At 41.8% G+C, this 72,089-nt stretch overlaps 1 pseudogene; it reads left to right on the top strand.

The window, feature by feature from the left end:
• Window positions 1-38,294: 38,294 nt before the first annotated feature.
• On the top strand, window positions 38,295-60,246 carry LOC128058037 (patched domain-containing protein 3-like; annotated as a pseudogene).
• The last annotated feature ends 11,843 nt before the right edge of the window (window positions 60,247-72,089 follow it).

The raw sequence follows: 72,089 nt of genomic DNA on the forward strand, positions 1-72,089 counted from the left end.
TCTTTACCAACTGAGCTGTCAGGGAAGCCATGGAAGCAAGTAGTTTCTCTTAAAGAAAACCATGAACTACTTTAAACATATAGATAAGAGTAGAGAATTGTGTGATGAAAGCCCGCTTAATCAAATCTGTTAAGCACCCATACTTTAGATGTCTTAAAGGATTCAACACAGATTTGAGACACTCTGATCCCACCTCTCAGCCCAGAGGCAGTTTCTGTCATAAATTCAGGCTTCATCATGCCCATACATGACATTATATATATATTTTTTTCACTACTTACCTATCCTTAAGCTTCTTTGTTTTAATGTATTTTTTAACTTTATAATTTTATCAAATTGTATAGACAGTTCTTCATCTTGACCCTGTCAAGTTATATTTATGTTCAACAGATGTTCAAGCTGGTTTTAGAAAAGGCAGAGGAACCAGAGATCAAATTGCCAACATCCGCTGGATCATGGAAAAAGCAAGAGAGTTCCAGAAAAACATCTATTTCTGCTTTATTGGCTATGCCAAAGCCTTTGACTGTGTGGATCACAATGAACTGTGGAAAATTCTGAAAGAGATGGGAATACCAGACCACCTGACCTGCCTCTTGAGAAACCTATATGCAGGTAAAGAAGCAACATTTAGAACTGGGCTTGGAACAACAGACTCGTTCCAAATAGGAAAAAGGGGTACGTCAAGGCTGTATATTGTCACCCTGCTAATTTAACTTATATGCAGAGTACATCATGAGAAACACTGGGCTGGAAGAAACACAAGCTGGAATCAAGATTGCCAGGAGAAATATCAATAACCTCAGATTTGCAGATGACACCACCCTTATGGCAGAAAGTGAAGAGGAACTAAAAAGCCTGTTGATGAAAGTGAAAGAGGAGAGTGAAAAAGTTGGCTTAAAGCTCAACATTCAGAAAATGAAGATCATGGCATCCAGTCCCATCACTTCATGGGAAATAGATGGGGAAACAGTGGAAACAGTATCAGACTGTATTTTGGGGGGCTCCAAAATCATTGCAGATGGGGATTGCACCCATGAAATTAAAAGACGCTTACTCCTTGGAAGGAAAGTTATGAGCAACCTAGATAGTATATTCAAAAGCAGAGACATTACTTTGCCAACAAATGTCCATCTAGTCAAGGCTACGGTTTTTCCAGTAGTCATGTATGGATGTGAGAGTTGGACTGTGAAGAAAGCTGAGCACCGAAGAATTGATGCTTTTGAACTGTAATGTTGGAGAAGACTCTTGAGAGTCCCTTGGACTGCAAGGAGATCCAACCAGTCCATTCTAAAGGAGATCAGCCCTGGGTGTTCATTGAAAGGACTGATGCTGAAGCTGAAACTCCAGTACTTTGTCCACCTCATGTGAAGAGTTGACTCATTGGAAATGACCCTGATGCTGGGAGGGATTGGGGGCAGGATGAGAAGGGGATGACAGAAGATGAGATGGCTGGAGGGGATCACTGACTCGATGGACGTGAGTTTGAGTGATCTCCGGGAGTTGGTGATGGACAGAGAGGCCTGGCGTGCTGCGATTCACGGGGTCGCAAAGAGTCGGACATGACTGAGCAACTGAACTGAACTGATGTTCAGTGGTATGTTTTGGAGATTTAACTATGTGGTGAGATGAACTGTAGTTCACCTCAAATACTGTAGTCACCATTCTCGCTCTGGTGTTTCTGGTATTTTGCTAATGTGTCTTTTTTTCTCAAGTCAGGGTGAGTTTGAGTTTCCCTTGCTTGTCAACCAGAAAGTCCTTAATTGACCCATTTGGGAAACAAGTGGCTCTCTTTTGTCTCTGAAGGTGGTTTTACTGTCAACAAGTATCAGTCACTCACCAGCTTCATTTTGGTAGCGTGTGAGCAGCCAGTGGTGATGGGAAGGGGAGAGTGAAGTGAGGAGACTGGGTTTGCTGCAGGTGGCTGGCTGGAAAGAGCTCATCCCGGAAGTTCAGCTCAGAGTGTCCAGAGTGAGGTGTGAGCACTGACAGGGTCATGGAGGACATCATTCACAGAAAACAGTCAGTCCTTGTTTCGTTTGATGTCATCATGTGCCTGCTTTCCCTGGAGGCTTTCTCTACCATAGGTCGTGTTAGGTCCAGAAGCTGTTCTTGGAACTGTATCCTGCCTCCACCACTTGAGTGATGCAGTAACTGAAGGATGGGCAGTGGTAGGAAAGCATCTCAGAGGTATTTGTCACTTTGGCCTGGGGCTCATATACAAATAAGAACTTAGCCCCAAATATCTCTGACCCCTGTTACATCTTTCTTCACCAGTTTGAAAGAAAGGAATTGGCAATCCCACCTTTTCTTTCTGTCCTCGTCTCTACATGCTGCTTTTCTTTTTCCCCTCATTTCAGCTGCTCTTCATGTTCCTTTTAACCTAATATTTTCCTCTGTTGAGTGCTAGGAGAATACATTGAGTGATCTGCTCAGAATGATCAAAGAGATGTTTTTGCTGGAAGTAAATGTATACCACTTGATAAATTTACCTTTAAGCCCCAGCGTTGAAGCTGGGCCCAAGGCAAACAGTTTTAAGTTCATCCTTCCATAGTAAAACTCCTAGGGAGTCACCAACATTGGGGGCAGTCCTGCCTGATGGAACTTGCTGAAATACTACTACTAGCATATTGTTAACATGGGTCTGTTTAGGCAGACCTTAGAACTGAATGGACCAGACAGAGGCACATGTTGGTGCTACAGAAGACGGAGCACCCCCAGGCAGTGGATCCTGCTGAGTAGACCTTCATCATGGGGATCCCAGGTGGCCTGACCGTTCCCGTCCAATGCTCAATGGAAGAAAATTGGGAGATAATGGAGGTATTTTGCCAATTTCTGATAACTTAAGTATTAAACCCTTGCTTTCAAAAAAAAAAAAAAAAGCCCTACCCTATGTTTGAAAGGTGGCTGTTGAATCAAGTTTAGTCTGCATGTTTGGTCACCTTCAGAACATTTGTGTAGTTTCTGAGATGCCTAAAACTGAAATGGAAGGGAGCCCCAACTTCTCTAGTAGAGAAGCTGCAATGCTTTCCAACCCTCCAGAAACCTGGAACTTTTAAACTATTGATGCTGGACCCTATCCCTCAAGAGATGCTGATATCATTGGTTCAGGGCGGCCATGATTTTTGTTTGTTTTGGGGGTGGGGAAAAGTGATGGTCGCTCAGTCGTGTCTGACTCTTTGCAACCCCATGGACTATACAGTCCATGGAATTCTCCAGGCCAGAATACTGGAATGGGTAGCCTTTCCCTTCTCCAGGGGATCTTCCCAACCCAGGGATCGAACCCAGGTCTCCTGCATTGCAAGCGGATTCTTTACCAGCTGGGTCACAAAGGAAGCTGGGGGAGGGTAGTAATTCTTCAGATAATTCTCATAGACTTCCAGGGATGAGATTCACGTTGGGGAGAGAATTCTACAAGTTCAAGGTCTCGTGTGCATTGAGACAGTGTAAAGTGGTGGTGTTGGTGATTCTGGGAGCAATAGTTTCACATGGAATTAGTGTGAGCTCTGCTAGAAGAGCTGTAATCACTTATCAGAAGAGATAACACTCATAGAACTCAAAGACATTGGGGAGTTCTTGGGTGACTAGGAGAGAACCCCACCAAGGGAAGACTGAGGCTCTAGGAGACCCCAGGAAGAAGACTTAGGAGGTCTTTCTGTCCTCTTGAACCCCTCAACCACAATATTAACACAGTCACTACATGCTCAGTAACTTGTGTACAAATAATGTGAACCTTTCTGCTTCATATGGTAAACTTCTGATCAGATGCAACACAGCAATAAACCCAAGTTCCTCACTGCAGTGCTCTTGGTTAGAAAGCACGTGCTGGTATATACAAACCCTGTCACTTAGAAAAATTGGTAGAGGGAACAAAGAGGTTCTGGAAAGCTTGTGATGTTCTGTTTCTTGTTCTAGATGTTGATTACACAAGTTTGTTCAGCTTATAAAAATTAATTGGGATAGATATGTGTAAGTGTGCGCTGTTTTCAGTTTGTATTTTATACTTCAAAACAAAGTATTTAAAAAAATTAAAACCAACTAACCGCTGCTTCCTTTCATTATGTGCATGGGGGTGGCTAGATAACTCTTATCAATGGGAAAACAAATGTCTGTGTTGAACTCTCCTACTCACAGAGCTTGGAGGAGGAAAATGGGGGTGGTTTGGGGACACAGGACACACAGACAGTGCAAGGACTGCCAGTCCTTCAGAGCTGCACAGGGTGAGCTCCTGAGGAGACGGGTTTCCATTTGGCAGAGTGACAGATGCCTCTCTGAATATGCAGAAAAGTAAAAAAGTGAAAGTATTAGTCGCTCAATCTTTGCGACCCCTACAGACTGTAGCCTGCCAGTCTTCTCTGTCCCTGGGACTCTCCAGGCAATAATACTGGGGTAGGTAGCCATTCCCTTCTCCAGGGGATCTTCCCGACCCAGAGATCGAACCTGGATACCCTGCACTGCAGGTGGATACTTTACCATCTGAGCCACCAGGAAGGTGGACCCCAACCTGAGAAGGAAGTGAAGAGCTAATTGCTCTGCAAATGAAGGAAATCTAATTTAGGAGACAGCCAAAGGTGAAAGGATCTGGAGAATTGGAGAAGAAGAGGGGATACCCAAGGGACAGGACTGATTAACCTGTGCGATAGCAGATTGAAGACTGGGGAGAGGATGACCAGGAAGAATGGGATGAACTCTGAGATGCATCAGCCAAAGGAATTTTGAGAAAAGAGGCATCTATTATTTAATGCTCAATTGTTCATGTGGCTGCAATGAAAACCCCTTCCATTGTTGCAAATCCCCTGTAACATTTGCTACCCTAGTTACACTTGCCTTCTAGTGTTACAAACCAGCCAGATGGAAGGGTAATGTAACTCACTGATCCAGGGGGAGTGTGGGATGATTTGGTTAATTGGCCTGTTGCAGGATGCTGAATTGAATTTTCTTTTAATGATGCTACATGCCTGCAACTTGGTGATTTGAGGCCAGACTCTTACGCTGTAAAAGTGTGACACCACCATAAAAAAATGAAGTGGGCCCCTAAGGTGACAGTTAATTCTAACACATGGATTATAACTGCTGTTTTCACCCCTCAAGTATAAGAGATCAGTGTCTCACTGGCAGCTGTTATGCGGGATAAGTAAAAGATGAAGTCAAGATGCTAAGTTAGAGTTCTGGGGAAAGATTAACATCTGTAAGCTTGTTTCCTCATCTACAAATGTAGGGAAATAACTCCTGTAGAAATTATCCAAGATCTGGATCATCGAAAAACCAAGAGAATTCCAGAAAAACATTTGTTTCTGCTTTATTGTCTATGCCAAAGCCTTTGACAGTGTGGATCACAATAAACTGTAGAAAATTCTGAAAGAGATGGGAATATCAGACCATCTGACCTGCCTCTTGAGAAATCTGTATGCAGGTCAGGAAGCAACAGTTGGAACTGGACATGGAACAACAGACTGGTTCCAAATAGGGAAAGGAGTACATCAAGGATGTACGTTGTCACCCTGCTTATTTAATTTATATGCAGAGTACATCATGAGAAACACTGGGCTGAAAGAAGCACAAGCTGGAATCATGATTGCCAGGAGAAATATCAATAACCTCAGATATGCAGATGACACCACCCTTATGGCAGAAAGTGAGGAGGAACTAAAAAGCCTGTTGATGAAAGTGAAAGAGGAGAGTGAAAAAGTTGGCTTAAAGCTCAACATTCAGAAAATGAAGATCATGGCATCCAGTCCCATCACTTCATGGCAAATAGATGGGGAAACAATGGAAACAGTGTCAGACTTTATTTTTGGGGGCTCCAAAATCACTGCAGATGGTGACTGCAGCCATGAAATTAAAAGACGCTTACTCCTTGGAAGGAAAGTTATCACTAACCTAGATAGCATATTCAAAAGCAGAGATGCTACTTTGCCAACAAAGGTCCATCTAGTCAAGGGTATGGTTTTTCCAGTGGTCATGTATGGATGTGAGAGTTGGACTGTGAAGAAGGCTGAGCCCGAAGAATTGATGCTTTTGAACTGTGGTGTTGAAGAAGACTCTTGAGAGTCCCTTGGACTGCAAGGAGATCCAACCAGTCCATCCTAAAGGAGATCAGTCCTGGGTATTCATTGGAAGGACTGATTTTGAAGCTGAAACTCCAATACTTTGGCCACTTCATGCAAAGAGTTGACTCATTGGAAAAGACCCTGATGATGGCTGGAGGGCATCACCAACTCGATGGACATGAGTTTGGGTAAACTCTGGGAGTTGGTGATGGACAGGGAGGCCTGGTGTGCTGCGATTAATGGGATCGCAAAGAGTCAGACAAGGTTGAGTGACTGAGGGACTGAACTGACAGAACTGAAGTAGAAGAATGTATTTGAAACAATGGTAAATTGCACATGTATTTGTAGCAAAATGTATTTGTAGCAAACAGCACATAGTAAATACCCAGTAAACATTACCTCCTTTCCTTCTTTCACTTCATAATATTGTATGTAGAAGTATTTCTTACAAGTATTTTGTAACTTGTAAAGTCATAAAGGTGGCTCCGACAGTAAAGAATCTGCCTGCCCTGCAAAAGACCTGGGTTTGATCCCTGAGTCAGGAAGATCCCCTGAAGGAGGAAATGACTACCCATTCCAGTATTCTTGCCTGGAGAATTTCACGGACAGAGGAGCCTGGTGAGCTACAGTCCATGGGGTTACAAAGAGTCAGACACCATTGAGCAGTTACAGAGAGAGAAAGTTATAAACATTGTTGGTTAAACTAGTGAGAACTAACATTTGCTGATTATTTGTAAAGTATATTTTTTTAGGAGAGAAAACTCCCAGAAGTAAAAACAGTGTTTTTATGCAGTAAGTGAAATGAATGGTCTAGTGGTTTTCTACCAGGATTGATTTTGCTTCCCAGTGGACTTTGCCATGTCTGGAGGCATTTCTGGTTGTCACGAGTAGGAGATGCTTTTGGCATCTAGTGAGCAGAGGCTAGGGATGCTGCTGAACATCCTACAATACACAGGACACAGACCTACAGCAAAGAATTATTCAGCTCAAAATGTGGACAGCACCACTGTTGAGAAATCTTGTTTTGACAGTAAGGCAAGTTAGTCTGGTTAGTCTTGATTTCAACTTTGTTGATGCCCAAGTGCCTATTAACATTCCTAAACCTTAGTGTATTCCTTCCGAGGCCTGTGAACTCTCATAATGAATGGGAAAATTCCTTTTTATATTGACCCCTATAATTATATATTTAGGCATATAAATTCTTTACCTGTAATAGCAATACAAAGCTTGTGTTCTGCCCAGAAAAGTCTAGAAAACACTGCCACTAGACATTCTTCCACAACCCACTAGAGGATATATTTTATTTTGTAATGTCACCATTTCGTAGGCCTGAACAGTGCTGCCTATCTCCAGCAATACTCAGTAGACCAAATTCCACCATCCCTTACTCATTTCATGATTCAACTATGAGGATGGAGCTATTTCTGGTAGAGAAGGTGATGGCTTCTCTACCAGAGTGAAGAGTCATCCTTGATAACAAAAATCCCAGGTCTTCATTTTTAGAGATCAGAATGAGAGGACTCCAAGCTAGGAAAAAAGATCTTCAAAAACATTTCTACTATTAGAGAATAATTGTCAGGAATGTTCTTTCTGGTTGTGAATCTAACAGAGTATAGCGGGTAACCAGTGGTAACTAAGCCGTTCAGTAGTGTCGTGTTAGTTGCTCAGTCATGTCCGACTCTTTGTGACCCCACGGACTGTAGCCTGCCAGGCTCCTTTGTCCGTGGGGTTCTCCAGGCAAGAATAATGGAGTGGGCAATTTCCTTCTCCAGAGGATCTTCTCAACACAGGGATCAAACCTGGGTCTCCTGCACTGCAGGCAGATTCTTTACTGTCTGAGCTACAAGGAACTAAGCCATTAGGACTGCTCTGTTCAGCTTCTTCATCTCCAATTGTCCAGACTGATAGGGACAGATTAAATGGACAAAGAGGGTGATTAAATAGTTAATCCCACTAAGAAATCACAAGTAGAGAGAAAAGTATGGGAGAACCTGTATAATGATCACTCAAGAAAGCAGGCTTGCTTAGCAACAAAATCATGCAGCAGAAGCAGGAGACATGCCCCCAAACAATAGAACAATGATGGAATGAGACTTACATCTAGCCCATTGAAGTCTGCCTGCTAATGATCCTTGGGAAGAGGCTTCTTTTGCATGTATTAAGAGCAGAAACATAGGGCAAAGGTGACATTATACCTGAACCCTGAGATAACTTATCATGTTTTAGTATATGTTACCACCCTTTTGCTCATTTCCAGAGCCCTGAAACAGTCCTGGTTGGGCCAAACAGGGTCAAAAACTCTCTTGCCCAATGTGTAGGGAGAGTGAATGATGAAAGACTCCAAAAATGATGAAAGACTCTCACCCTCCCCACTTTTCCTTGATTATAAAACTATAGTCCACTCAGCTCTTGGTGCATAACACTCTTGCCTGCCCTCTTGTATCTCTCACAAGCATCCTATACTGTTAGTTCAGTTCAGTTCAGTTGCTCAGTTGTGTCCGACTCTTTGCAACCCCATGAATCGCAGCACGCCAGGCCTCCCTGTCCGTCACCAACTCCCAGAGTTCACTCAGACTCACGTCCATCGAGTCGGTGATGCCATCCAGCCATCTCATCCTCGGTCGTCCCCTTCTCCTCCTGCCCCCAATCCCTCCCAGCATCAGAGTCTTTTCCAATGAGTCAACTCTTCGCATGAGGTGGACAAAGTACTGGAGTTTCAGCTGCAGCATCATTCCTTCCAAAGAAATCCCAGGGCTGATCTCCTTCAGGATGGACTGGTTGGATCTCCTTGCAGTCCAAGGGACTCTCAAGAGTCTTCTCCAACACCACAGTTCAAAAGCATCAATTCTTCGGCACTCAGCCTTCTTCACAATCCAACTCTCACATCCATACATGACCACTGGGAAAACCATAGCCTTGACTAGATGGACCTTAGTCAGCAAAGTAATGTCTCTGCTTTTGAATATGCTGTCTAGGTTGGTCATAACTTTTCTTCCAAGGAGTAAGTGTCTTTTAATTTCATGGGTGCACTCACCATCTGCAGTGATTTTGGAGCCCCCAAAAATAAAGTCTGACACTGTTTCCACTGTTTCCCCATCTATTTCCCATGAAGTGATGGGACTGGATGCCATGATCTTCATTTTCTGAATGTTGAGCTTTAAGCCAACTTTTTCACTCTCCTCTTTCACTTTCATCAACAGGCTTTTTAGTTCCTCTTCACTTTCTGCCATAAGGGTGGTGTCATCTGCAAATCTGAAGTTATTGATATTTCTCCTGGCAATCTTGATTCCAGCTTGTGTTTCTTCCAGCCCAGTGTTTCTCATGATGTACTCTGCATAGAAGTTAAATAAGCAGAGTGACAATATACAGCCTTGACGTACTCCTTTCCCTATTTGGAACCAGTCTGTTTTTCCATGTCCAGTTCTAACTGTTGCTTCCTGACTTGCATACAGATTTCTCAAGAGACAGGTCAGGTGGTCTGGTATTCCCATCTTTCAGAATTTTCCACAGTTTATTGTGATCCACACAGTCAAAGGCTTTGGCATAGTCAATAAAGCAGAAATAGATGGTTTTCTGGAACTCTCTTGCTTTTTCCATGATCCAGCGGATGTTGGCAATTTGATCTCTGGTTCCTCTGCCTTTTCTAAAACCAGCTTGAACATCAGGAAGTTCATGGTTCACGTACTGCTAAAGCCTGGCTTGGAGAATTTTGAGCATTACTTTACTAGCATGTGAGATGAGTGCAATTGTGTGGTAGTTTGAGCATTCTTTGGCATTGCCTTTCTTTGGAATTGGAATGAAAACTGACATTTTCGAGTCTTGTGGCCACTGCTGAGTTTTCCAAGTTTGCTGGCATATTGAGTGCAGCACTTTCACAGCAACATCTTCCAGGATTTGAAAGAGCTCAACTGGAATTCCATCACCTCCACTAGCTTTGTTTGTAGTGATGCTTTCTAAGGCCCACTGGACTTCACATTCCAGGATGTCTGGCTCTAGATGAGTGATCACACCATTGTGATTATCCGGGTCTTGAAGATCTTTTTTGTACAGATCTTCCGTGTATTCTTGCCACCTCTTCTTAATATCTTCTGCTTCTGTTAGGTCCATACCATTTCTGTCCTTTATCAAGCCCATCTTTGCATGAAATGTTCCCTTGGTATACTGTTAAGTGTACTTCTTACCTGTCACTTTGCCTCTGAATGAATTCTTTCTTTGTAGAAACATAAAGAATCTGAGCTTCAGTAAGCCCTGAGACCAGGTATGCAGTTTCAATCAGAAGACTGTTGGTTCAAGTGCCCTCTTAAGCTCAGGGATTGTGAGTTCAAGTCCCATCTGAGGTGCAGCAAGTTTGAATCCCATCCAAGGAGTGTGGCTTCAAGACTACTACTGCTGCTGTCCTATGACTGGCTCAAGGGACAGAGCTTGGAGCTCCAACAGCAAGACCAGAGCTGGGTCAGCACAAAGGATGCTGAGAAAGTGGGGTAGAACAGGCAGTCTGGAGTTGTCCTGAAGTAATAATGATCCTCTCCTTAGCTTTGTATTTTCACAGCACATTATTTATTGGATCCTTTTAACAACCCAGTGATGTAGGCAAGATAAGTAATTTTATCCCTAGCTTACAGATCAAAGCAACAGACCTATAAAGTTTGAGTGTCTTGTTCTAAATTATGTGGCTATTAAGAGCTTAGGATCAAGATTGAAGTTCTTGGAGTTCTGCACACAAGCATGTAAAGTTTACCTTATGGTCCTTTCCTTCCAGTTCTCTTGATTTGAGTTCTTTGTCTCAGTGGCGAAGAACTGGAGGTACCAGCCTGGCATAGTAGGGAAGCAAAAAAGGGGAAAAAATCCTTCACCAGAACAAACAGACCTTAATTCATTGGTGTTCTCCACGCTGAAAAAGAAGAAGTCTTATAAAAATCTTTGAGAAAATTATTTGTTTCCTAAAAAGTCATTTTCATACTGTAATCAATCATCCTGAAAAGATTTTTTTCAATTAGCCTTTAAGTAAAATAATATATAATTTTGTTTTTGCCTAATTTTACTACTCTAATCTAAACCATATTACAGTGATTTATTTTTTCTAGGATGATTATTTTAAACATTTGAAGACAGCTTGCTCTAAGTTAGCAATATCATGGCCTGAATGCATAAACTTACCCTTCATTAACTCTCTTAGCTATTCATTCTCCCCTGAAAGGATTTGTAGTTCTCTTAACTTCCTCTTACTCAAATGTTCAATGTGATTATTTTTAACAGAACATACAGATCTTTTTTACTTTCTTAGAATGTGGAGTCATACTTGTTCCAGTTACAGGAAGTCATTTTGATGAGGGTTTTATTGTGTTCATGTGTTCAAAGGTAGTTTTAGTTTTATTTTTGTTTGTTTTCCTGGGAGTTAAAAGTTTCACAGTGAACTCTTAGTGCTATTTAAAGTTACAGTTTTTTTTTTAATATATAGTTACAAAATTATAGTTTATAACTGTGAAGAACAAAACCAAGAATGTAGTATTCCCATAGCAGTGGAGAGCTACTGAAATAAAAATATGCACCATCTAACTTCTGGAAATGGGCTTCCCTTGTGGCTCAGTGGTAAAGAATCTGCCTGCCAATGTAAGTGACACAAGAGACACAGGTTCCATCCCTGGGTTGGGAAGAGCCCCTGGACATGGAAATGGCAACCCACTCTAGTATTCTTGCCTGGAAAATACCATGGAAAAAGGAGCCTGGTGGCTATAGTCCATGGGGTGGCAAAGAATTGGACATGACTTAGCAACTAAACAACAACAACTTCTAGAAACACAACTCAAGAGTTATCCTGTTACTCCTTTTTGCTCCCATACTTTGTAAACTCATAGCTTCAAAGACATAGGATTCATTCACTACCTCCTGTAGTAGGAGAGCTTCAGCCGGGGGAAAAATAAAACTATTTTGTTCTAATTTCATCTACTTTGTCCATGGAAAAAATGTCACCTGCCATATCAGTGAACAAAGGATATTGAAGCCATCAAGTCATCATAATACAGACAATGACAATGAACCCTGAGGGAACTCAGTTGGAAAAAGGATGGCTGCCAACTAGTGGTCAACTGCTGCAGCCACCCTCTGTCCCCCACCTCAACAATGTATCCCAAGGAGACTCAGGATGAGAAAGCATAGGATATTGACCTCATTACCTAAGATGCAGATCAAAGCAATGATTTCAGTGAGCCCAAACTCTTGCATCTTCCCATACAAAAAAAGAAAAAAGAAAAAAGCTAAATTATTTACCTTGAGATGTCTGTTTTTCTTTAGTTACCAGTAATCTCTTGAAGTTTCAACTACCTGGTCTTTGTTGCAAAAACTGCTATCTATTCTGGCTGTCTCCTCACCTCCTCGGAGTGTTCACTGAGTGATCTGAGAGTCCTGTCTCCCAGGCTTAAGTCCTCAGAGTATCTGCTGAATAAAACATAACTCTCAATTTTTAGGTTGTGCTTTTTTTTTTTCTTTCCCAGTCGACAACTTCTAAGAGAAAACAGGGAAGCAGATATTTGAGAAGCCACTATGAACTTAGAAAAATTCAGCACAGATTAAACATGGGGGCAAGAATATCACTGAAAGAAACTGATTTGCTGAAGTTCATAGGCTCTTTAGCATTTCAACCCTTGTCTGTGTTTGAACTACACACTGCTTTTCTTATAACTCAATGTTTCTTTGTTGTTGTGTAGTCTCTAAGTTATGTCTGACTCTTTGCAATCCCAAGGTCTGTAGTCCGCCAGGCTCCTCTGTCCATGGGATTTTTCAGGCAAGTATACTGGAGTGCGTTGCCATTTTCTTCTTCATTTCCTTCCTGATACAGGAGTCAAACCCATATCTCCTGCTTGGAAGGTGGATTCTTTACCACTGCGCTATCTGGGAAGGCTGAATGTTTCTTTTCTCATCTTTAATCCATTTTCTAAGAGATCAAAAATTTTTACTATTGCTGGAAAATGCCTGCTTCAGTGAACAGTAAGTTTCTTGGGGCCACATAAACCAAACCAAGAATCAATCTCTCTCTCATTCACACGCACACATACACATATTTTTATTGTGAAATATTACCTATGTCTAAAATGTACGTGAGGCAATGGCACCCCACTCCAGTACTCTTGCCTGGAAAATTCCATGGACGGAGGAGCCTGACAGGCTGCAGTCCATGGGGCAGTGAAGAGTCGGACACGACTGAGCAACTTCCCTTTCACTTTTCACTTTCATGCACTGGAGAAGGCAATGGCAACCCACTCCAGTGTTCTTGCCTGGAGAATCCCAGGGATGTGGGAATCTGGTGGGCTTCCGTCTATGGGGTCACACAGAGTTGGACACGACTGACGCGGCATAGCAGCAGTAGCAGCATAGTTTAACAAATAGTTTAAAACCATGTGTCAGTATAACCACCACCCAGGTCAAAAAATAAGAATTATCTAACACAGAAGTGACTCATCTGTGCTGTCTTTCCTACTCCCAACTCCCCTCCCATCCATGAGAGGATACCACTTATCCAGACTTTTATGCTAATCATTTCCTGCTTTACATTATATTATCATCATACATGCATGTATCCATAGATAATGTGTTTAGTTTTGCTTGTTTTCAGATTTCTTAAGTGGGATGATAAATTTTCTCTTGCTCTTAATTTTTTAAATAAGATGTATCTATTTTGTGTGCAGCTGTAATTTATCCAATTTTATTGCTATAAAAATTGTACTTTATAAAAAATCCCACAATATCTTTATCCTGTCTGTCAGTGATGACAGTTTGAATTGTTTACAGTTTGGGGTAATTTTATCAAAAACACTGCTGTGAACCTTCTTGTGTATGTATAAGGGTATAGCTAGGAGTGAAATTTCTGTGTCATACCTGGTAAGCATATCCTGAACGTTTATACCATGTAGTGTGAAACCACCTCCCGAAGTTGTTCACGAAGTCACGTCCGACTCTTAAGCGACCCCATAGGCTGGAGTCCTCCAGGCTCCTCTGTCCATGAAATTCTCCAGGTAAGAATACTAGAGTGGATAGCTATTTCCTCCTCCAGGGGATCTTCCCAACCCAGGAATTGAACCCAAGTCTCCTGCATGTCCTGTATTGGCAGGCAGATTCTTTACCACTGTGCCACCTAGGAAGCCCATTTAAATCGGTAAATGTCTCTGAAATTTTTTATTTTTCTTTCCTCTAAAAGTTTCGTATATCTGACGTATTCATAGATAATTGACTTTGTTTGATGCTGTTGTAAATCATAATTTTAAGAATTTGCTGCTTTACAGAAATACAATGGGAATTTGTGTACCAATTTTATATGGAGCTACCTTGCTAAACTCTCTTACTGACTCTAATACTTTATTTGTGAATTACATTGTCTCATCTGCAAACACAACCATGTCATACCTGAATTATGCCAGTTTTATTTCTTCCTTTCCAATCATCGAACTTTCGTGCCTTCCTCTTGCTTTATTGCTCTGCCTAGGAGCACTACTAAAATGCTGAATTGAAAATGTAGTAATGAACATTCTTGTCTTTTCTTGAACTCAAAGGGGAGCTTCCAATGACTCATCATTATATCTGAAATTTATGGAAGGTTTCTGGGTTGTTTACAAATAATTTATTTTCTATTCACAATTTCTGGGAATTTTTAATCATAAGTGGAAATGAATTTTATCAAATACATTTTTCTGGATCTGTTGAGGTAATTATAGGATTTATTTCATATGTTAATTACATTTATTGTTTTTCTAATGTTAATCGGCATCTTTGGGCTTCCCTGGTGGCTCAGTGGGAAAGAATCCATCTGCCAGTGCAGAAGGCATGGGTTTGATTCCTAGTCTGGGAAGATTCCACATGCTGCAGAACAACTAAGCCCATGTGTTGCAACTACTGAGCCTGTGCTCGAGAGTCCGGGAGCCACAACTACTAAGCCCTGAGCCACAGCTACTGAAACGCATGCGTCCTAGAGTCCATGCTCTGCAACAAGAGAAGCCACTGCAATGAGAAGCCCGTGCTCTGCAAGAAGAGTGGCCCCTGCTCGCTGCAACCAGAGAAAGCCTGCATGCAGCAGTGAAGACCCAGCACAGCCAAAATTAAATACAAAAATAATTCTTTAAAATGTCCTCATCTTTTATATAAACCCTCTTTGGTGATGATGGATGATCCTTTTTTACATGTTACTCACTTTGATTTGCATGTGAGTTTTCTTTCCTGTTTTCCTGTGTCAGACTTTAGTATCAAAGTTAAGCTACTTTCACAAAATAAGTCTTCCCTCTTCTTACTCCTATTATCTCTTACTATCTGGAAGAGTCTGTGCAGTATTTCCTTGGAGGCAACTTCAGTTGTATCCCATTATATTAATGCACCACATGGGTTGTCATGACAGCTTGAAATCCCAAGGAGCCTTATTCATAGATCAAGTCTTCACAGTCCTGTCGACTCTATCCCATGGGCTTTCGCTGAATACACACTGGTGCTGAGCCAAAGCCTGGGAGCAGGCAAGGAGAGCTGAGAGAAACTCCTGAAGATTTCATTCAGTGCAAGGCATTGGCTGCCAGCTTCCTATGGCTAAGGGATGTCAGAGTATTGACACCAGTCCCTCACTGAGAGCGCTGCATAGGCTTCCAAAGCCTGAGGGTAGGCTGCAGAGAGACCTCCTGGGGCCCTGATTGGGAATCATAGATGAAAAGCAAAGAGAACTTCCCATGGACCCCAAAAGCTAGCAGCTAGCCCGTAGAGCAGAGAGAGGTATCTCCCATGATTTAGCAAGCTGGGTAACTTGGCTACAGAACAAGAGAACTGTAGGATCCCATGCCCTGCTGAAGGGAAAGTGCTAGCTCTTCTCTCTAAACATCTGAAGCTAGTAACCTGAATCTAGCAAACCTGAAACAAAGTCCATACTCAGCTCAACTACAGATTAGACAGTAGCGCAGACGGTAAAGAATCTGCCTGCAATGCAGGAGACCTGGGTTTAATCCCTGAGTCAGGAAGATCCCCTGGAAAAGGGAATGGCAACCCACTCTAGTATTCTTGCCTGGAGAATTCCATGGACAGAAAAGCCTGTTAGCTCATAGTCCATGGGATAACAAAGAGTCAGATACAACTAAGCAACTAACTCACACACAGATTAGATGAACTCAGGCCCCTAACCAGAGGGCCTTATTGAATAATTGAAATGCACTTCTCTGGAAATAAATATTATTAACTTCCCTCTCCATGTCTTGTCTAATATCAAAAGTTAAGACATATTCAAAGAAGCAAGAACATATGAGCTAGGGTTAAAAAAAGAAATGGTCAATAAAAGCAAACCCAGAAATGGCCCAGATGTTGGGCTTATCAGACAGGGACTTTCCATAACTATAATAAATAATAAATGTTAAGGGCTCTAGTGGGGAGAAAATGGACACTACACAAGTAGATGGGCAAAATCCACAGAGAACTAGAAGTTACAGAAATATTAGAAAATATATAACAGATATAAGAATCATTCAATGAACTTAGCCGACTGGACACAGCAGAGAAAAAAAAATTAGTGAAGCTTGTAGACAAGTCAATTGAAATGATCCAAAATTAAACTAAATAGAGGGAGGGAAGGAAGTTAAAAAGGGACAGAATCTGACTTCTGCAAGATAATAACAACAATAGCCGAACCCTGTACACGTAATAAAAGTCCAAAGAGAAGAGAGTGAAGCACAGGAAAAATCTGAAGAAATAATGGTTGAGAAATTTCTTCAGTTGATTAGTGATACCAACCCACAGATTCAAGAATCTCAGTGGAATCTAAGCAGGATAAACCCAAAGAAAACAGCTGGGGTGGGACTGTTGGACAGTCATATCCAACTCTTTGTGGCCTCATGGACTGTAGCCCACCAGCCTCCACTGTCCATGGAATTTTCCAGGCAAGACTACTGGAGCAGATTGTCATTTCCAACTCCAGGGGATCTTCCCAACCCAGGGATTAACCCGCATCTCTTGCGTCTCCTGCAGGCAGATTCTTTACTGCTAATGCCACCTGGGAAGCCCTGACATACCAGAGTCAAACTGTACTAAAAAGCAAAGACAAAGAACAGATCTTAAAAGCACCCAGATGGTGAAAAATCTTCACTTTCAGGGAAACAATAGTAAGGATGATGGCTAAATTCTCTCAGGAATCATGAAGACCAGAGAACACGAGAACCATATCTTTAAAGTCCTGAGAGGAGAATTGGGGGGTAAAAAGCTGGCAAGCCAAACTATTATATCCACTGAAAACCTCCGTTAAAAATTAAGGTAAAGACATTACAGAGTACCCCTGGGAGAACTTTTTCCCAACAGAGAGTCACTGCAAAAAAAGCTAACAGGTTTTAGGTTGAAGGGAAATGATACCAAGTGGAAGCAAGACTCTTAAGACAAAATGAAGGGATCAAAAGGATAATAAATACGTAGCTTTAGACTTGCTTGGCATAAAAGCTTGGCTTTAAAACTCAAGTCATGGTCACCAATCCTTTGCCCTAAGGGAACCAGAGCCTTTTCATCTCAGAGTGCAGGCTCTCCAGCTGCAACAAAGAGTTGGCCCCTGTCTCCAACTCTCTGGTGACCTTGGGAAGGTGGCACAGTGGTAAAGAATCTGCTTGCAAAGCAGGAAACATGGCTTCAATTCCTGGGTTAGGAAGATCCTCTGGAATCGAAAATGGCAACCTACTCCAGTATCCTTGCCTGGAAAATTCCATGGACAGAGGAGCCTGGCTGGCTACAGTCCATGGGATCACAAAAATCAGGGCTGTGTCAACTGAGCACAGCCCCCTACAGATGTTATCCTTGGGGCTCTTTCTTTCTTTCTTCTTGACTGTATTCTTTAAAAAATCATTTTACACTGAAACAGATTACTACCTGCCTGCACTGTGGCAGAAGTTTTACCATTTGGATAGATCTAGAAAGAAAGGAGCAGTTGGTGGGGCTGGGAGTGGGTCAGTGGGAAAGCTCTGTCCAGCTCACAACAGAGCTCATACGCAGAAGTCAGTGGCTGAATGTTTCTTTGGTATTTTAGTCCAAGAGAGTTCCTTGTTCTGGGCAGGCAGATGAGGTGAATCGATGCCTTTTGCTTTATTGCTCTTACTGCTGCTGCTTTAGTTTAGAATTCACAGCATGTAGAGCCCCAGAATGTGTCCCTCAGCCCACCCCCAGGGACACAACAGTGTACTTGTCTTTCAATGCTGCAAACAGTCTTTTCTTTCCCCCTAAAGCAGTACATCAAGGCTGTATACTGTCACCCTGCTTATTTAACTTATATGCAGAGTACATCATGAGAAACAGTGGGCTGGAAGAAGCACAAGCTGGAATCAAGATTGCCAGGAGAAATATTAACAACCTCAGATATGCAGATGACACCACCCTTATGGCAGAAAGTGAAGAGGAACTAAAAAGCCTGTTGATGAAAGTGAAAGAGGAGAGTGAAAAAGTTGGCTTAAAGCTCAACATTCAGAAAACTAGAATCATGGCATCCGGTCCCATTATTTCATGGGAAATAGATGGGGAAACAATGGAAACAGTGTCAGACTTTATTTTTGGGGGCTCCAAAATCACTGCAAATGGTGACTGCAGCCATGAAATTAAAAGATGCTTACTCCTTGGAAGGAAAGTTATGACCAACCTAGATAGCATATTCAAAAGCAGAGACATTACTTTGCTGACTAAGGTCCATCTAGTCAAGGCTATGGTTTTCCCAGTGGTCATGTATGGATGTGAGAGTTGGACTATGAAGAAAGCTGAGTGTCGAAGAATTGATGCTTTTGAACTATGGTGTTGGAGAAGACTCTTGAGAGTCCCTTGGACTGCAAGGAGATCCAACCAGTCCATCCTAAAGGAGATCAGTCCTGGGATTTCTTTGGAAGGAATGATGCTAAAGCTGAAACTCCAATACTTCACCTCATGCAAAGAGCTGACTCATTGGAAAAGACTCTGATTCTGGGAGGGATTGGGGGCAGGAGGAAAAGAGGACGACAGAGGATGAGGTGGCTGGATGGCATCACCGACTCGATGGACGTGAGTCTGAGTGAACTCCGGGAGTTGGTGACAGGGAGGCCTGGCGTGCTGCGATTCATGGGGTCGCAAAGAGTCGGACACAACTGAGCAACTGAACTGAACTGAGTTTCCAGCAGTGTTTCCAGTTGTTGGCCTTTCGTGTATCTTCTCAGGTATTTTAACGAAAAAGTTGGAGAGGTTACATCAGGTAAGTCTAGTTTGTTTTTTTGACTTTTTATTACTTGCTGCTGCTGCTGTGTCACTTCAGTCGTGTCCGACTCTGTGCGACCTCATAGATGGCAGCCCACCAGGCTCCCCCGTCCCTGGGATTCTCCAGGCAAGAACACTGGAGTGGGTTGCCATTTCCTTCTCCAATACATGAAAGTGAAAAGTGAAAGTGAAGTCGCTCAGTCGTCTCCGACTCTTCGCGACCCCATGGACTGCAGCCTGCCAGGCTCCTCCGTCCATGGGATTTTCCAGGCAAAAGTACTGGAGTGGGGTGCCATTGCCTTCTCCTTTTATTACTTAAATACACATATATAGGAAAGTTGAAAGAATTTTACAGGAAGTTTCCATACACCTTCCACCTAGATTCAATACCTAAGGTATTGATTTTGCTTATTAATGGTAAATTTTAAGACCCACAAAAAATAGTTTAAGCATATTGTTATTATGCACATCCTCAGGACCTATGAACATTAAATATGCTTTACAATGTTAATAGTAAAAATATTTAACTAGAGAAAACCTGGAATATAAATAATTTTTCTATAAATGATATGTCAGCATTACATTAATAAGTGGAGAACTGAAGCAATCATTTTAACAACTCATGTTTTACAAAATTTTAATGAGACCTACTTGAATAATTTTTTATAATTATCCACCTCATTCTATAGATTAGGATTGGTTGTATGATGGGAAAGAAGAAATAAATGACCCAGATGTCAGTTTGGGCCTATGTTGTCCCAAGTAAAAATTTACCTAAACTGTAAAACAATTTGGGCTTTCCTGGTGGCTCAGAGAGTAAAGAATCCACCTGCAATGAGGGAGACCTGGGTTCAGTCCCTGGGTTGGGATGATCCCCTGGAGGAGAGCATGGCCACCCACTCCAGTATTCTTGCCTGGAGAATCTCCATGGACAGAGGAGCCTGGCAGGCTACAATCCATGGTGTTGCAAAGCATTGGACATGATTCAACAGCTAAGCACAACAGATAAATCAATTTAGAATTCAAGACATCTCTTTTTATAGCTAGTTTCTTTTAAAGGACATTATATAGTCATATGGGCTTCCCTGATGGCTCAGACGGTAAAGAGTCTGTCTGCCTGCAGTAGTTTCTTGCAAGAAGATGAGAACAAGAATGAGAAGATTCTTGGCTTTGTAATTCATCACCTTCCAACACACTCACAATTTGGGAGAAACCGACATCAGCCACTGGGCTGACTTCTTGAGAAGCTGAAGGATGATGGCCTCAGAGTTCTTTACAAGGAGCACTTCAACTCCAACTTCCTTTAAAGGGCTATGCTTTTATACCAAAACTTAGTTGTAATATTTCTCCACTTTACATTTTTCTCCTCTCAATACAGCTTTTTAAACAGCCCAGCCAAGGGACCCTAAAGCAGTCTTAAGTCTTATATAACAATTCTCTGCATATTATTATTATTTTTTAAATTGCTTTTCCCTGGCACACATTACAAAAAAGTTTTCCTATATATCAAAACTAAAGGCTTGGACCGAGCCCATGTTTGTTTCAACTTGAATCACCACCCACCTGGGTCTGAGTCAGGCTGGCAGTCCAAAGGGAAAATACTGCCTAAGTGTATTACAGCCTCCGGATCTGTCCCCCTGTTCAGGAGCACAGAAGCAAGTCAACTGGGAGAGGCCACAAAGCAAATTTGCCTGGAGATGAATTCTGGGAGGCAGCAGGGTTGAGAGTAGCTCAGACATTTGGCGGGGAGTAAGTTGCAATGATTTCTGAGAGGAACCATTTGAGAAAGAGCGAGATTGCCCATGAGTCCTAAGTCAGGGCTTGCTGAACCATTTTTTTAAAGCTAGAAATGCTTTCAAGGCAAGCCCTTTTCCTTTTGGAGAAGTTTAAGACCTGAAAACCAGCCACCTTTGGTTATTATAAAACTTCCAAATGTATATAACATTTTAAAACAAAGACTCACGTTTGAGAACTCACTTAAAATAAAAAGCAACTAGAATTGATCCGTTCTTTGCTTCTAGAGGTCCTTTTCAATTCTAGATTTTACATATTCTAAAAGTAGAATCCTTTTCCAAAATAACTTTCAGGAAAAGGAAAGGTCATTTTATTTGCTAATTGTGGCTCGCTCCTTTTTCCCATAGACCAGATTCTGCCAGGTGAGTAAACTGTCAGTTAGCTGAGTCCAACTGTCAAGTATCTTTAACTCTCTAAGCCTCTAGGACATTGCTCATCAAGGACAGGCATCAATTCCTCTCTGTCAAAGGGTCTAGCAATGTGCTGGGTCTCCTGAGAAGCTGGTGAGGAGGAGGTATTCTATGCCTTATTTGGGGTTAGTCAAGAGCCTGAAAGCCTGGGAGACCGTACCGGCTGCTCTAGGAGGTTTTACGGCTGTGAGTGGAGAACATCATTTCCAGCTGCCCCACTGAGTGGCTGGATAGATTGGGACACGGTACTTCATCTCTAAGGCCTATTTCCTCATCTGTAAACGGGGCTGATGGTAACAACCACATCAATGCACTGCTTTGTGTTTTATAACTTACTTTTATTTTGGGCTGTGCTGGGTCTCCGTTGCTATGCAGGCTTTCCTTTAGTTGCAACAAGTAGGGCTACTCTTTAGCTGCAGTGCTTAGGCTTTTCATTGCAGTGGCTTCTCTCACGGAGCACAGGCTCCATAAAAGCCTGTGAGGGTGGGCTGTAGCAGTTGCGGCTCCCGGGTTCTAGAGCACAGGCTCAATGGTTGTGGTGCATGTGTTTAGGTGTTCCTCCTCATGTGGGATCTTCCTGGACCGGAGATGGAACCCGTGTCTCCTGCAATGGCAGGCAGATTCTTTACCACTGAGCCACCAGGGAAGCCCCCATGAGCTGTTTTTCAGATTAATTAAAATAGAAAGAGCACAAAGTAAATGTTAAACCTATGTCAGCCATTACTATCAGACGTCTGTGTGTGTGTTTGATGCATGTAACTGTACTACAACCAAACGTCATTTGTGCCAGTAGAACTGCATTGTCAGCTCTAGTCAGATAGATCTAGTCAGATATAAACTTCTTTCATGATTGTGAAAAGATCACCAAGAGGAAACAGTGAACCGACTGCTGAGGCTGGGGAAGAGCCGGAATCTCTAGGGCATTTGCCCCCACCTTCCCTTGCAGCTCTGGCCACCAGTGAGAGTTACCTTCTTTGGACCAAGAGAAAGCACTCCTGGGAACCTCTTGGAGCCGGGATCCCCAACCTCCAGGATCTAATGCCTGATGATCTAATGCAATAAAAATAGAAAGAAAGTGCACAATAAGTGTAGTGCACTTGAATCATCCAGGAACCATCCACCCTTCCATCCACAGAAAAACTGTCTTCCACAAAACTGGTCCCTGGTGCCAAAAAGGCGGAGGACCATTACTGTATGAAGCAGGCTTTGTGTGTGTGTGTGTGTGTGTGTGTGTGTGTGTGTGTGTGTATTTAAAGTTCTTCAACAAATACACTAAGTTCTGCTTTGGGGATACATCATGGATCCACAAAGAAAACCCAGTCGAAAGAAACATTATGGATGCAGAAACATCATCAAGACCTCACAAACGCTTGAGTACTTTTGCTGCCTGTATTTACAGATAGACCCTTGAAAGGACCCAAAATGTGGCCCAAATAGTCACTACGTGACAATGCTTTTAATTTCACTAGTGTCCATATGGCTACAGTTTAGTTTCACATAAATTCTCATTAAATACAATTACAAAATGCAATTTCTCCCCCCAAGGGATGATTTTATTGATTTTTCATCCATTTTGCTAAGTATATTTTCAAAGTAGAGGTCGGTATACCTGGTAATAGTAAATAAAATTAATAGATATTAGGAAATGGGCATCACTGAGAGATATTCAGATTCTTTCATATCTTCTACTTTCTAAATGAAATGTAATTAGCTTTTGGCTTCTATTGCCAGAGAAACACAGGAGAATTCGTCCTTTCATTTCCATCTGAGAACCAAAAATCCGATCTCTTTTTTTTGTTTGCAGTAGCAGACAATTGTTTAACTTGTCCCTTGTTAATGAATATTTCTATTAAACAATTTAATCCCATTTTACAGGTGAAGACTAGAGAGATGTACAGGGAAATGAAGTGATTCACCTAATCTCATGCATGTAGTAAGTGGAAAACGTAGTGTTCTGATCCAGAGCCTACCTCCTTTACTACTTCCATTGTCTTCCTGCCAACAAGGGGAACTATGGTAATACTTATCTACTGTATTAAGCAAGGTGTTGAAGGCTTCCCTGGTGAAGAATCTGCCTGCATTGCAGGAGACCTGGATTCGATCCCTGGGTGGGGAAGATCATCTGGAGAAGGGGATGGGTCCCACTCCAGCATCCTTGCCTGGAGAATCCCACGGACAGCGGAGACTTGAGGGCTACAGTCCATGGGGCCGCAAAGTGTCGGACACGACTGAGCGACACACACTTTCACTTCTCTTTTTTGAGGAAGGCTACAGAATGTGCACACTATGGGCTTTAGCAGTGTTTGCAATATGCTATTTCCTCAACTTAGGTCATGGATTCACAGGGATTTATTCTTGTGTTTCCTAATTTACATCAATGTCACTTATGAACTTTTATATATATCATTTACTACACAATTAAAACTGTTAAAAAAAAATCCCAGTACTGGTATAAAGATGTGTGAGTAAAATCTAAAGACTAATTCTTTAGGCTGCTTCAAAATTTGACTTGTTCCTACATGGCTGAGGAAAGGAGAGATTGGAATGGTGATTTAGGAAAATGTGGAGAGCAAATCTCAAATCTGGTCACACACTGACTGGTAAGACAACTTGTTCCTCTGGAATCCACTTTTTTCAGAACTACTCTTTCTCCAGTAATTAATGGTTTTGGTGGGAGATGAATGATTCCACTTCCTGGATACCACTGATTGGAGCCAAGAGTGCTCCCTGGAGACAAATTACTTTGGTAATTCATTTCCTGGCCTGAGTCGATTTGCCTATAAGCAGGCACGTGATTCTGGCTAAGCCAATCCGTGTCCTTTACCTAGAATTTTAGGGCCAGAATTAGAATACTGTTTAGATTCAAACTCAGATCTGGTAGTATATTTTTGGAGAAAAACTCATTTGTATTCAAAAAGAAGGAATGCAAGGCAAACCAAAAAAAAAAAAAAAAAGGGACAAGACACTGGGAATCTTGATGGCATTCAAGGCTTGGTTCCAGAAGTTCTCAAGGCCCAGCTACACCCAAGACCTTCCAAAAATAAGTTGTTTTGTAAGAATCCACAATATACATTTAATAAAGTACCTTTTAAAAGTACTTTTTTAAAAGAGTTTTTTTTATAACCTAAGAGCGTTCTAATTTCCTTACATTAATTAATCAGCAGATGTTACTACAAAGGTATAAGAAGGCACTTATCCAGATAATAAGGACTTTCTCTGCTAGTCACTGAGAGTTGAAGAGGTTATAGGCTCATAGCAACTATTTCTACTGAACAGCCAAAAGAAAATACAAATAGCAAACCAAGAAGTATACCTGTGTGTGTGTATGTGTGTGTGTACGTGCATGCATGCTTGTGGTCAGTTGCATCCAACTTGACTCTGCGACCTTATGGTCTGTAGTCCATCAGGTTCCTCTGTCCACAGGGTTTTCCAGGCAAGAATACTTGTATGGGTTGCCATTTCCTCCTGCAGGAGACCTTCCCATCTCAGGGATTGAACTCTGGCATCTCCTGGATCAGCAGGCGGATTCTTTACCGCTGAGCCACCTGGAAAGCTATTGGTCATGTCAAAAAACAGACAAAAGAAAAATCACACACACACAAAAAGAAAAATCACCAGAGTTGCAAAAAAGAGGATAAAAAAAAAATTCAGAGGCAAAGTATGAATAACAGCTCCCAATAAACATCAATGAACTATTTAAATTCTGTGCAAATGCATCAGTTTGGTGTAAAATAAAAGGTGTGGACCAGATAACTGCCTACCTCCTTACTAGCTCTAAAATTCTTTAGTTCTGATGTTAAAAACATCAATGATAATTTATAATGTTTTTAAAGTCCTCAAAATGTGACAAAGATTAAAAATGGAGGTCTTAGCTAACTTAGTACCAATGATAGAATCAGACCAATTGGTTGAGAATCTGCTTTATCAGCTAGTTATCAAGTTTGCATTGGTGAAAAATTGTTACTAGCTCTCAGAGGTGATTTGTAAATATCAGATATAGCCCAGGCTCTGTAAATGCTAAAATTACATAGAAATGTTGTATAAGGACACAAGAAAGCAAAATCCAATCCCTATCATTTTATTTCTTGATGGTTTTTAATTTAAAATCACTACTCAATTTATTTTCCTTTTAAAGTCTAGGTTGTTTTTCCTTTCACACCAATGGTCCACTTTATCAAGAATATTTTCTCTATTGCAATTTAGTATATTATGTATATATAGAGAGTAATGATTACAAAATATTTTTGACAAGTATGGAAAATAGTAGTTAATGTTTTCCATCTGCTTGCTGTATGCTGTCATGAAAAGAACCATTGGTCCTATAGAATCAGGAAACACCTATGTAAGTACATGACAGAAATACAAATGCTTAATTAATTAATTTTGATGACTTACACATTTTTGTAAATGTTACCGCATGTTGTTTAAATTACCCATTACCAAAACTAGTGCCCAAATGCTATCACTTCCTAGAGCTATGGAAAGTTTTAAACTTGTAATTATTTAAATTTATTTGTGGAAAATGAACTGTCGTTTCTTTCTAGATATCTGATTTCTAAAGCTGAAGTTCAAGTTCTGAAATCTTCCTTCTAAGAACTTTTTTGACGCTGTCACAAAGTGTTTTGTTTAGTAGACTTAAGTTCTCCAAAAATAGTCAAAACCAAGAACTCTATCTAACAACCTCAAGTTCAAACTACAGATTGCAAAAGGGATGCAGAATGTGTCACAATTTCGATCTGCAGGCTTGGAAGGCATTGCAGATTGTCCATGTTCTAGGAAGTCAGGTGGTGCTAGTGGTGAAGAATCCAGCTGCCAATGCAGGAGATGCAATAGATGTGGGTTTGATCCCTGGGTTGGAGAAATCCCCTGGAGAAGGAAATGGCAACCTATTCCAGTATTCTTGCCTGGGAAATGCCATGGACAGAAGAGCCTGGTGGGCTATATAGTTCATGGGGTTGCGAAGAATTGGACATACCTGAGTGCACACACACAGGAAGTCACCAGAGCTTGGTTCCACGTAGGGATCCAACTGTCCTCACGTCATCCCATGCTCCTGAGGGATTGTGCCGGAGAAAGAGAGCTCCGTCAAGACAACACGAAGGAGTCTAGGAACTCTTTCTAGACAAGCCTGTTTCACCAACTTGGCACAGAGATCAGAAAGGCTTCCCATAGCCAAAGTAATTGTTCTAAATATTGCAAATACTGGCATAAGAATTTGTTGTTTCTTGAATAATGATTGCATCCCTATAAAAGCAGCACTATCTCAAACTCCTTAAAGATAGGTGTTCTAATTATGCCCATTTAAATGCCCAAGGTGACACACCTAAGATGTTGCCCAGCAGAGGGTGAACACAGGTGCCTGACTATGGAGCTGGTGTTCTGACTACTACATAAGCTAAAGGGCTAGATATTGGTACAAATGACACAAACAGAACATCTTGTCTTAGGCAACGTTACCAGGGGTTTACTGAGCAGATTTCCTGGGCTGAGTTATTTAGTCTTATATTAATGTTTACACAATGTGGTTTATCCCAATTCATATTGCACATACAAATTTCACACAGTGAAAATTTAAAAAAAAAAGGCATGAAATCACACAGCTCGCCCATCTGGAGTACTGGCAGAGCAGGTATCAAAGACTCTGCACTGCACTCCCTTCTCCAAATAATTAAGCCAATGTAAAGTCCACAGGGGCCAGGAGCTCTTGGAAACAGGAAAAACCTTGAATACACACATCCACACGCACATTTTGCCTGAGGAGAGGTGACATATCAGATATTCACATCCCCAAACAGGAAGAACCACTGCACTAAAATCCTTTAAATTGTAGAACTGTGATTCCCCCCATAACTTTTATTATATAGGAAGACTATTAATCCACACAAGAAAACCTGCCCTGTTTGTTTTATTTCTCATGGTAAGGTAATAAATTAGTATTGTGATTTACTAAAAAGCAAGGTAAGAGAAAAACTAAAAATGCACTAATGTTTACAATGCATATATAATACAACCGTGTTAAAAGAAGCAACATTAAATTGGAATAAAGTGAATCATTTCATTATTAATACAGGTCTTAGAGTCTCTGAGAAATCTTTATTTTACTCAATCCTGAAGGGAAAGGAACAAATGGTTCCTTTCTGTTTGAAACACCTTACAAAGTCACTTCTCTGAGGTTACATCTTAGAGATAATCCATCTTTAGTTTTCATGTTGAAATTCAAATGCACTGTTACAACAGAATGTAAAAACTTCAATTGTATGTGGGTAATATGGTGCAATCACTTTGATAAAAAGCACCTATTGTGCTGAGAAATGGCAAATTTTAGTGATTCAACAACTGACTTGAATCCTCAATACCGTGGTACAAAATGGAGCAGGGAGTGTGAGAAAGAAGGGTTTGCTGATGTAGATATTATCAGCTTGAGAAGACTGAAGATTTTCCACATAAGCATATTTCCCCTTAGGAAAAAACACATTACAGCACAGAAGTATAAAAATCTTACCCAGTCCTAATCTCTCTTTTATGTAGCAAATGAGTATACATCATCTTTAGTGTCTGCAAGGAAATTGCATTGGAACCATACAAGCTCCTCTTATTGAGTTTTGTATTATAGAAGGTAAAAAATTTAATCCCTTTTGTGAGTTAACAAATATAAGGATTTCTCCTTTCAGGGTGTAGGAAACAAAACAGAGAATTTATATTCTTGTTACATATTATCAGTAAATGATAATATACTGATTGGAAGTGTTTGGATCTAGGCTTGTCAATACAAGTTGACAAGCTAACTTATTTAACAAGTTATAATTCAGCAAGTAAGTTGAATAATATTCATGTGGTATCCAATAACTGTTGAGCTTGTTTCTATAAGTGTGCTTTGTTAATCTTGATAATGAATGGAAGATAATAAAGAAGGAATTGTATGGCAGTTTATACAAGAAAAGTTTTTTCCAAAGTGGATGATAACATTTGATTTCTGTGCTTCTTTTTTGAGGAAATTTAACTTTAGAAGTTCCGGGTCCTGTGGGCCTCAGGAAATACACTGGCAGTGGAAATAGTTCTTGCTGAATAAAATGAAGTGCACTCAGACACAAGTGCTCAGGGACAGATTCTGCACTGGTGAAGCCATACTGGCAACTTTAATAAATAAATCCCAACATTTTGGTGACTTACCACAATAAAAGTATAATTCTCATTCGTGTAACAGTCATTATTGATGCTCCTAGTCAGTGAGTGGCTATCTTGACCCCAGTAATTCAGGGACCCAGGTTCCTGTCAACTTCTGGTGTCATAATCCAATTGGCCTCTTCTGTTGCCTGTGTCTAGATGGCAGATGGGACAGAGAGCTTCTTAAAGGTCTTGGCCTACAGGTGACACACATCACTTTCAAGTACATTTTGTAGTGACTACTGGCCACGTGGCCACACACATAAGTCAAAGGAATTAGAAAATGTAGTCCTTGATTGAGCAGCCATGTTTCAGTTAAATTTCGTATTATGGAAAAGTAGCAAACTTTTGCTTGAAGGAGGCATTCAATATCATTGACTCTTAACTGCTTTATATTACATTAAAATAAATTTTCAGATGGATCACTTTTAAATGCAAATTTTTCCCTCTTCAGCAAGTAGTGCTGGAAAAGCTGGACAGCTGCATGTAAATCAATGGAGTTAAAACACATCCTCTAACCATACACAAAAATAAACTCAAAATAGCTTAAAGATCTAAGTGTAACATGACACTGTAAAACAATTTAAATGTAACCATGACACCATAGAACATAGACAAAACATTCTCTGACATAAATCACACTGCTGTTTCCTTAGGTCTGTCTCTCAAAGCAGTCGAAATAAAAACAAAAATAAACAAATGGGACCTAATTAAACTTACAAGCTTCTGCATAGCAAAGGAAATCATAAACAAAATGAAAATACAACCTATAAAATGTAAGAAAATATTTGCAAAAGATGTGACTGTCAAATGACTTATTTCAAAAAATACAAATAGCTCATATAATAACAAAGAAATCCAATCAAAAAATGGGCAGAAGACCTAAATAGACATTTCTCAAAAAAAAAAAAAAAAAAAAAAAGACACAGATGGCCAATAGGCACATGAAAAGATGTTCAACATTGCTAATTATTTGTTTAGTTGCTAAGTCCTGTCCTACTCTTTCCTATCCCGTGGACTACAGCCTGCCAGGCTTCCCCGTCCTTCACTATCTCCCGGAGTTTGTTCAAATTCATGTCCATCGAGACAGTGATGTTATCTAACCATCTCATCCCCTGTCACCCACTTCTCCTCTCACCTTCAATCTTTCCCAGCATCAGAGTCTTTCCCAATCAGGAGGCCAAAGCATTGGATCTTCAGCTTCAGCATCAGTCCTTCCAATGAATATTCAGGGTTGATTTCCTTTAGGATTGATTGGTGTGATCTCCTTGCAGTCCAAGGGACTCTCAAGAGTCTTCTTTTAGCACCACAATTCTAAAGCATCTATTAACCAGCACTCAGCCTTCTTTATGGTCCAACTCTCACATCTGTACATGACTACATGGACTTCTGTCAGCAAAGAGATGCCTCTGCTTTATAATACACTGTTTGTCATAGCTTTCCTTCCAAGGAGCAAACATCTATAATTTCATGGTTACAGTCACTGTCCTCAATGATTTTAGAGTCTAAGAAATAAGATCTGTCACTGTTTCCATTTTTCCCCCTTCTATTTGCCATGAAGTGATAGGACCAGATGCCATGATCTTTGTTTTTTGAATGTTGAGCTTTAAACTAGCTTTTTCATTTTCCTCTTTCACCCTCACCAAGAGACTCTAGTTTCTTCTCACTTTCTGCTTTTTTTTTTAGAGTGGTATTATTTTCTACATTCACCCTTATGGCAGAAAGCAAAGTGGAACTAAAGAACCTCTTGATGAAAGTGAAAGAGGAGAGTGAAAAAGCTGGCTTAAAACTCAACATTCAAAAATTAACATCATGGCATCCAGTCCCATCACTTCATGGCAAATAGATAGGAAAACAGTGGGAAAAGTGACAGACTTTATTTCCTTGGGCTCCAAAATCACTGCAGATGGTGACTGCAGCCATGAAATTAAAAGACTCTTGCTCCTTGGAAGACAGCAATGACCAACCTAGACACCATATTAAAAAGCAGAGACTTTACTTTTCTGATAAAGGACCATCTAATCAAAGCTATAGTTTTTTCAGTAGTCAAGTATGAATGTGAGAATTGGACCTTAAAGAAATCTGAGCACTGAAGAATTGATGCTTTTGAACTAAGGTATTGGAGAAGACTCTTGAGAGTCCCTTGGACTGCCAGGAGATCCAACCAGTCAATCCTAAAGAAATCCCTCCTGAATATTCATTGGAAGGACTGATGTTGAAACTGAAAGTCCAATGCTTTGGCCACTTGATGCAAAGCATAGGTTCATTAGAAAAGACTCTGATGCTGGGAAAGACTGAAGGCAAGAGAACGGGATGACAGAGGATGAGATGGTTGGAAGGCATCACTATCTCAATGAACATGAGTTTGAGCAAGCTCTGGGAGATGGTGAAGGACAGGGAAGCCTGGAGTGCTGTAGTCGCAAAGAGTCACAAAGAATCCGATACAACTGAGTGACTGCTGCTGCTGCTGTTAAGTTGCTTCTGTCGTGTCCGACTCTGTGCAACCCCAGAGATGGCAGCCTACCAGGTTCCTCCATTCCTGGGATTCTCCAGGCAAGAACACTGGAGTAGGTTGCCATTGCCTTCTTCAATGCATGAAAGTGAAAAGTGAAAGTGAAGTCACTCAGTCATGTCCGACTCTTCACGACCCCAAGGACTGCAGCCTACCAGGCTCCTCCATCCACAGGATTTTCCAGGCAAGAGTACTGGAGTGGGTTGCCATTGCCTTCTCTGAAATGAGTAACTGAACAACAACAAATCTGCATATTTGAGGTTGTTGATATTTCTCCTTTTTTCCAGCTTGTGATTCATCCAGCCTGGCGTTTCAGATGATGTACTCTGCACATAAGTTAAATAAGCAAGGTGGCAATATATAGCCTTGTGGTATTCCTTTCCCAATTTTCAACCAATCTATTGTTGCATGTCTGATTCTAACTGTTGCTTCTTGACCCATATACAGGTTTCTCAGGAGAAAGAGGATTTATAATAATTATATGATAATTATAATAATTTGCTAATTATTAGAGAAATGCAAATCAAACTATAATGAGGTATCACCTCACACTGCTCAGAATGGCCATCATCAAAATAATTGATGCTTTTGAACAGTGGTGTTGGAAGAGACTTCTTGAGAGTCCCTTGGACTGCAAGGAGATCCAACCAGTCCATCCTAAAGGAAATCAGCCCTGGGTGTTCTTTGGAAGGAATGATGCTAAAGCTGAAACTCCAGTACTTTGGCCACCTCACGCAAAGAGTTGACTCATTGGAAAAGACTAATGCTGGGAGGGATTGGGGGCGGGGGAAAAGGGGACGACAGAGGATGAGATGGCTGGATGGCATCACCAACTCGATGGATGTGAGTTTGAGTGAACCCTGGGAGATGGTGATGAACAGGGAGGCCTGGCGTGCTGCGATTCATGGGGTCGCAAAGAGTCAGACACGACTGAGTTACTGAACTGAACTGAACACATATATATGGAATCTAGAAAAATTGTACTGATGATCCTCTTTGTAGGGAAGGAATGGAGATACAGACATAGAGGATTTATGAACACAGTAGAGGAAGACGCGGTTGAGCTAAATTGAGAAAACAACGTTGACCTATATGCATTACCATGTATGAAACAGATAGCTAGTGGGAAGCTGCTATATAACACAGGGAGGCCAGCCTGGCACTCTGTGACAGCCTAGAAGCACAGCAGGGGTGAGGTGGGAGACAGGCTCGAGAGGGAGGAGATGTGTGTATATATACACATAATATATATAGTTATACCTGATTCACATTGCTATACGGCAGAAAGTGTTGTGGAATCTGGAGCTCCAAAACACACCTCGGAGGACTCTCAAGACAGTGGAGTACAGTTTATTACACCAGCGAGTCCAAGGGGAATCAGTTCCCAACAAGGAACCCTGATGTTTCTGAGGCCCAGTTTTATACCCCTGCTATGTGATCGGTTACATGTTAGCAACCTCTTTGTTGTATATGACTGAGTTTTACAACAAGTAGGTGCTAGGAGAACAAACAATTAAGGTGAAAGGGGGGAAACACTGATTATACATCACAGGGGGATGTCTCCATGGTTAATGTAACAGGGGCAGCCTGACCTCAACTACAATCTCCACTTTCCATCTGTAGGGAGGGAAGTCTCCAGGAGACCTGGTTTTCATTAGCAACGGTTTCCTCACTCTTGGGCAGGGCTCAGGCCCAGTTTACATCCTGTCTTTAAGATGGATGACAGGCTTCAAGATGGAGTCTCTCCTGCTTTCCTCACACTAGCCCCAACAAAAGTAACACAACATTGTAAAGCAATTAACCTCCAAGTAAGTAAATAAATAGAAACCTCCTGAAAGGTTGTTGCTGAGCTGTGAAAGAGGCTGGGATTCTTGGCCTCCAGAGGAGAGGAATTCAATCCAGGGCCAGTGACGAGGCTTGATCATTCAGAGATTCTGTGTGATAAAGTTTTATTAAAGTATAAAAGAGATACACAAAGGTTCTGACATAGAAATCAGAAGGAGACAGAAAGAGTGCCCCCCTACTAGTCTTCAGCAGTATGTTATATTCCTATCAGCAGGCTGATAATTAGAGAAAGGAAATGTCTCAAAACTCAGAGTGGTATCAGGCCCCTCATCCACAGCATACATTTTGAGATAACATTGGCACAAGGTGAGTTGTCTCAGGCCATAAAATGATTGACATAAATTTTGAAGAAAGGCTGGTTTCCAAGCAAAGACATAGTCTCATTACCATAACTTAAGAGAACATTTGCAAGAGTAAAACATACTGGTTTGTCAAGTGGGTTCTGAGTCTTAGGTGGAACCAATTTGAAGAAAGAATGTTCAGTTCAGTTCAGTCTCTCAGTCGTGTCTGACTCTTTCTGACCCCATGGACTGTAGCATGCCAGGCCTGGAACAAACACCACCTCCCGGAGTTTACACAAACTCATGTCCATTGAGTTGGTGATGCCTTCCAATCATCTCACCCTCTGTTGTCCCCTTCTCCACCCCCCGCCCCCCCCCCCCCCCCCCCAATCTTTCCAAGCATCAGGGTCTTTTCAAATGAGTCAGTTATTAGCATCAGGTAGCCAAAGTACTGCAGCTTTAGCTTCAGCATGAGTCCTTCCAATGAATATTCAGGACTGATCTCCTTTAGGATGGACTGGTTGGATCTCCTTGCAGTCCAAGGGACTCTCAAGAGTCTCCTCCAACACCACAGTTCAAAAGCATCAATTCTTTGGTGCCCAGCTTTCTTTATAGTCCAACTCTCACATCCATACATGACTACTGGAAAAGCCATAGCTTTGACTAGACAGACATTTGTGTCTCTGCTTTTTAATATGCTGTCTTGGTTGGTCATAACTTTTCTTCCAAGGAGTAAGTGTCTTTTAATTTCATGGCTGCAGTCACCATCTGCAGTGATTTTGGAGCCCCCCAAAATAAAGTCTGCCACTGTTTCCACTGTTTCCCCATCTATTTCCCATGAAGTGATGGGACCAGATGCCATGATCTTCGTTTTCTGAATGTTGAGCTTTAAGCCAACTTTTTCACTCTCCTCTTTCACTTTCATCAAGAGGCTCTTTAGTTCTTCTTTGCTTTCTGCCATAAGGATGGTGTCCTCTGCGTATCTGAGTTTATTTATATTTCCCCCAGTTATCTTGATTCCAGCTTGTGCTTCCTCCAGTCCAGCATTTCTCATTATGTACTCGGCATATAAGTTAAATAAGCAGGGTGACAATATACAGCCTTGACGTACACGTTTCCTGATTTGGAATCAGTGTGTTGTTCCATGTCCAGTTCTAACTGTTGCTTCCTGACCTGCATACAGATTTCTCAAGAGGCAGGTCAGGTGCTCTGATTTCCCATCTCTTTAAGAATTTTCCACAGTTGGTTGTGCTCCACACAGTCAAAGGCTTTGGCATAGTCAATAAAGCAAAAGTAGATGTTTTTCTGGAACTCTCTTGCTTTCTCAATGACCCAACGGATGTTGGCAATTTGATCTCTGGTTTCTCTGTCTTTTCTAAATCCCGCTTGAGCATTTGGAAGTTCACAATTCATGTACTGTTGAAGGCTGGCTTGGAGAATTTTGAGCATTACTTTGCTAGCGTGTGAGATGAGTGCAATTCTGTGGTAGTTTGAGCATTCTTTGTCATTGCCTTTCTTTGGGATTGGAATGAAAACTGACCTTTTCCAGTCCTGAGTGGCCCCTGCTCAGTTTTTCAGATTTGCTGGCATACTGAATGTAGCACTTTCACAGCATCATCTTTTAGGATCTGAAATAGCTCAACTGGAATTCCATCACCTCCACTAGCTTTGTTCATAGTGATGCTTCCTAAGACCCACTTGACTTTGCATTCCAGGATGTCTGGCTCTAGGTGAGTGATCACACCATCCTGATTATGTGGGTCGTGAAGATCTCTGTCATGAAGAAAGAAAGAGTTTAGGGTAAGTACATAGTTCATTAACAAAGCTTAAGAAAAACGTTTCCATAAGAAAAATGCATTGCTGAGCTCAAGGTTTGAGAAAAGTTAAGTTCAGGTGGAACCAGGTATAGTCATGGCAACACAGAATTTTAAAAGATATCTCTGTTTAAATTTGCATAGAGAAGAAAAAAAATCTGACACTTGTAGTTTGTTTCCTTCTGCCCCTTAAGAGAGAGATAAAAATGTCTAACACTTGCAGCCTATTTTCTCCCTTTGGAGACCCCTAGCCTTCCTGCCTGTTACCCTCTCACTCCCACCTTTTGTTTCAGCAAAGGTGAGCTCATCTTACACTGAAGTCTCTCTGCTACTGCAGTAGCCTGAATAAAATGTTTGGCCACCTTAGAAAATAAAAAGTATACTTATATGTATTGCTGAATCACTTTGCTGTACACCAGAAATTAACACAACTACAAATCAATTATACTTCAACAATTTAAAAAAGGAATATATGGAAATTTTAAAGATTATATTCTATTGGATTATAATTATATATAATTATTTATATAAATATATATAATTATATCAGATTATAATTACTGCAAGGGAAAGTGAAAGTGAAAGTTGCTCAGTGGTGTCCGACTTTTTTTAACCCCATGGACTATATAGTTCATGAATTCTCCAGGCCAGAATACTGGAGTAGCCTTTCCCTTCTCTAGGGGATCTTCCCAACCCAGGGATCAAACCCAGGTGTCTCGCATTGCAGGCAGATTCTTCACCAGCTGAGACACAAGGGAAGCCCTAGTGCAAGGGAAACGACTGTTTATTATGTAACAAAATCCAGAACTCATTTAAAAAATTAAGTTAATTCAATACAAACATAAGGCATGGCAACCAGCAACATGGGGGTGGGAGAACAGGGCAGGGGATGTTCATCACTCGAAGCACAGGAACAAGCGATTATTTCCTTAGCACATGGATAGCTTCTATAGTGATGAAGAAAATGCGAATCGGCCAAAAGGGAAACCAGGAAAAGGTATAAGGTGACAATTTACCCAAAGAGGAAATATGGCGAGTCTAGGTAACAAATTACAAAAGGAAAATCAAAACAGGATACCAATGACATAAATCACTTTAATGCATTCTGGGATAGGCTGTGACAAAAAAGAACTTCATGAGGGTGTAAATTGATACAACTTGCATGAGAGAGAGAGTGAAGTCACTCAGTGGTGTCCAACTCTTTGTGACCCTGTGGACTGTAGCCTGCCAGGCTCCTCTGTCCATTGGATTTTCTAGGCAAAGATACTGGAGTGGGTTGGCATTCCTTTCTCCAGGGGATCTTCCCCACCCAGGGATCAAACCCACATCTCCAGTGTCTCCTGCATTGCAAGCAGATTTTTTACCTGCTGAGCAATTGGGAAAGTCCAACTTCTATGAATTTTATCAATAACTCTGAAATTTAAAATGGGATATCCTTTGGTCCAGTAAATCCCCTTCTACAAAATCATCTCACAAATACAGTTCTTGTGGTCTAAGAAAAAGATTTGTTCACTTAGCACTGTTCATATCAGCAAAACATTCTAAACAACCTACAGATCTATCAATAGTGTTATGGCTAATTTATGTTCCGGCCATACAGTGGAAAATTATAAAGCAATTCAAAAGAAAAAGGTAAATCTACATACAGTTACATGCTAAGATCCTTTGATGTATTTGGTGAAAAATGTAATCTGCATACACAAATTTTTTTTTCTTTTTTGCTCAGTCCTATCTGACTCTTTGCCACCCCATGGACTGTACACTCCATGGAATTCTCCAGGCCAGAATACTGGAGTGGGTAGCCTTTCCATTCTCCAGGGGATCTTCCCAACCCAGGGAGCAAACCTAGGTCTTGCAAACACAGAGAGTGCAATAATATTTATGAAAAAGATATACTTGCATATATCTCAATATGCTTGCAAATGCAAAGAAAACAGTTTGCAAGCATAAGTGCCCACTTTTTAACACTTCTGTTAAGAAGAGGAATGTGATAGAAGGAAGTTTTAGAACTGGGCTTTGGGTTCTTCCTTTCCCACTTTTTATTTCGTGCATTTACTTCTAACTTTTACAAGGAGAACGTTATGTCTGTAAAGAGTAAAAATAACAAACTGTGCTGGACCAGGTTCACCAAAGCCTTACCTGAGAACCATGCTTCTGGATGATCCTCTCAAAGGTAAAATCTGCCACTTAGAACACAGGGAAAATCTATGCCTTTTCTGTGTGTGTGTGAGTGTGTGTGTGTGAGTGTGAGTGTGTGTGTACCTGAACAAGCCAAATTCTCCCAGTCAATTGTGAGTCACGTAAGCACTCATTTCATTCGCCTTTAAGAAGTGCCTCTTGTATTAACTGAATTCTGAAAGGATGGGTGCCAGGGACAAACTGGGGGGCCAGTTAGATCATGGCATTTGGTCCCATCACATCATGGCAAATAGATGGGGAAACAACGGAAACAGTGACAGACTTTATTTTAGAGGGTTCCAAAATCACTGCAGATTGTGACTGCAGCTGTGAAATTAAGAGACACTTGCTCCTTGGAAGAAAAGCTATGACCGACCTAGACAGCATATTAAAAAGCAGAGATATTACTTTGCTATCAAAGGTCTGTCTAGTCAAAGCTATGGTTTTTCCAATAGTCATGTATGAATGTGAGAGTTACTATAAAGAAAGCTGAAACTGAAGAATTGAAGATTTTGAAGTGTAGTGCTGAATAAGACTCTTGGACTTCAAGGAGATCCAACTAGTCCATCCTAAAGGAAATCAGCCCTGAATATTCATTGGAAAGACTGATGCTGAAGCTGAAGCTGCAATACTTTGGCCACCTGATGTGAAGAACTGACTCCTTCGAAAGGACCCTGATGCTGGGAAAGATTGAAGGCAGGAGGAGAAGGGGAAGACAGAGGATGAGATGGTTGGAAGGCATCACCGACTCCATGGACATGACTTTGAGCAAGCTCCAGGTGTTGGTGAAGGACAGGGAGGCCTGGCATGCTGCAGTCCGTGGGGTTGTCAAGAGTCGGACAAGACTGAGTGACTGAACTGAACTGAACTGAGGCTACCACGTGACCACCAACGACGTTCTAGCATTCGGGCATGAGCAGCCCAGGTTCAAACAGACTCACTTAGAAGTTCTCCAGGAAACCGTTGGGTCGGTGGAGAGGAGTGCCCAGTCCAACAGCTCCTTTCTGATCTGTGCTGTTTGAGAACGTGGCCTTTCCTTCCTGGAAATGAGCCTTAATTCCTCGAAGGTTGCATCAGAGCCGGAGCGGGAGGCGGGGCAAGAGCCTGGGTCTGAGTCCCAGGGGCCCAGGTTGGAGCTGGGGCCTGACCCGAAGAGAGAGAGCTGGCTACCCGCAGGACCTGAACTGAGCTTGGCTGGGCGGCGGGTCAAAACTCAAGAGCCCGCTCACGAGTTGTGGCCAAGGCTCCGCCCCCTCCAGCCAGCATCGCGGTCTGAGAACCAACTGGTCCAGCGGCCCCGCTGCCACACCGACTGCCTGGAGGCGCCGCTGTCCCGGGCCTTCCGGCAGGTGGACTGGAACGTGGGCTCGCATCCCTGGATCTGCTGCTGCCCATGGTGTTAAAGGCCTTTCTCGGCACTGACCTGATTTACCAGCCCTAGGATGAAGACGACGACTTCGAGGAGCAGAACACCCTGATAGGGAGCCCCGCCAAGGCTGCGCGATGCTTTGCGCAGGACATTTCACCGCCAACGACTCTCTCATCTTCTCCGTCTCTAGGAAGAGCACCGAGGTCCATTATGCTTCCATCCTAGTGGTCTCCAACACAGAGACACTGATGGAGCTGCAAATCTTAGAAGAAATTTGCAAGATGGATGACCCGGTGCAGGTTTTGATTGTGACACAGGACAGTGGAACCAGATCCCCTACAACGAGTTGTGCACTAAGAACCAGGGCTCCTGAGTCCCCCCCACCCCCCACCCCCGCCCCTCCCCACCCCCAATCCACTCTTGTTCGCCTGGAAAAGGAACAAGGGCCTCAATCTGAAAACCATCACCTTCCCCATCTATAGCCAAGCCGGTCAGATCATCTACCTGGCCAACATCCTGGGAGGGACTGTGAGAGGATTGGGCTGAGCCAGTTACTCCTCCAGGCCAAAGCCATGCGGCTGCAGTACTACCTGAAGACAGGTGAAGGAGAGGAAAACTAAGGTAGCAAGGTGTGGATGATCCATTTTCTGAGAAGGTTGGCAGCCTTGAAAAGAGTCTGGTCTTGAAGAAGATCAAGGTATCTAGCGGCTGGGGTTTATAGGGAGGCCAGGAGAAGGTGGGAGGGTTAAGAGGAGTTGTTCCAAGGACCATAGCAGCAGCATTCCCAGATTATCAGATAGAGTCCTTGACTGGAAGCTTAGTGTACTCTGCTCTAATTGATCCTTAATCCAACTTTCTTAAAATAGCACACTGAAGAGAGCCAGGAAGGAATCTAAAAAAATAGTGGATATGTGTATAACTTATTCATTGTGCTATACACATGAAACTAACACAACATTGTAAAGCAACTATACTACAATCATTTTTTTTAAAAATAAAGTAAAAGGAGATAGGTCCTTAAAAAAAAAAAGAATGCCTCAAATCTTAAATCCTTGATCACATTCTGGTTAAAAACACAAATTGTACATTCTCAGGGTAGGTCTGTTCAGTACAGATGTTGATCTTCAGGTTTAATTTGGTTTTCTGGTCAAATTACTCTGAAATTCTTACTTCCAGTTTAAGCCTTTGCTGTTTCTGGGAGCCCCCTAAACTTTGTTAGGAGTTCATTAGAATAAAAAGACAAAACTTTAAACAAAAGTTCCATGATATTTTTGAGAAAGAAAGATGAACATTTAAAAAGTAAATTATAGCGTAGTGCCAGGCACATATTAGCTGTTCAGTAATTTTTGTACTAATTTTTGGCAGACCTAGTACTCTGAATAAAACTGGTGAAAATGAGAAGACAGCTTCTGGGAAAAGCCTTCTAATACTCAGTTTCTGAAATGGTGTTTGTGCAGTTAAAGTAGTAAAAGATAACAACCTAATAGAAGTTTAGAAAAAGTCATAATGTCTATAGTAATTAATGCTTTCACAGTTTTGTATAAGATTCAGATTTTGTATATTCAGGAGTTTTAAACTTTAGACTTTTGAAAGAAACTTTGAAAAGCATGCCAGAGATTTGTGGGAAGGAGCAAATCTTTGTTACTTTCTATATTCTAAAATCATAATCCATATATTTTGATTTTTCACTGAATTTTAATGTTTAAATCAATAAACTATAGTGTTGTAATATCATATGTAACTCACACACAATATCAGAATTGAAGGTTATTTACCTGGATATATTTTTGTGACAGGTCCTCTACCTCACTTACTAGACAACTGGAATTTGAGGCAACTTCTATGACTGTGGTCCCCTTGTTTCACTTGGCATACCTTCTGATTATATTAGTTGCAATTGTATCATGTTAAAGGTAAAGCAATATTATTAGTATACTCTAAAAAATATTTTATTGTGTAATAAATATAATGTCTAGATATGTCAGGGTGGTATGTAATTTCCTTGGTTCTATCTCTCCGCAGCAAAGATTTGAAACACAGTGGAACAGTGTTACAGCTTGATTACAGCTCAGAGTTTTATTCAGCAAGCAAAGGAAAGTACACCTTCGAGGCATGAGGGCAGGCTGACCGCAAAGGGGAGGCCTCAATCCATCTTGGCTTCCTGTTTTTATACATTTGTCTCCTCCCCCTGAGACTGCCCTAAGTAAACTGGGCTAGCCAGGAGGGCTGTTTGTTTCACCTGCGGTTCTCACTTCAGTCCTCAGATTTTCTTTCGTTCCATTTTTGCGTGCTTTTCCCTTTCTTATCTTTTAGCCACCACCATTTGGGACTCCTTTTTCCATTCTAACTATCTAACATTCCCACCTCAAGAGATGGGAGGCCCAATTCTTTGGGAATTGGGGCGTCAAGCTCTCCCTGGCTACTTCCTGCTGAGGTGTGACGGTGAGGGGAAAGGGGCCGCCCCATCTTGCTAGTCTGAAGCCTCAGAGTCCTTATAGTGGTGTCCATCTAAGAGTGAGTGATAGTTTCTGTGGTTGGCTGTAGTTTTATATATCCTTGTTGAACTGGCACTGCTTGTTGCAGATTGTTGACCTGGGCAGAGACAAAATGGGTTAAACAATTGATCATACATGGAACAATTATATGCAGCATCAATATGGTGATAACAGGGATTAGTAGGGGCATTAGCCAACTCCAAATTCCCCATCACCAGGAGAAGGAGCCCCCAAAGAAAGATTGTAGCCACCCTGAGAACCCTGCAGCTCATTCTTTGAGATCCTACAGGATCTGAATGTTTTTCTTGAGGACTGTGAGACTTTCTTTAACTTAGCTGGAGGTATTTACCCAGAAACAACACATCTCATTCAAGACGGCTCAAGTCCCTCCTTGTTCAGGGATTGGGAGATCTATCTCTTGTCTATTTTGGAGTACAATCCCTGCCAAGCATTGTTGGTTCTTTAGATCTATCCTGAGAAATCTTATCCCCAGAGACTTAATTTCTGGGGTGTTCATTAGAATGGCACTCATTTGTAGTCCTGAATAGGTATCTGAGATCTCCCAGGGGCTCACAGGTGTATTGAGTGTCCTCTTCTCTTTCATTCCATGGCTTGACTCAAGAGTAGTGAATTCAGGAGTTGTGTCCTGGAACCTTGACTGCTGTGGGGGTAGAAAGTATTACAGGGTAGGTCGGAGCCCTTCCATGTGGGCTGGACTTGAGCCTTTGGGGACCCATCTTTCCAGACTTTAAATAAGACTTGAGTCCCTGGAGCATACGGTGGTGGCTCTTTAGAATCTTTTGGGTCCTGATTGACACCCAACAAGTGTGTATCTTGTTGGAGTTGCCCAATGGCCAGGTATAAGACCAGAGGGTCTGAGCCTCTGGATCTAGGAAGGGGTCATTGACAGAAACAAAAGGTCTCCCATATAGCCTCTCATAAGGACTAAGACCAACCTTTTCCTTAGGGGCAATATGGGTGCAGAGGAGAGCTATTCGTAAAGCCTCTTTCCACCCCAGGGAGGTCTCCTGGGGTTATCCTTTTTATCGCTGATTCTAAGAATTGGTTGGCTCTTCCTACTTTTTCTGAAGATTGAGGCCTCCAGCAGAATGGAGATAATAAGTAATGCCCAATGCTTTAGAGACCCCTTGGGTGACCTTAGACGTAAATGATTTCCCATTGTCACTTTGTAATGATCTGGGCAGACCAAATGTCAGAATGATTTCATGGAACAGATTTTTTTTTTTCTTTCCCACCTCCTCAGCCTTCTCAGTCTGGGTGGTAAGCCTTCAATCCATCCTATGAATGTATCTATCATGACTAGTAGGTGTTTATACCCTTGAGAGACTGGCATCTGGGTGAAGTCCATCTGCCAGTCCACTCCTAGATAGGTCCCACACCATTGGATGGGCTGGGTCAGCTGGGTCTTTGAGCTCCTTGGGGGTCGTTTAATTGGCAAAGGGGACAAGAGGAGACCACTTGCCTTATAGTCGTTTGGAGGCCTGTTCCTCTGAAGGATCTTTCTAGTAATCTTTGGAGGGCCTTCTCCCCTAAATGAGTGGTGGCATGTAAGAAGTTAACTAACTTCCACTGGAGGTTCCCAGGCAGAAAAAGGAGTCCCTCCTTTTGGAATCACCCCATATGATCTTTTTGAAAGCACTTACTCTTAGCTTTAAGAGTCTCACGTTCACTATATGAAGGAGTTTCTGGCAAATTAGTCTGCGGAACTAGGGTGGCAACCCCTATTAGGTCATGGTTCTGTCATGCTGCTTTCTTAGCTGATTGATTGGCTGCTTGTTTCCCTTGTACCACTTCCGTGCTCCCTTTTTGGTGTCCTTTACAATGGGAGACTGAAACCTCAGCGGGCAGGTGGATGCCTCCAAAAGCCTAAGGATTTGATCTCCATACTTGACTGGGGACCCTCGGGTGGTCAAGTGGCCCCTTTCTTTCCAAATAGCAGCATGTGCATGTAGCACCAGAAAGGTGTACTTGGAGTCAGTGTAAATGGCTGCTCTTTTTCCTTTTCCCAGCTTCAAAACTTGGGTCAGGGCTATGAGCTCAGCCAATTGGGCTGAAGTACCTGGTGGCAAAGGTTTAGCCTCTATGGTCTCAAACTTGGAGCTTACTGCATATCCAGCTCTTCTTTTTCCACCCAAGATGAAGCTACTTCCATCAGTGTACCAGATTTCCTCAGGATTGGTCAGAGGATCTTCTGACAATCCTTCCTGGGGTTTTGGCCAGTGGTCCAAGGTTTCTAGGCAAGAGTGAAAGGGGAGAAAGCCCTTGGTGGTAGGCAGGAGGGTGGCAGGGTTAAGAACCTCACAAGGGGATATAGTGAGGCCTGGATTTTCCATCAGCACTACTTGATATCTGAGGATACTTTGATCAGACATCCATAAATGGCCTCTCCAATTCAGGAGTTGTTTCACCTGGTGACTGGTAAAAATAGTTTGCCCCCAAGAGAAAGTTTTAAAGCATCTTCTATCAGGACTGCAGTAGCTGCAAGATTTCGAAGGTAGAGAAAGATCTCTTACCAATGATGGAGTAGGATACTCAGGGACCACCAGAAACTGGTGGGAAAATATTTGTCCATCCCAGCAACAAAGAAGTGCTCAGGTGAATCTTTTTATAGTTGTTTTTCTTATAGCACCAAAATGGTACAGGTTTGGGAGGAGAAGGCTCTGGAGTAGGAGGTCAGGACAGAGTAGGTAGCCCCTATGTCAACCAAGAAATTCTTGGACCTACCTGCCACATCCTGTTCATCCTTGGCTTCAGCCCCATGACTGTTGTCTGTGACAGGTGGTCTGGCTGGAGCGAGCCACTTCAGTCCTGTTGAACCATCGTGAGGGAAGGCTTGGCACTTGACCTTGAGGCTCTTGGGTCCTGAGGGCAGAGTGCTGCCCAATGTCCCAACTAATGGCATTTGTAGCAAGCAGTTTTAGGAGACTTGTCACAGTTTGGACACTCTTTGGCCCAATGTCCCACCTGGGATTAGGCATTTGTCTCATACCTTGTCATTTAAGGACTCGAGGTTTGCCATAGGGCTCCGCTGGAGCAGGGCCAGCATCTGGGCATGGCTTGTCTCTTTCCTTTTCTCCTTTTCCTGGGCCTTGGTGTCCTTCTCCTGTTCGCTGTTACTAAAATTATTGGTGACTGTCTGGACCATCTCATTTAAAGAGTCAGCAGGGTCCTGCAGTTGTAGCTGTTGTAGCTTTATCTTGATGTCTGATGCACGTTGGAACAGTAATTTGTCCTTTAAAATCACCCTCATAAGAGTCTAAGTCCAGACTGGTAAACTTTTGGAGGGCCTCTTTTAGACTTTCCAGAAAGGCAATGGGGTTCTCTTTGGACTCCTGAGTTATTGCTGAGACTGGGCACAGTCCCACAATGAATAGGCTTCCTTTTATTTCCATGGGTGGACTTCCTTAGGGGTAAGTATTTTTGAAGCTTATCCTACCCAGTACTGTTGCAGCCTGAGAGCCAGGCATCTCTGGGTCAGGGTTCAGATCCCCAGGCAGGTTGAGGAGTGACAGCCTCCTGGAGATGGAATCCTGGGGCAGGTTGAGGCAGGTTGGCCTCTTGAGAATTGAGTCCCTGGGTAGGTTGAGGCATGTTGACCTCCTGGGATGGCTGGACTGGTGGGTTCCCATCCAGGATGAGGCATGACAACCTCCCAGGGCCTGGATCCCTAGGCAGGTCGAGGCAGGTGGACCCCCTGGGACTCCCAGGCTGGAGTTGGGTGTCCGCAAGGTCTCCAGCATGACTAGTGCTGGATAGGATTAAGGGGCTGTAATCTTAACTCATTGCTGGTTTGTCCACTGAGGATGGAAATAGATACCATGAGGTAAAGCAATCCAAACCTGTTCCCTGAGACTGGGAAGCTGGTGAAATAGCCTTAAGCCTTATTCTCTTAGGGCTTCCCTGGTGGTGCAGAGTTTAAAGTGTCTGCCTGCAATGTTGGAGACCTGGGTTCGATCCCTGGGTCAGGAAGATCCCCTGGAGAAGGAAATGGCAACCCACTCCAGTATTCTTGCCTGGAGAATCCCATGGATGGAGGAGCTTGGTGGGCTACACTCCACGGGTCGCAAAGAGTTGGACATGACTGAGCGACTTCACTATTTATTCTCTTATTGCTCTGAGGTAATATAAGTCACTGATTTCCTCCCCTAGTCCTCCATAAGGGCAGTTTAGGGTGTTTCCAATGGTAAACATTTCATTGTCATAGACCCCCTTTAGGAAATAGCAGAAGTAATGACAAAGGAGTGGGTTATCTGGTCCTGCTATGGGCATTAAGAGTATTTTAATAATAAGTGGGGTCCTGGTTGTAGGAATTAGTAAGTGGCTTAAGAACATATTGATAAGAGGCAACAAATCAGATGTTCCATAAAAGTGGAGTGGAGATTTGATCCAGGGGTATATTTGTAACTTTAGGAGAAGGGTGGTAATGGTTTGGGCCCAAAGAGCCTTCAGGGCTAACTCCCAAAGTGGCAAACGTTATCCCTGGAAGCCTGCCCAATTGCGCTTGAAGGCATGCCATCAACAGGTGGACTTCTAGGAGGCATTGTGTGTCTGTCTCCCACCCTAGCAGGTTCACTGAGAGATGCACATGTTGTAGGAGGAAGATGAAGGCCTGAATATCTAGAGGGATTGGATATTACACAGTGTTTCCCTCCCAAAGGCCAGCTATCTTCTGGTTGTCCTTCCAGAAGATTGTAGAGGCAACATTATGGGCCCAGACAGGGCTCAGGAAAAGAGCATGAAATAGGAGCAAAGAGGGCAGGGCACAACTTTTGAAAGAATGACATAACCCAAGGGCATATTATGAACTGATTAAGATGACAGACAAGTCAAATTCAACTAAACCTTGATTCTCAATCTGCAAGCTAAATGACACACACAGAGGTGGCAGGATAGTTCCAGGGTACTATCAAAAGACCAAGGAGTGGCTGGTTCCCCAATTGTTGGAATGATCCTCCCACTCATTAGCATATGAAATCACCCAGCTTTCAAAAACTAACCACACCACATTCCCTGGCCACTGCACTCTGTGATGGCCCATGCCCTGTGGAGTGTGCTTCTCTTTAAATCTGAACAAATCTACCTCTTACCTATCACAGTGTCTCTCACTGAATTCTTTTTGCAATGACATCAAGAACCCTAACTTCATTAGGTCCTGAAACCAGGCACTGTGGGATTTTGCTGGGCACAAGTCTCAGTCAGTCACGACTGAGTGGCTAAGCATAGCACAGAGCCACATGGGTTTGAGTCCCAATCTTAGGTAAACGGTTTCAAACACAATTTTTCCCCTTCAGGAAAGATGATGACATGGCCCAATACTTAGTAAGCAGCGGCATAGATGGAGAGAGGAGCTGAAGAATGGGAGGAAAAAGCAGTGGGAAAAACATGTTGAGGAATCCCCTTTAAAACCTGCTGGAAAATCTGCTAAATACTTGACCTGTGCTCACAGTTTTCATTGGTTTGATTCTTGGCACAAAGAAGATTAAGGACAGAAGAACCCTCACCCACTTGGGCGACAGCTACTAAGGCACAGGAGATAGTAGAGCCTTCAGGACACACCTGCCAGAGTCCCTCGATGCACCCAGTGCTGCTTGCCTGTTTGCAGGGGGTTCAAGGAAACAGGAAATGAGAGATTGTAAAGGAATTACGATTTTGTGAGCCATATGTCCTCCCAGCCATAGGCGTGAGGACCTCCTACCTTAACCAGAGGTCTTCCGGAATCTGAGATTGAGCCACGTGAGCTTTCTGCCACATTTGTTCTTGCTGTCCTGGCTTCCAGCATGCTGGGCTTCTTGTCACTTGCACTGCACTGGATTTTCTTCGCATTCAGCTTCCACTGTGGGAGCTTTTGAAGAGTTGGTTTCTGCTGTGCTTGGCCACCGCCTCACAGGGGCCGAGCCGAGGTTGTTTCAGCCAGGTGAAATCCGAGTCACGACACAAGGTATGTCTGGGGAGTGTGTAATTTCCTTGGTTCTGTCTCTCTGCAGCAAAGATTTGAAATGGTGGGCCAGTGTTAGAGCTTGGTTACAGCTTAGAGTTTTATTCAGCAAGCAAAGGAGAGTACACCCTCAAGGCGTGAGGGCAGGCTGACCCCAAAGGAAAGACCTCAGTCCGTCTTGGCTTCCTCCTTTTATCCATTTGTCTCCTCCCTCTGAGTCTGCTCTATGTAAACTGGGCCAGCCAGGAGGGCTGTTTGGTTCATCAAGATTCTCACTCTGGTCCTCAGATTTACTTTTGTTCCATTTTGGGGGGCGTTTTCCTTTCTTTGCCTTTTAGCCACCACCATTTTGGATTCCCTTTTCCTCTTCTAACTACCTAACATATAATATTTCTAATATAAAATGTACCATTTCAAAAACCATTTTAAAGTAGACAGATCAGTGGCATTAACTACATTCAGTGTTGTGCAACCATCACACTATCTATGAATATTTTCCGTCACTCCAAACAAACTCAGTAACCATTAAGTAATATTTCCCCATTGTCTTCCCCAAGTCTCGGCTAATTTTTAATCTAGTTTCTGTTTCCATGAATTTGCCTATTCTAGAGATTTCATATAAGTGGAATCATTCAGTATTTGTCCTTTTGTGATTGACTAATTTCACTTATCATAATGTTTTATTTTATGTAAATACCACATTGTTTATCTACCTATCTCTTGATGGGCATTTGAAATATTTCTACCTTTTGATGCCCATCCTGGCTTCCCCGGTGGCTCAGAGGTTAAAGCGTCTGCCTGGAATGCGGGAGACACGGGTTCAATCCCTGGGTTGGGAAGATCCCCTAGAGAAGGAAATGGCAACCCACTCCAGTACTCTTGCCTGGAGAATCCCATGGAGGGAGGAGCCTGGTAGGCTACTAGTCCATGGGGTCGCAGAGTCAGACATGACTGGGCGACTTCACTCACTTCACTTTGATGCCCATAATCACAGAAGCAATAGTAAAAGTTACCCACAAAGAACATAGGGGATGAGGAATTAACAATAAGGAAACAATGAACATAACTGTTGATGCAACAGTCACATTTTGAACAGTGTTTTCTAATATTGCAGAATACTGACCAAAATATATGAATGCCTGGTAGTACACCATTAGGGAACTTCACACTCCTTGGCCATGTCTCAGAACTGGTGTAACATCAGTTTCTTATTGAAGAAGAAATATCCGTGGTTTGAATGAAGGCCTGGGAACAAATGATTTCCTGTGATGATGTAATATTAATGTTGTACACAAAAAGCGGAAATTCCATTTAAAAGGTGGGTTAATTGCTTAGAAAACTGTCTTATTTATATCTTGACAGAGGGTTTCCATATATTTTATATATTCTTGTGACCAAAACTCTGTAAGGTTTTTATCTACATACTCACTGTTTTCAAAATCTGCCAAATGACATTTTCCCAACTTTTGCCTTGTTTCTTTATCCCAGTAGTCAAGAGTCTCAGTAACGATAACCATAACCCTGGGACCATAACTTGACAAATGTTCTTCTTCTACATCACAATATGTTGTGATATAGGAGTCATAACTTGCCAAATTCTGGAGGCCCAAGTCCTGGGTGTTCATTGGAAGAACTGATGCTAAAGCTGAAACTCCAATACTTTGGCCACCTCATACAAAGAGCTGACTCATTGGAAAAGACCCTGATGCTGGGAGGGATTGGGGGCAGGAGAAGGGACGACAGAGTATGAGATGGCTGGATGGCATCACCAACTCGATGGACATGAGTTTGAGTAAACTCTGAGAGTTTATGATGGACACAGAGGCCTGGCGTGCTGTGATTCATGGGGTTGCAGAGAGTTAGACATGACTGAGTAACTGAACTGAACTGAACTGAAAGCTTCCTGCACTTGGAAACATCCATATATACTACTTATGATGTACAAAATGTATAGGAGCACTACAAAAAAGTTGGACTCAGTGCTTGTGAGAAAAGGACTAAAATATTCTCTAAAGAATAGATTCACTGGATTTCATATGTAAAATAGATAGCCAATGGGAATTTGCTGTATGGCTCAGGAACTTCTCACCACAGGCTTTTCCCACCACAATCTCCTCCCTCACATCCCCTCGATCTGTCTCTCTGCAGTCAATAGCAGCCCTCGCCCTGGGATTGCTCCACAATCCCTAAACTCCAGCTCCCAGCTGCTGTACCTTCCAGGGGACCTGCGTCCCTGTCCAGGGTTTGTATGGCTGCCACAAGGACTGTCTGATTCTCATTCCATTTAGGCTGCAACAGATCAGCTGTTTCACTCTCAGCCTTAAGTGTCTCTCCTCTGACTCAGGTAATTGTCCCGATATGGGGATCAGACCCCTGCTTCAGTTCCCCCACCAGCCGAGGGCAGGTCCAGTCCTCCTAAGACTCCTGTTTTCCCCCCTAGTTCCTTCATTCTACTGAGTTTTGCCTGGTTCTGTATATTCTTTTCCACTGGTCAGGTAATCCTGTCCGCTCTCAGCTGGTGTTCTGCATGCACTTCTGTGTCTGAAGGTATATTCCTGATGTATCTGCACAGAGAGGTGTACTCCACATCCACCTACTCCTCTGCCATCTTGTTCTCTCCTCTCTCAGGATATTTTAAATAACATTTTTTTAATGGTATTTCCAAGCCAAGGAAATGTGCCTTTGGTTTTAGTCTATTGACTATTCTTAATAGCATGTTTTCATCATATTGGATTGGGCCAATCAGGAATACTGCAATTGGTCTTTGTTAGTGGCTTTTCAAACTAACTTTAAAAAAAAGGTTAAGAATACTGAGAAAAAATTAGACCATAAGCAGCTCCAAATACCATCACAAGAAACAATCTGAAAAAAATGTCCTGAAGATGTATGCTTTAGCTGCAGATAGGACACACATCCCTATTATTGTTGAAACTGCACTTTGTAACACAGTGTAGCCTAGCAGATACAATGCCTCAGTGGGTTTTCAGTTTACTGAGGTCTCTGAACTGGAAACAAATGCATAAGAAATGTGAGCAGAAAAGTCAAAAGAAAACCCTTTACAAATGACAAGATTAATCATGGCTATGATATCAAGATTGTCATTCCAGAAGGCCATAAAACCCATGAGGCTCATAATCACAGAAGCAATAGCAAAAGTTACCCAAAAAGAACACAGGGGATGAGGAATTAACAATAAGGAAACAATGAACATAACTGTTGATGCAACAGTCACATTTTGAACAGTGTTTCTAATATTGCAGAATACTGATCAAAATATATGAATGCCTGGTTGTATACCATTAGGGGAACTTCACACTTCTTGGCCATGTCTCAGAACTGGTATAACATCAGTTTCTTATTGAAGAAGAAATATCCATGGTTTGAATGAAGGCCTGGGAACAAATGATTTCCTGTGATGATGTAATATTAATGTTATACCAAAAAAGTGGAAATTCCGTTTAAAAAGTGGGTTTATTGCTTAGAAAACTGTCTTATTTATATCTTGACAGAGGGTTTCCATATATTTTATATATTCTTGTGACCAAAACTCTGTAAGGTTTTTATCTACATACTCACTGTTTTCAAAATCTGCCAAATGACATTTTCCCAACTTTTGCCTTGTTTCTTTATTCCAGTAGTCAAGAGTCTCAGTAACGATAACCATAACCCTGGGACCATAACTTGACAAATGTTCTTCTTCTACATTACAATATGGTGTGATATAGGAGTCATAACTTGTCAAACTTTGGAGGTCTAAAGCTTCCTATACTTGGAAGCATCCATATATACTACTTATGATGTACAAAATGTATAGGCGCACTACAAAAAAGTTGGACTCAGTGCTTGTGAGAAAAGGATACATTCTCTAAAGAATACATTCACTGGATTCCATATGTAAAATAGATAGCCAACAGGAATTTGCTGTGTGTCTCAGGAAACTCAAATAGGGGCTCTGTATCAACCTAGAAGGGTGGGATGTGGAGGGAGATGGGAGAGAGGTTCCAAAAGGGGGGGATATATGTATACCTATGGCTGATTCATGTTGAGGTTTGACAGAAAACAACAAAATTCTGTAAAGCAATTATCCTTCAATTAAAAAATAAATTAAAAAAAGGATAGACTCATTGGATGGATATCAGCTTTATGTTCATCTTGGAGAAAATTACATGGGAGGCAGAAGGACTTTTTTAATCAGGAACGTTTTTGGTCAGGAGTTTCCTGCTTCTTCAGCCAGTGTGGACAGACTACTTCTCTTTTATCATCCATGGCCATAAATGCTCCAAAACAGGCGAAGTTATGAAAATTACAAAAGAGCAGGGTTGTTCCTATATAAATGCAAAAGTATTGTACAGACCCGAAAGAGGTCATAATTCCTGTATAGAAGGCCAGCACATTGGTGATGGTGGTGACTGTCATGGATACTGCCACTTTTGAATAGACATTGGACATCTGCTCACTTATGCTATCCATGTCATCAACCCCAACACCTGTTAGAGAAAGAAACACAGTCTCCATACGTTTTTAACACCCATTAAAAACTAACAAGATCAACTCAAACCGTTTTCCTTGCCTGTCTCTCAAGGTTTCACTGATCTTGCAGTGTGCTTGTGTGAATGAATGACATGTCCTGAGCAAAGCAAGTGATGAGCCCTGCTCTGGGGTTTTGCAGTGCCTTGAAATGACTGAAGGCAGACCCCCAAATGGGAGCCTTGTTGGGGTTTATATACCGACCTCCCAAAGGCAAGAGACACCCAACATCCCTGCAAGGGCAGTGGCCAGAAATGGGCGAAGCATGTGGACTGAGCTTTCTTTTCTCGGTCACCTTTTCCTGATCTCTTTGACCATTCCATAATTGCATGGGGAATTAGAACTACTAACCTAATCTGTTGGATCATAGACTTTCAAGGGACTTGTGATCCATGCTGTTACTCTGTACTTTTACTTAGACCTCAAACTATATGGATGGAAGTGCCTAGCCTTGCTAGGAGCTGAAAGTTATAAGAGCATGTTTGGGAGTGTGGTGGAGCTCTAGTTCCAGGAATGTCTCTCAGGCTAGAGGCCATTCTCTTGGCTGGCTGCCTCAGGGCCCAGGGTCCTAAAAGTAAGTCTTTGTCATGGCTGTGCCTCTGATCTATGTGGGTCGCAGCATTGCTGGTGACCATGAGGTTTTAGCAGACACAGATCAGTAATTGCAGGATCTGGTCAGATTGGAAGTAGGGTGGGTTTCTTCCTTTGGTAGGGCTAGCTCTTAGCAGACCAAAGAAATCTCTCCAGTGGCTTGTCTCTCAACTCCACAGATATTCCTTTTGTGAAATCACTGGGAATAAACTGGAAGGATTGGCCCTAGTAGCTTGAGGACAGAAATAACTTTTTCCTAGCTGGCGACCCTCCACTCCCTCTTTTGCTATCACATATACTGGTGTGGCAACACTCAGAAGAGACATCTTGGGTCTTTTGTTCATCTCTTTATAACTCGACACTTCTACTGTCATCAGGACTATACTCGGGAATGTGCGCAGGCACATGGAACATGGATGCTTCCCCTAGAAGACTAGCTTGGGAAACATTCCAGGAAAGCTACTCTGCTCCACCCTGGGTGGCATCAGAGGAGGAGTGAAAATCAGACAAAGGTCTTAATGGTGAGGAACTGGACATCAATATGAGATGCCATCAGGTCTACCCCTGGTGCATCTCCACCCCACCTCGGTGGTAGAACTGCGAGGTATGAGTAAGGCACCTGTGTCAGTAAGGGACAGACTAAGTCTGAGCATGAAAGGAAAGCTTCGGTGGAAAGTCTGCCTACAGCCCCAATTAGAGCAGGGAGGGACGCCTCCGGTGGAAAGAAGCCATGGTTGTGGATGCCACATTTTTCTCTTTTACAGATGGGAGCTACAAGTTCCAGAATCACTTCTTTAAAATATATTCCAGAAAACTGGGACAAGTTTGATCCCCAGAGTTTAAAAAAAGATACGCCTGATCTTTTTCTGTGATACTGAATGACCATGGTATCCTTTGGAAGATGGGGAACACTGGCCAGTTGAATGGTCTCAATTATAATACTGTTTTACAATTAGATCAGTCCTGGAGAAAAGAGAAATGGGTAGAAATGCCATATGTGTTGCTCCTCATCTCTCTGCAGGGCGCGCCAGACTTATGTCCTAAGGGTGCAGATTTGGGTGTGACACCTTCAGCTGCCTCCTGTTCTCTTACTTTGCCCCTGTATCTGGGGCTCCCAACTAAACAGGCTGAGTCATGGTGCCTTTCCAGAACAGGTTGCCTCAGTCTCAGTAGAAATTCAAACAGTCCCAATTCACAGAAGCCTTTACAGGACTAACTTTATGAGCTTACTTGGAGTGATGTAATGTATGTCTTGGGACAGATGCTGACTCCTGACCCGAGAACTCAAGTTTTGGGAGAAGCTACTACTTTTGGAGATGAATGGCTTGAGCAAGAGACAAGGGGAAAGAGGGAACACAAAAGAGCCCTCCTCCCTACTGAGAGGCAAGCAGTTCCCACAACAGAGCCAGACTGGGACTATAGCATGGCTAAAAGGTAGGATCAGAACCACTTTGCCAGGTGTATTCTTGAAGGACTCAGGGGAACGTACACTAAGTCTTTAAACTATGCTAAGTTGGCTGACAAAGAACAGGGAGAGAAGAAAACTCCTGATAAATTCCTAGAGAGACTACAAGAAGCTTCTCTGCTGATCCTGAAAGTACAGAGAAAGGAATGATCTTAAAGATAGATTTCGTAGTCAGCTCCAGATATCTGTTGTAAGTTACAAAAACAGGCGTTTAGACCAAATCGGTCTTCAAAAACCTGTTACAGCTGGCTCAGATGGTATATTATGGTAAAGAATACGAGGAGGAAAAGAAAAAAAAAAAAACACCTGGCAGAAGACTGAAGCCCCAAAAATGGCTGTTAGATCCTCTCTGAAATGGCCTGAGGAGAAGTGCCCAGAGTAACCTAGGTGAAAAGGGGTGGATTGCCCTCAGGCATCTAATCTGCACCTGGCTCCATGTCTGTCTGGTCTGTAAAACAACCACACCTGAGGAGAGACTGCCCTGTAAGACATAGGACCCAGGGGTTGGACTCTCAAGGCAATTCGGGCTGAAAGTGCTTGGGAGTCCCCACACAAGCTCCCATCCTAATTATACCTGTGAAACCCTGGGTATTAATAACTGTGGGGGCCCAATCAGTCGACTTTCTTTTGGACACTGGGACAAATTTCTCTGTGCTCACTGAAGCCCCCGGCCTGCTTTCCTCTGTGCTGGTTTCTCAGGAGTTTCTGATTGTGCTGGAGTCTCCCCCACCCCTTCTAGGGAGGGATATACTGAACATGGTCCAGGCTTCTGTTTTCACGAATATGGAGCCTGCTCTTTTAGTTGAACAAAATGTAAATCCTAGAGTATGGGTTGATGGAAAAACTGGGGGTTGAGCACAAAATGCTGTTCCTGTTTTTATTGTCACGCGGGTGTATGCTCCTCGGCTCTTTGTCTCGGCACAACAAAGATTTGGAGCGACAGACATTAGAGCCCTCAGCGCGTCACAGCTCTCAGGTCTGGGACAGACCGTGTTATAGCTCTTAGGCAAATCAGTGTTACAGCTCTATTTTATTTAGAAGATAGCAGGAGAATACATCCTCGAAGCGTGAGGGCATGCCAACCCAAAGACTTGAAGAGAAGAGAGTGGAGAAGCACGTGGGAGAGAGAGAGAGGAAGAGAGAGAGAGAGAGAAAAGCACATGCCTGCAGGACAGGAAGAGAGAGCAAGGCTTTGGCTCCTCCTTTTATGTTTTTGCCTCCACCTGGGCCTGCCCTATGCAAATTGGGCTTAGCCAGGGGTGCTGTTCGGTCTACCTGAAGTCTTCACTCTGGTCCTCGGACCTTCCTTTGACCTTCCTTGTTTTTTAGCCACTGCCATTTTGGACTCCGTTTCCCTATTCTACCTACCTAACATTATCAAGATCAAAGACCCTCACTTATTTTCACATCAAAAGCAGTATCCACTAAAACCTTACTGTACTGACTTCTCATGAAGAAAGCGGGATCTTAAACTCTAAAGTTCAGAGCAACAATGGTCCATCTTACAGCTACTGTAACTTAAAGAGTGTCAAAAGTTCTAGAAATAGAACATCACTTCCACTGATCCTGGAGATGCCAGTCTTCAGGAAAGGTTGAAAAGGTTAATGCTGTTATTAAAAGACATCCATGTAAGCTAAATCAGGAAACACAAGACAGTTGGTTTAAAGTTTTACTCATGGCTTTAATGAAGGCTTGAACTGCCCCTAAGAAGGGGGGACTGTGTCTATGACAGGCTGTTCTTGTGCACAGATATTGTAATAGATCCTAAAAACTTAGAATTAACTATATGACTCAGCTTTCAGCTTTTCAACCTCCTTGTCAGGGAAAGGCTTCGTGTGGTGGTTTTCTCTGCTTCAAGGAAAGGACTTTCTTCAACTCTGTGAATACCTTCACTGACAACAATTGAATATGATGCCTGTTCTTGATCTGATGACATTGAACAATCCTAAAATGGACTGATGTAACTATGGACATAATGTAACTTAATTTTGATTATGTTTTAACTTGGTTTAATGGCTATTTTGCCTTACATCTGTAACTGTAAAATGGGGTTTATCTCTAACCATCTGAAAGCTTTTAAGTTAAAAAAGGTTGTCCAGGCTCCTACGAGTGCCACAGCCTCCTCCAACTATTACTTGGGGCCCCTGGATCAGAGACCCTCACTATGAGGGTTAGGAGAATATGTTGCCTCAACAACTTAGGGATGACACCCCTCAACAGCAGGAAGTAATTATGGAATGAAAACGACAGCCTTTTCCCTTGGCAACATGATTCTCTTAAAAGAAAAGGGGGAATGCGAGAGTCAATTCCTAGGTAGGTTGAGAAGAAGTCCAGGGTCCCTGAGGAGGAGGAAAGGGTCTGGGGCTCTCAAGGAGAAAAGGACAAACATTCTTTTCTACATTGCTTTCTCTTAGTGAGTATAACAATATATCTTGCTCGAGGACATGTGTCTCCTTAACAAGAACCTTCTGACTAATCCTGTAATCTTAAATGTTTATTATGGGAGTGGATCTGGTAAGATCTTTCCATTGTTCATTCTAATCTAATTAATTTAAGATGTATATTGTGGGAGTGGGTCTGGAAAAAGTATATAAGGCCTTGATAAGACTAGCAAGGGGGGCACTCTGCTTCCCTCTTCTGATGTCTATGTCAGAAGCTTTCTCTGTCCCTTTTTATGCTTTAATAAAACTCTGCTACACAAAAGCTCTTGAGTGATCAAACCTGGTCCCTGGTCCATAATAAGGTGAATTTTCTTCAGAGATCACAAATCCAACATCGTTCACTAAAAGCTATCATAGGATTAGCCTGTTTTTGTTTTTTCCTATTCTATGTCACACTGAAATGAACATACTTATTCTATTTTGTGAGCACCTTTCCAATAAATAGGACAAATTCCCAGAAATGTAGTTGGTGGGTCAAAGGTACTCCATTTAAAACTTTTAAGTCTTTTGGTTTGTTGCAAAGTTATATTTTAAAACTGTACCAATTTACAAATTTTCCTCAGCAGAATATGTGTTCATTTGCATACAACCTTCCTCAAACCCTCAGTCTTGCTATAATATTCATTAATCTGATAAGAAAAGGTGTCTCACTTTTGGTTTAACTTGAATCCCTTCATTAATCAAAAGGTCAAGTATTTCTTTCTTATATTTTGAATGATTAGTATTTTGGATTCTGTGTGTGTGTGAAATGCCTGTTCATGTCCCTGGTCTGTGTTTTTCCATTTGGGGTACTAGATTTTTCCAACTCTTAAAGGCACATAATTCCATTTGATTTGCATTATCTCCTGATTCCTCATTTTGGATCTGTAGAGTCATCTATACATAATTATTTTGCTTACTCTAACACAATACCCTTCCTTTACTGCGCCCCCCCCCCCCCCCATATGCAGTGTGCAGCCTCACCCTTTGTTTTACTCACCTAGAATAAGAAATGGTGAATTTGCAACTATGATCTCATATGGTAACACAACATACAGTATCAGGCCAAAGCCGCTCACCACTGCCAAGACAGCAGAAATGACTCCAAAGGCTGCAACCCACATTTTGTTTCGTATACAGTCACACCTGTAAATTTCGAGGGAAAAGTCATGGAACTTGTGATGGTAGCTTCCATATTCAAATTCTAGGAATTCATAACATCTTGACTCAGACACCTCCTCAGAGCCCTCTTACGCAATAATTCCCATACCTGTCTGCTGGAGAACTTTAATTTCCAGGCACCAGCCCAGACCATCTGAACAGAAGGAGGAGAAGGAGGAGGGGACAGAAAAGTTGGGAATCTGTACTGTTACCAAATTACACTGGTTGATTCTTATGCAGCGAGCCAAGCATGAATCCACCCACTGACCTTTCACAACCACAAAGATATACTAAAGCATTGCAAATAGCTACTTCCACTCTGATCTTCAAAGGAGTGCGAATGGAAGCAAGCAATATGAAAGTGCCCACATCTAGGTATCTTCTCACCTACTTATGAGTCCACTTAGCCATAAACACAATCCTAAATATCTCCTGTATGTCAAAGCTTGTTTAATATATACTGTGGCTAACAAAAAGAATGAACGCCTCCTTCTAGAAGATTTTCGTGGTTCTCCTCTGCTAGAGAAGTGTGCTCTAGAAAAGAGGCTGTGTGTGTGTGTGCTCAGTTGATTCAGTCATGTCCAACTGTTTGGTTTGTGACCCTACGGACTGTAGCCCACTAGGCTCCTCTGTCCATGGGGGTCTCCAGGCAAAATAGTGAAGTAGGTTGCCATGCCCTCCCTCTAGTGGATCTTCCCCACTCAGGGATCAAACCCACGTCTCCCGCAATGCATTGCAGGTGGAATCTTTACTGTTGAGCCACCAGGGAAGCCCAAGAAAGGTGGCTACTAACTGCAAAAAAAAAAAAAAAAAGTAATGTGCTCCATTTTGCATAACACGTCTTATGCCTGTTTCTTGGTTGGACCAACAAAAATGGGAATATATATATATATACAACATTTTAAAAAGACTGGATTTAATACTTTAACTCCCCAACAACCACAACTTTACGTCTTAAAATACTGACAACAATCTCTAGGTTTCTGTTTTACTTCATTGCTAACTGCTTCAGAACAAATGACAGATAACTGCATCTAGAAATTTTTAGTAGGAGAGGGAAACTCAATTTGATTTGAAGACTAGCAAAGTCAGTTATGGAAAAGGAGCTACTGATTCCCAAAGAGCAAGAATATAACTAAAGACCTTATACCTGCAGGCCACATTAAAATAACTAAACTTTCTTCTTATTAAAACAGCTATGTGTGTCTGTATTTCACTTTTTCTCAAACTGCTGGTGCTATTAGTTAAACTCAGGGCCCCAAATCAGCATACACACACACACACACACACACACACATACACACACATCAAAACAAAAGGATTTTTTTTTTATTACAGAAAAAAATTTGATTACAACCAATACTTTCTGTGGACTTCCCTATAGCTAAAGCAAGAGAGTTCCAGAAAAACATCTATTTCTGCTTTATTGACTATGCCAAAGCCTTTGACTGTGTGGATCACAATAAACTGTGGAAAATTCTGAAAGAGATGGGAATACCAGACCACCTAACCTGCCTCTTGAGAAATCTGTATGCAGGTCAGGAAGCAACAGTTAGAACTGGACATGGAACAACAGACTGGTTCCAAATAGGAAAAAAGGAGTCCGTCAAGGCTGTATGTTGTCACCCTGCTTATTTAACTTTTATGCAGAGTACATCATGAGAAACGCTGGACTGGAAGAAACACAAGCTAGAATCAAGATTGCCGGGAGAAAGATCAATAACCTCAGATATGCAGATGACACCATCCTTATGGCAGAAAGTGAAGAGGAGCTAAAAAGGCTCTTGATGAAAGTGAAAGAGGAGAGTGAAAAAGTTGGCTTAAAGCTCAACATTCAGAAAACTAAGATCATGGCATCTGGTCCCATGACTTCATGGGAAATAGATGGGGAAACAGTGGAAACAGTGTCAGACTTTATTTTTTTGGGCTCCAAAATCACTGCAGATGGTGACTGCAGCCATGAAATTAAAAGGCGCTTACTCGTTGGAAGAAAAGTTATGACCAACCTAGATAGCATATTCAAAAGCAGAGACATTACTTTGCCGACTAAGGTCTGTCTAGTCAAGGCTATAGTTTATCCTGTGGTCATGTATGGATGTGAGAGTTGGACTGTGAAGAAGGCTGAGCCCGAAGAATTGATGCTTTTGAACTGTGGTGTTGGAGAAGACTCCTGAGAGTCCATTGGACTGCAGGGAGATCCAACCAGTCCATTCTGAAGGAAATCAACCCTGGGATTTGTTTGGAAGGAATGGTGCTAAAGCTGAAGCTCCAGTACTTTGGCCACCTCATGCAAAGAGTTGACTCATTGGAAAAGACTCTGATGCTGGGAGGGATTGGGGGCAGAAGGAGAAGGGGGACGACCGAGGATGAGATGGCTGGATGGCATCATGGACTCGATGGACGTGAGTCTGAGTGAACTCTGGGAGATGGTAATGGACAGGAAGGCCTGGCGTGCTGCAATTCATGGGGTTGCAAAGAGTTGGACATGACTGAGTGACTGAACTGAACTGAGCTGAAGATGGTAAAGCATCTGCCTTCAATGCAGGAGATCTGGGTTTGATCCTTGGGTCAGGAAGATCTCCTGAAAAAGGAAATGGCAATACACTCCAGTATTCTTGCCTGGAGAATCCTATGGACAGAGAGGCCTGGCAGGTACAGACCATGGGGTCACAAAGAGTCAGACATGATTAAGTGACTATCACACACAAACACACAATACATTTTTAAAGCAACAGTATTGGTTAATAGGAGTTTAAGATAAAAGTAACACAGATATTCTTGCCTGGAGAATCCCATGGACGGAGGAGCCTGGTGGGCTACAGTCCATGGGGTCACGAAGACTGAGTGACTTAACTAACTAAACCTTAAAATCAGAAAGATTTACAGGATAAAAGCTACATAAGACATGTTTAGCCCTATTATGTCTTTCAGGTTTCTGGATTGGTGGTATAAATTTTTCAGAGGATGAGGGGAGTGAAGTATATGATTGGCTAGAGATATTTGACTTTGACTAGCTGCTGTGTTGATTCTCCCTAAATGACCTTTATTTTAATAATCAATAGGCAATGGAAGGAAAGATATGAATGTAGAACACTAGTGAACACACTTGCAGATTTTCTAGTCCCCCAGAAGGACTTTGGTTAAACAGTTTATCAGAATGACTTTGGAAAGTCTTAGAACTTTAGATTCCTGCAGTCCTGGAACACAACTCTGCAGACTCTGATCTACAGTTTGTAGAGAAGTTGCAGAATCCATGTGTCTAGAAATGTCTTCATATGATTCCAGTGCTCAGGCTGACTTGGGCATCACTGGCAGAAAAATGACCAGTCAAAACAGCTCACTATTAAAAACAGAAACTACACATTAAAGAAAGCGTAAATCAGGAGATCCCGGGTGGTCCAATGGTTAGGACACCTCAGTGCTTTCAATTCTGGGGCCTGAGTTTGGCCCCTCGAAAGGCATCAATGGATGAAATGAAGGATAATAAGCTATAATTTATACAGAATATTAAATACCCAAACAATAGAAGTAAGTCCTTCCTTGTCAGCAATTATTTTAAATCTAAACAGATTAAACTTTCCAATCAAAAGGATATATTTTCAGAATGGATAAAACCACATGATTCAACTATATGCTGTTTACAAGATATTCCCTTTAGAGCCAAAGACACCAAAGACATAAAAGACATAAAAAGACTGAAAGTTAAGAGGACTGAAATAGATACTCCATACGAATAGTAACCAGAAGAGACTAGGTGTGCCTGTATTGATAACAGACAACATAGACTATTTCAATAACTGTTAGAAGTTTTGAGACATAAGGGCATTATATATTTATAAACGGGCCAATTAATCAAGAAGATATAAAAATTATAAACATAAATGGACTTCATAACAGAGATCCAATATATATGAAGCAAATATTAACAGTATTATAGAGAGAAATATATAGCTCTTCAATAATAGTTGGGAAATTCAATACATCACTTTCAATAATGGAGAAAACATCTAGGCAGATAATCTATAAGGAAAAGGAAAACATACAAAATGCCATAAAACTTATGAGAATGTAGTGCCACCAGTGCCCAGAGGCAAATTTATACTACGTTACAAAAAACAGAAAAAATCTCAAACCACCTTGTGGATTTAGACACCTTGTGGAACCAGAAAAAGCAGAGAAGGCAAAACACAAAACTAATGGAAGGAGTAAAACAAGAACAGTGATAAATAAAATTGACAATAGAAAAACAATAGAGAAAACCAACAAAGCCAAAAGTTGGTTATCTAAAAAATCAACAAAATTGAAAGACATTTATCTAGAGTGATAAAGGGGAAAGAAAGATGCAAATAACTAAATCAGACATGATGAATGGGGATTTCCCTACTGAATTTACAGAAATAGAAAGGATTTAAGAGATTACCATAAGCAACCTATGCCAAGAAACTGGATAACATAGATAAAATACACAAATTCCTAGAAATACACAAAGACATACACTGACTCAAGATGAAACTCTCAATAGAACATGTAACAAGTAAAAGGATTGATCCATAATCAAAAACCTCCCCCTACCTTCAAAATAAAGTCCAGGATTGATGGCTTCACTAGTGAATTTTGTCAAATATGTAAAGAAGAATTAACACCAATTCTTTTCAAACCCTTCCAAAAAACTGAAAGGAAGGGAACATTTCCTAACTCTTTTGATGAGGCCACGATTACACTGATAGCAATGCCAGACTAAGACATCACAAGAAAGCTGCAGATAATACCTCTTATTAATATAGATACAAAAATCCTCAACAAAATTCTAGCAAACACAATTCAATAAGCATATTAAAAGGAGTATACGTCATGACCATATGGGATTTACCCCAGGAATGGAAGAGTGGTTCAACATGAGAGCATCAATCAATGCAATACAGCACACTAACAGAAAAAGGATAAAAACCATATGAATCTCTCAAAAGGTAAGACAAGGCACTTGACAAAACTCAATGTCTTTTCATGATAAGAACTCTCAAAAACAAGGAATGGAAGGAAAGTTCCTCAAAAGTATAAAGGCAATTATGAAAACTGTATGGCTAATGTTATACTCCATGGTGAAAAAAAAGAAAGCTTTCTTTCTAAGATCAGGAACAAGATAAGGATGCCCACTTTCATTGGTGATATTCAAAGATGTGATGTCCATGTGTAGAGTCTTCCCTTGTGTTGTTGGAAAAGGGTGTTTGCTATGACCACTGCGTTCTCTGGGCAATTAGCCTTTGACAGTAGAGCTTTTGCTGTATACAGTCAGCAAAAACAAGACTGGGAGCTGACTGTGGCTCAGATCATGAACTCCTTATTGCAAATTTAGACTTAAATTGAAGAAAGTAGGAAAACCACTAGACCATTCAGGTATGACCTAAATCAAACCCCTTGTGATTATAAGTGGAAGTGAGAAATAGATTGAAGGGATTAGACCTGATAGACAGAGTACCTGAAGAACTATGGACAGAGGTTTGTGACACTGTACAGGAGACAGGGATCAAGACCATGCCCAAGAAAAAGAAATGCAAAAAAGCAAAATGGCTGTCTGAGGAAGCCTTACAAATAGCTGTGAAAAGAAGAGAAGTGAAAAGAAGAGAAAACAAAAAATATACTCATTTGAATGCAGAGTTCCAAAGAATAGCAAGGAGAAATAAGAAAGCCTTCCTCAGCAATCAGTGTAAAGAAATAGAGGGAAACAATAGAATGGGAAAGACTAGATCTCTTTCTAAAAAATTAGAGATAGCAAGGGAACATTTCATGCAAAGATGGGCACAATAAAGGATGGAAATGGTATGGACTTAACAGAAGGAGAAGATATTAAGAAGAGGTAGCAAGAATACACAGAAGAACTATACAAAAAAGATCCTCATAACCCAGATAATCACGATGGTGTGATCACTCACCTAGAGCCAGGCATCCTGGAATGTGAAGTCAAGTGGGCCTTAGGAAGCATCATTACGACCAAAGCTAATGGAGTTGATGGAATTCCAGTTGAGCTCTTTCAAATCCTAAAAGATGATACTGTGAAAGTGTTGCACTCAATGTGCCAGCAAATTTGGAAAACTCAGGACTGGAAAAGGTGAGTTTTCATTCCAATCCCAAAGAAAGGCAATGACAAAGAATGCTCAAACTACTGCACAATTGCACTCATCTCACATGCTAGCAAAGTAAAGCTCAAAATTCTCCAAGCCAGCCTTCAACAGAATGTGAACCATGAACTTCCATATGTTCAAGCTGGATTTAGAAAAGGCAGAGGAGCCAGACATCAAATTGCCAACATCCACTGGATCATCGAAAAAGGAAGCGAGTTCCAGAAAAATATCTATTTCTGCTTTATTGACTATGCCATAGCCTTTGACTGTGTGGATCACCACAAACTGTGGAAAATTCTTAAAGAGGTGGGAAACCAGATCACCTAACCTGCCTCTTGAGAAATCTGTATGCAGGTCAGGAAGCAACAGTTAGAACTGGACATGGAACAGCAGATTGGTTCCAAATAGGAAAAGGAGTGCGTCAAGGCTGTATATTGTCACCCTGCTTATTTAACTTCTATGCAGTGTACATCATGAGAAACGCTGGGCTGGAAGAAGCACAAGCTGGAAACAAGACTGCTGGGAGAAATATCAATAACCTTAGATATGCAGATGATACCACCCTTATGGCAGAAAGTGAAGAGGAGCTAAAAAGGCTCTTGATGAAAGTGAAAGAGGAGAGCGAAAAAGTTGGCTTAAAGCTCAACATTCAGAAAACTAAGATCATGGCATCTGGTCCCATCACTTCATGGCAAGTAGATGGGCAAACAGTGGAAACAGTGGCAGACTTTATTTTGGGGGGCTCCAAAATCATTGCAGATGGTGACTACACCCATGAGATTAAAAGACACTTGCTCCTTGGAAGAAAAGCTATGACCAACCTAAACAGCATATTAAAAAGCAGAGATATTACTTTGCCAACAAACGTCTGTCTAGTCAAGGCTGTGGTTTTTCCAGTGGTCATGTATGGATGTGAGAGTTGGACTATAAAGCTGGGTGCCGAAGGATTGATGCTTTTGAACTATGGTGTTGCAGAAGGCTCTTGAGAGTCCCTTGGACTGCAAGGAGATCCAATCAGTCCATCTTACAGGAAATCAGTCCTGAATATTCATTGGAAGGACTGATATTGAAGCTGAAACTCCAATGAAGAGCTGACTCATTTGAGAAGACCCTGATGCTGGGAAAGATTGAAGGCAGGAAGAGAAGGGGATGACAGAGGATGAGATGGTTGGATGGCATCGCCGACTCAATGGACATGAGTTTGACTAAATTCTGGAAGTTGGTGATTTACAGGGAGGCCTGGCGTGCTGCAGTCCAAGGGGTTACAAAGAGTCTGACATGATTGCACGACTAAACTGATTAAATATACAAAGTGCAATTTTATTGGAAAAACCACTTTTTATTAGACTTACTAAATTAAGATGCATCTATTTCTTAAAATGGATTTCAAGCCTCACCAACATTATTCTCATTTTACATTTATTGTTGTTACAGTTATAGGACACACTATGAAATCTTTTTTATGAAAATGAACATGAAAATGAAATGAACTCTATTATAGCAATGTCCATTACTGAGCTTCCGCTGATAGGGTGATTTATCCTCAACATGATTTTTAATGATCTAATTTCTGAGTCTCAATTAGGCTGTCCATCAATTTTCATGAAAGCAAAGTATTAGAAATCATCTGAGTTGCAAAAAGATTTAATACTAAAGAATAGACTCATTGTTTTCTCAAAAACAGCACTCCGTCTGGCACCTGAGAAATCTGTGGGCCCTGGAGAAACTCATCACAGTAAGCAGAGGGAGAGAGGCAGGTCTCACCTTTATGGAGAGGTCTTTGTAGAAAGCGAGACCCTCCACCCCACTGGGACCGCTCACCACCTCTCAGCCCTTGGCAGAGCAACCTCTGGAAAGTGGGCACAGGCAGGCTGGAGATCTTTGATTTCTTTTTAATCCATGTACTGATGTAACCTTAGCAAGCATTCACATAGCACTAAGCATGTGGGGGCCCAACTGTGAAGGCTACCCACTTGAAAAACGTTTAGGAAAAGCTCCTTTTTATTTCCCCCTCTTAGAGACTTGCAATCAAACTAGAATATTAAAATCTAAAGAAAGCTGTTTCACTTTATCATAGAATTTCTGTATCCAGTTTGCTCCCCCACCCCAATCTTTTCTCCCGAAGAACACACAGTTGTATAGAAAGAGACTTTAAGTCCTCTGCTCTGGTCCCCAGAGCTCCAAACTGAGTCTCCTGTGAGTTCATATGTAGCCTGACCTGTTCATGACAACTACAGGCCTCTCTAGTCTTCAGGGGACCTGAGATTGGTTGGTTTTCATGGACTGTTACCTGCTAGGGCTGATATACTCACATTATCCATTTTTAGATGGACGTTTTGGTACAACAGGAAGGTGTCTGTGCTACTGATATGGGGGCAACACCCACTGCTGCCATGATCTTGAAGCCTTATGATCAGCTCTCAAATAACCACCAGTGGATGGTCAGTTTGGTGCCTCCCTAAGCTGTCTTTCTGGGCCCCATGGTCCATGACGGTGTAGGCCAAGTCAAGAGAGGACTATGATTAGAGGCAGAGTACAATTAAAATCCAAACATATATGAGTGGTATGTGTGTGTGAGAAAGAGACTGTGTCTCATCAAATGACTGCTTTTTGTTACATCCAGAGCCACATGGATTGTAATCATCTGGTTTGAATTGCCCATCTTTTCATTGCCAAGCACAAAGAGTTGGCTACATTATGATGAAGATGAGAAAACACAGTTCAAGTACCACTTTTAGGGAGAGATGTCCCCAAAGCTGTTCACTACATGGAAAGAGGGCCGGGTCCCCTGACTTGGGTCACATTTTGGAACATCGCAGGCATATGATCTAAGACACCACCACTGACAATACACAAGAACAAGTCCCTGACAGCCTTTCCTCCAGGAAGACTCTAGGACTTCAAATTAGAAATCAGTCGATATGCTATGCACCAATGTTGAACATTTTGGTTAGCATGGAGATCCAGTCACACTCTCCACTCTGACTGCAGCTCAGAACTCAAACAAATCAGTCATATCTGCTGGGAAAGAAGGTTGGAGAGCAAGCTGGTGGAGCATCTCTGCTCTTGGAACACAGGAACCATGAAGTGTGTCTGCTTGTACCTTTATTCTGCACACTGCCTTCACTCAACCCAGAACGAGAGTGCTGGTGAGAGCCAGAGGCCAACCACATGGATGACTGGTCCGGCCTCAACCGGAACTGGCTTGGCCCTTGGGAAGCCTGTGTTCTCACCTGTGAAGCTGCAAAATAACCGATGCATTTTTATAAGCCTCTGCAAAGTGAGGAGAACAGAAATCAAAACAGCTGGAAGAAACAAGATAAGGCATCAAAACTAGTTTTTGATCTTAAAACCACTGGAGGTTTCCTGGGAAATTATCCTCCCAAACTCCCATTTATGGGAAGACAGGAGAGCAGAAATCAAATGGTTTGGTTTGGTGAAGGGGGAGAGCTCTCAGCGCTTCAGGTCATGAGTTCTAGATGTTAAGGTTCAGCGAAACATGCCAGTGAAGGGCCAGGAAATAAACACCACACAGCGAGGCCATGAGCAGGATACTCTATGTGCTCAGTGAAAACTCCTGGACAAATTTGGCTTAAATATTTTATCTTTAATGCTTTGTAGAAGGGCTGGGGAAGGAGAGTGGGGTGAGGAAAACAAAGTAGCTAGATTAAAATTTCTTTCATGTAATGAGATAGGCAAACTATAGCTAAACATAATATGTCTAAGCATAAATCTTGAGGAATACAGCTCTTTTTATTAATAAGAAGTCACTTTTAATTAGACTAATGTTCCTCCTTTGGTTTCAAATAGTCCTGATTCTCTTCTTCTTCTTTTTTTTTTTTAACTGTTTTAAAATTTTTATTTTTACTTTATTTTACTTTACAATACTCTATTGGTTTTGCCATACATTGACATGAATCCACCACGGGTGTACCTGAGTTCCCAAACATGAACCCCCCTCCCACCTCCCTCCCCATACCATCTCTCTGGGTCATCCCCATGCACCAGCCCCAAGCATCCTGTATCCTGCATTGAACATAGACTGGCGATTCGTTTCTTACATGATAGTATACATGTTTCAATGCCATTCTCCCAAATCATCCCACCCTCTCCCTTTCCCTCAGAGTTCAAAAGTCCACTCTACATATCTGTGTCTCTTTTGCTGTCTCGCATACAGGGTCATCATTACCATCTTTCTAAATTCCATATATATGTGTTAGTATACTGTATTGGTGTTTTTCTTTCTGGCTTAGTTCACTCTGTATAATTGGCTCCAGTTTCATCCATCTCATTAGAACTGATTCAAATGTATTCTTTTTAATGGCTGAGTAATACTCCATTGTGTATATGTACCACAGCTTTCTTATCCATTCATCTGCTGATGGACATCTAGGTTGTTTCCATGTCCTGGCTATTATAAACAGTGCTGCGATGAACATTGGGGTACATGTGTCTCTTTCTATTCTGGTTTCCTCTGTGTGTATGCCCAGCAGTGGGATTGCTGGCTCATAAGGCAGTTCTATTTGCAATTTTTTAGGGAATCTCCACACTGTTCTCCATAGTGGCTGTACTAGTTTGCATTCCCACCAACAGTGTAAGAGGGTTCCCTTTTCTCCACACCCTCTCCAGCATTTATTGCTTGTAGACTTTTGGATCGCAGCCATTCTGACTGGTGTGAAGTGGTACCTCATTGTGGACTTGATTTGCATTTCTCTAATAATGAGTGGTGTTGAGCATCTTTTCATGTGTTTGTTAGCCATCCGTATGTCTTCTTTGGAGAAATGTCTATTTAGTTCTTTGGCCCATTTTTTTGATTGGGTCGTTTATTTTTCTGGAATTGAACTGCATAAGTTGCTTGTATATTTTTGAGATTAGTTGTTTGTCAGTTGCTTCATTTGCTATTATTTTCTCCCATTCAGAAGGCTGTCTTTTCACCTTGCTTATATTTTCCTTTGTTGTGCAGAAGCTTTTAATTTTAATTAGATCCCATTTGTTTATTTTTGCTTTTATTTCCAAATTCTGATTCTCTTCTTAAAATGCTAATTGTCTACATCTTTCATGTGTCTTATGACCATAATTTTAACTTTTTAAAGCAGCTGGATGATGTAAATATGAATCTGTGAAAAGCAGAATATATATACAATACTATATACATATATGTATATATACACAATAAATATGTCATGTCAAGCTTTCCTATCATTTACCAACTTATTACATTTTTATAAAAATGGTACAATTAGCTTCAGAACACTGAAAAAACAAGGAGATATGTTGCTGAACCAGAAACTTCTGGCTTCTCATCTTTTATAACTCCTCTGAAGGTAGTTAGCAAGATTCTTCTTTTAATCCCTGGCCATGCTTTGCCACTCTGCTATCTTTAGTGTAGGTTTATGGATGTTCATAATATCCTTGGTTAACAACTGTCATAGGAAGCAAATTCCATTCATTCATCTCAAATATCTGGTTCACTCCTCACCAGTCAGGGCCCAAGCCATGTCCCAGTCCCTCCCAGAGTTGTCCTCTCCTGACCACACTAGTGCACATCCACGCAACTTCCTCCTAAATTCCTGCAACACTCTCTTTGGTATTACTGAAAATTCAAAACTTACCACCTGACACTGTCATTTATATACATAGACATATAATATATAAAATGCAGTATGTAAGATATATGTAAAATACAATATATAACAATTATATAGAGTCCTTTGAAATAAAGAATTCCATTGAATTGGTTTCAGATGACTTGGTGTATTTTTCTTGTCCTCTGTTTTTATGATATTCATCTGAAATTCAATTATTATTAGAACTGCAAGAAATAGAGGAATAGGATCTTACCTCCTAGAGGTCCCACGTCGGTACATGTTCCCTGGTCTCACGCACCTTTGAGCTCTCCTCTCTCTTTCATCTCCAACTTTTTATTCTTTTTATAGGTTTTTGTACAATATTTTCTCTTTACCTTTTTATTTTGAAATATGTTTCATAACTTCCATTCTTACTGTATAATGTTTCTCAGAAGACAAAGTACACACTCCCACCCTCACACCAGCTCTGTGTTTAGGAGCTGTTTGACTGGGTTGTCTCTGTGTTTGACTTACATTTTCATATTTCACAATATTACCACATGCCAGGCGAGGCAAACATTTTCCTGTCTGCTTCTCATTTTGACCCATGTCACGCTAAAATGAAGCAAAAGAAAGGGTTGCAGACAGACCATTGAATGCTTTGTTTAAGATGCTGGCCTTTTATAATTACATTTCATATTTTCCAAAGACGAGCCCGTGCATCAGAGCTCTGGCCAGTCATTTGGCGCCTTCTGCAGGACACCAAGAGCCACAGGCTGGAAAATCAGATCTGATTTAATGAATATCAAGGTGGCCACCACATTCCTAGAACCTCTGAATAAACTGTTTCCTGCTGTCAAAATAACTATACTACCCAAAGCAATCTACAGTTTTGATGCAATTTCTATCAAATTACCAATGGCGTTTTTCACAGAACTAGAACAAAAAATTTTACAGTGTGTATACAAAACATCCTGAAGAGCCAAAGCAATCTTGAGAAAGAAAAGCAGGAGCTGACAGAATCAGGCTCCCTGAGTTCAGATTATACTACAAGCTACAGTAATCAAAATACTGGTACTGACACAAAACCCAAAATATATGGCATAGTTCAGTGGAACAGGATAGAAAGTTCGGAAAGAAACCCACACACCTATGGTCAATTATTCTAGGACAAAGGAAGCAAGATGATGCAATGGAGAAAAGACAGCCTCCTCAATAAGCTGAGATGAGAAAGCTGGACAGCTACATGTATAGGAATGAAATCAGAACACTCCTTAACACCATCCACAAAAATAAACTCTAAATGGATTAAAGACCTAAATGTAAGGACAGACACTATAAAATTCTTAGAGGAGAACATAGGCAGAACACTCTCTGCCACAAACCAGAGCAACATCTTTTTTGACCCACCTCTTAGAGTAAGGAATATGAAAACAAAAATAAGCAAACGGGACCTAATTAAACTTAAAGGCTTTTGCAAAGATATCATAAACAAGACAGAAGACAATCAACAGAAAGGGGGACAATATTTCCAAATGATGCAACTGACAAGAGATTACTCTCCAAAATATTCAGGCTTTCCAGGAGTCATGTACATATATGACAGTTGGACTATAAACTAGAGTGAGTGCTGAAGAATTAGTGCTTTTATACTGTGGTGCTAGAGAAGACTCTTGAGAGTCCCTTGGACAGCAACGAGAATGAACCAGTCAATCTTAAAAGAAATCAACCCTGAATATTCATTGGAACGACTGATGCTGAAGCTCTAATACTTTGGATACTTGATGTGAAGAGCCTACTTACTGGAAAAGATCCTGAAGCTGCGAAAGACTGAGGGACAGAGGAGAAGGGGGCGACAGATGATGAGATGGTTAGACAGCATCTTCAACTTGATGGCTGTGAGTTTGAGCAAACTCCAGGACATGGTGAAGGACAGGGAAGCAGGGTGTGTTGCAATCCATGGGGTCGCAAAGAGTTGGATGTGACTGAGCAAGGTAACAATAGCAATAACACGCAGAGGTTCACAAAGAAATGTGACTGGAAGGGGTGACTACAACTGGGAGTTGATATCAGTCAGTTCAGTTCAGTCGCTCAGTCCTGTCAGACTCTTTGTGACCCCATGGGCTGCAGCATGCCAGGCCACCCTGTCCATCACCAACTCCTGGAGCTTACTCAAACTCATGTTCATTGAGTCAGTGATGCCATCCAACCATCTCATCATCTGTCATTCCCTTCTTCTCCTGCCTTCAATCTTTTCCAGCATCAAGGTCTTTTCCAATGAGTAAGTTCTGCATATCATGTGGCCAAAGTATTAGGAGTTTCAGCTTCAGCATCAGTCCTTCCAATGAATATTCAGGGCTGATTTCCTTTAGGATTGACTGGTTGGATCTTCTTGTAGTCCAAGGGACTCTCAAGAGTCTTCTCCAACACCACAGTTCAAAAGCTTCAATTCTTCGGTGCTCAGCTTTCTTTGGAGAAGGTGATGGCACCCCATTCCAAGACTCTTGCCTGGAAAATCCCATGGATGGAGGAGCCTGGAAGGCTGCAGTCCATGGGATCGTGAAGAGTCGGAGATGACTGAGCGACCTCACTTTCACTTTTCACTTTCATGCATAGGAGAAGGAAATGGCAACCCACTCCAGTGTTCTTGCCTGGAGAATCCCAGGGACAGGGGAGCCTGATGGGCTGCCGTCTGTGGGGTCGCACAGAGTCGGACACGACTGAAGTGACTTAGCAGTAGCAGCTTTCTTTATAGTTCAACTCTCACATCCATACATGACTACTGGAAAAACCATAGCTTTGACTAGATGGCCCTTTGTTGGCAAAGTAATCTCTCTGCTTTTTAATATGATAACTAGGTTGGTCTAGCTTTTCTTGCAAGGAGTAAACATCTTTAGTCAACATCTACAGAGATTTTGGAGCCCCAAAAGATAAAGTCTCTTACTGTTTCCATTGTTTCCCCATTTATTTGCCATAAAGTGATGGGACCAGAAGTTGTGATCTTAGTTTTCTGAATGTTGAGTTTTAAGCCAATATTTTCACTCTCCTCTTTCATTTTCATCAAGAGGCTCTTTAGTTTTTCTTCATTTTCTGCCATAAGGGTGGTGTCATCTGCATACCTGAGATTATTGATATTTCTCCCGGCAATCTTGATTCCAGCTTGTGCTTTAT

This window comes from Budorcas taxicolor, chromosome 13, assembly GCF_023091745.1.
Source record: "Budorcas taxicolor isolate Tak-1 chromosome 13, Takin1.1, whole genome shotgun sequence".
NCBI classification, from domain to species: Eukaryota; Metazoa; Chordata; class Mammalia; order Artiodactyla; family Bovidae; genus Budorcas; species Budorcas taxicolor.